This window comes from Muscardinus avellanarius, assembly GCF_963383645.1.
Source record: "Muscardinus avellanarius genome assembly, chromosome: 2".
Taxonomy (NCBI): domain Eukaryota; kingdom Metazoa; phylum Chordata; class Mammalia; order Rodentia; family Gliridae; genus Muscardinus; species Muscardinus avellanarius.
Window position 1 is genome coordinate 144,454,676 of NC_137787.1, and position 70,199 is coordinate 144,524,874.

The 70,199-nt window shown below is 44.4% G+C and overlaps 1 protein-coding gene and 1 pseudogene across 2 annotated transcripts; both read left to right on the forward strand.

Moving 5' to 3' along the window:
- Window positions 1-11,184: 11,184 nt before the first annotated feature.
- Window positions 11,185-36,191, forward strand: RUBCNL (rubicon like autophagy enhancer; the record flags this gene model as incomplete). Its single annotated transcript, XM_080690226.1, has 13 exons — window positions 11,185-11,281; window positions 14,254-14,336; window positions 14,839-15,064; window positions 18,671-18,772; window positions 19,796-19,856; window positions 23,573-23,705; window positions 24,800-24,945; window positions 27,506-27,570; window positions 31,485-31,723; window positions 32,129-32,190; window positions 33,271-33,424; window positions 34,788-34,878; window positions 36,079-36,191. The coding sequence occupies exons 3-13, from the start codon at window positions 14,866-14,868 to the stop codon at window positions 36,189-36,191; spliced, it is 1,365 nt and encodes a 454-aa protein (XP_080546352.1). The 5' UTR covers window positions 11,185-11,281; window positions 14,254-14,336; window positions 14,839-14,865.
- Window positions 36,192-46,832: 10,641 nt separating this feature from the next.
- Window positions 46,833-47,724, forward strand: LOC308259043 (heterogeneous nuclear ribonucleoprotein A1-like; annotated as a pseudogene). The gene has a single exon. The product of its transcript is annotated as a heterogeneous nuclear ribonucleoprotein A1-like (transcript).
- The last annotated feature ends 22,475 nt before the right edge of the window (window positions 47,725-70,199 follow it).

The following is a 70,199-nucleotide window of genomic DNA, read 5'->3' on the forward strand; positions in this document are numbered from 1 at the left end:
ATTTGCAATCCCACCAACAATGTCTTAGAGTTCCCACTTCTCCACATCCTCGCCAGCATCTGTTGTTGTTTGTGTTTTGAATGATGGCCATTCTAGTTGGAGTTAGGTGAAATCTCAGGGTAGTTTTGATTTTCATCTCTCTGATTGCCAGTGATGTTGAGCATTTTTTCATGCATTTATTGGCCATTTGAATTTCTTCTTTTGTGAAGTGTCTATTTAGTTCATTTGCCCATTTTGTTATTGGATGCTTTGTTTTCTTAGTGTTGAGTTTCTTGAGTTCTCTGTATATTCTAGATATTAGTTCTCTATCAGTGGTGTAGGTGGCAAAAATCTTCTCCCATTCTGTTGGCTCTCGATTGAGATTCTTAATAGTTTCCTTTGCTGAACAGAAGCTCTTCAGTTTCATGCAATCCCATGTATTGATTCTCCTTTTAATTTGTTGTGCCTTTGGGGTCTTGTTGAGGAAATGTTTGTCTGTGCCTATGTGTTGTAGTGTTGGACCTATGCCCTCTTCAAGGAGCTTCAAAGTCTCTGGTTTAATTTCCAAGTCTTTGATCCATCGTGAGTTGACTTTTGTACAGAGTGAAAAAGTGGGATTAACATCCAATTTTCTGCATATGGTTAACCAGTTTTGCCAACACCATTTGTTGAAGAGGCTATCTTTTTTCCAGTGTATGTTTTTGGCCTCTTTGTCAAAAATCAATTGGCTGAAAGTGTGTGGACTTGTTTCTGGGTCTTCTATTCTGCTCCATTGGTCTATATATCTGTTCTTTTGCCAGTACCATTATGTTTTTATTACAATGGCTTTGTAGTATAGTTTAAAGTCAGGTATTGTGATTCCTCCTGCGTGGTTTTTGTTGCTGAGAACTACCTTGGCTATTCTGGGCTTTTTGTTATTCCAGATAAATTTAAGGACTGATTTTTCTATGTCTGTGAGGAATGATCTTGGTAGTTTAATGGGCATTGCATTAAATCTGTAGATCACTTTTGGGAGGATGGCCATTTTAATGATATTTATTCTGCCAATCCATGAACATGGAAGATCTTTCCATCTTCTAAGATCTTCTTCGATTTCTTTTTTCAGTGTTTTATAATTTTCTTTGTAGAGATCTTTTACCTCCTTGGTCAAGTTTATTCCTAGGTATTTTATTTTTTTGTGGGAGATCCTGAGTGGAAGTGTTTTCTGAATTTCTTTTTCAGTGGATTTATGGTTGGTGTACAGGAAAGCTTCTGATTTTTTAAGATTGATTTTGTATCCAGATACTTTGCTGAATTTGTTGATCAGTTCTATAAGCCTTTTGGTTGAGTTTGTTGGGTTTTCTAAATATAGTATCATGTCATCTGCAAATAGTGAAAGCTTAAGTTCTTCCTTTCCTATTTGTACTCCTTTGGTTTCTTTTTCTTGCCTTATTGCTCTGGCTAGAGTCTCTAGTACTATATTGAAGAGAAGTGGTGATAGTGGACATCCTTGTCTTGTTCCAGTTTTTAGGGGGAATTCTTGAAGTTTTTCCCCATTTAATATGATGTTGGCAGTGGGCTTATTATAGATTGCCTTAATAATGTTGAGATATGTTCCTTCTATTCCAATTCTCTGCAGTGTTTTTATCATAAATGAATGTTGAATTTTATCAAATGCTTTTTCAGCATCTATTGAGATGATCATGTGGTTTTTGTTTTTGATTCTGTTTATATGATGAATTGCATGGATTGATTTTCGTATATTGAACCAGCCTTGCATCCCTGGGATGAACCCTACCTGGTCATGGTGAATGATTTTCTTGATGTGGTTTTGAATGCGTGTTGCTAGTATTTTGTTTAATAGTTTTGCATCCAAGTTCATCAGAGATATAGGCCTGTAGTTTTCCTTCCTTGAACTGTCTTTATTCAGTTTGGGTATTAGTGTGATGTTGGCTTCATAGAATGTATTTGGGAGAGTCCTGGTTTTTTCTATTTCCCTAAATAGTTTGAGTAGTATTGGGATTAGTTCTCCTATAAAGGTTTTATAGAATTCACTTGGGAAACCATCTGGTCCTTGGCTTTTCTTTGATGGTAAGCTCTTTATTGCTATTTCAATCTCTTTGATTGTTATTGGTTGGTTTAAGTGTTCTATATCTTCTTGAATCAGTTTAGGAAGGTTGTATTTATCTAAGAAGTTGTCGCTTTCCTCCAGATTTTCCATTTTGTTGGAGTATAGTTTTTCAAAGTAGTTTCTGATAATACTCTGGATTTCTACACTGTCAGTAGTAATGTCTCCTTTTTCATCCCTTATCTTCATAATTTGGGTTGATTCTCTTTTTTTTAGTTAGGTTGGCTAGTGGTTTATCAATCTTGTTAATTTTTTCAAGAAACCAGCTTTTGGTTTTGTTGATTTTCTGTATTTTTTTTTATTCTCTATTTCGTTAATTTCTGCTCTAATTTTAATAATTTCCTGTCTTCTGCTGGCTTTGGGGTTCAATTGTTCCTGCTTTTCAAGGGCTTTGAGGTGTGTCATAAGGCTATTTATTTGAAGATTTTCTGTTTTTCTTATGTGAGCACTCAGTGCTATAAATTTTCCTCTTAATACTGCCTTCAAAGTGTCCCAGAGGTTTTGATATGTTGTTTCTTTATTTTCATTTGTTTCTAGAAATTTCTTGATTTCACCTCTTACATCTTCTATGACCCATTCTTCATTCAGAAGTGTGGTGTTCAGTCTCCACATGTTTATGTTGTTTCTCTGGGTCTTCTTATAGTTGATTTCTAGTTTCATTCCATTATGGTCTGAAATGACACAGGGAAGTATGTAACATTTTTTAAATTTGCTAGTGCTCATTTTGTGTCCCAGGATGTGATCTATTTTGGAGAAGGTTCCATGAGCAGCTGAGAAAAATGTAAACTCTGCTGTAGTTGGGTGAAATATTCTATATGTGTCCAACAGGTCCATTTGGTTAATGGTGTTCTTTAGTTCTGAGACATCTTTACTGACCCTTTGCCTGGAAGATCGGTCTAGTATTGTGAGAGGTGTGTTGAAGTCTCCCAGTATTATTGTGTTGGGATTTATGTGTGATTTCATGTCACAAAGAGTTTGATTTATGAAAGTAGCTGCCCCTATGTTTGGGGCATAGATGTTGATTATTGTTATTTCCTCTTGCTGGACTATTCCTTTTACCAGTAAAATGTGACCTTCTTTGTCTCTTCTAATAAGTTTGGGTTTGAAGTCTAACTTGTCTGATATCATAGTTGCTACTCCTACTTGTCTTCGAGTACCATTAGCATGGATTACCTTGCTCCAGCCCTTTACCTTGAGTTTGTTCCTTTCTTTACTTGTAAGGTGTGTTTCTTGTAAGCAGCAGATGGATGGATTCTGGCTTTTAATCCATTTTGCCACTTTATGTCTTTTTATTGGGGAGTTGAGGCCGTTTACATTCAGTGTGATTATAGAGAGATAATTTTTAATTCCCAACATGTTAAGATCTTATTTCTGTTTGAGATACTGTTTATTCTTCTTTGCTTAGTTGTCTGCTGGATGGGAATTCTTGTTTCTTTGGTTCTGGCGTGTATTACCCATTTCCTCTTTGCAGTTAATTTCCTTGAGTATTTTCTCTAGCGCTGGTTTTGAAGACATAAATTCCTTCAGTTGCTGTTTGTCATGGAAGCTTATTATTTCCCCATCTAATTTGATGGATAGTTTTGCTGGGTAGGAATTTTTGGCTGGAAGTTGTTTTCTTTCAGAGTTTGGAATATGTTACTCCAAGCCCTTCTGGCTTTCATAACTTGGTTTGAGAAGTCTGGAGTGATTCTAATTGGTTTGCCTCTGTATGTCACGTGGCCTTTTGTTTTTGTTGCCTTTAAGATTCTCTCCTTGGCTTCCACATTAGTCATTTTGACAATTATGTGGCGTGGGGATCCTCTTCTCTGATCCTGTCTAAAGGGAGTTGATAAGTTTCCTGGACCTGTGTATCGACCTCTTGCTCTATGTTTGGAAAATTTTCTGCTATTACTTCCTTGAAGAGATTGTTGATCCCTTTGGTTTCACCTTCTTTTCTCTCCTCTATTCCAATTATTCTTAGGTTAGCTCTCTTGAAATGGGCCCATATTTCTTCAATGTCAGATTCCTGCTGTCGGTTTTTTTTTTTCTAAATTAGAAACTATGCGTTCATTTTTAGAATGATCATCTTCAAGAAGCAAGATCCTATTCTCCATGTGGTCTAATCTGTTTTTTATACTTTGAATTGAGGCCTTTACTTCATTAATTGCATCCTTTATCTCTTTTTGACTCTCTCTAAATTCTTTTCGAAAGTCCTCTATTATTTCTAAAGTTATTTTCCTAATTTGATCTTCTAGAGATCTTTGGATTTCTGTATTATCAGATTCTGATGTTGTGGGGTTGTGGGCATTCACTGCTCCATTGTTATTTCTCTTTCCCATGGTTTTGGAAGTTTGTGCCTTCTCTGGGTTCTTCCCTGAGTCACTACGAGTTCACTTAAGATGCTCTGGATCTCGAGTCTGTGGTATCTCAGTCACCACTACTCCTTTACTGGGTTGTATCACAAAGTCTCAGACCCAGGGAGTCAATCAAGGCTGCTTAGACTGTGGGGGGTGCCAAGTTGGGCGTTCTCCAGCGGGGAGTTCTGACTATGGTATCTCTGCCACTGCCACTCCCCCACTGGGCTGCACTGCTAAAATCTCCGACCCAGGGAGACTATCTGCGCAAGTCCCTGGGAGTGCAGTACTGGGATTTCTCCCCTAGGGGCCGCAATTTGACTCACGGTTGTTGAGTGCACTGATGGAGCTGTAGTGAACTCGGTGGATTCGCTGCTGCCGCCACTGGCAATATGGCACCACTGCCACGCCCTCGGCCGTGATGCGGCGTATTTCTTCTCTGGTTTTGAACTCCGCTCTGAGTCCTTGCCAGTTGTGCTGTGCCCGGCCCTTGGGAGCTTTATATGTTCCCTGCACCAACAAAACTGCTGACTGCCGCCCGGCTGTTCAGCACCTGCTCACCTCGGCTCGCTGTCCACCCCTCCTCTCAGGCGCCTGGTGGCTGGTTGAGTGGGTTGGTCTAGGGCCGTCTGGTGAACTCGCTGCTGCCGCCAGCAGTAAGACGCTGCTTCTGCATCCTAGGCCGTGAGGCCAGAGTACCTCCTCTCTGGATTTGAGCTCTGTTTTGAGTCTCCCTCCTCTCTGGAGCCTGGTGCTGCTAGGGGAGATGTAGGCCGCGCCGCTCCGGCCGCTCTACACTGTGGCTCTGGCTGCTCCGCACCACGGCTCTGGCCACTCCGGCTGCTCCGACCGCTCTGCACCGAGGCTCTGGCTGCTCTGCACCGCGGGTCTGGCCACTACAGCCGCCCTGGCCGTTCCGCGACGCGGCTCTGGCTGCTCCAGCTGCTCAGGCCGCTCCGCTCCGCTGCTCCCCCCAATCCGCGCTGCGGCTCTGGTCGCTCCGGCTGTTCTGGCCGCTCCGCTCTGGCTGCTCTGGCTGCTCCGCTCAGCTGTTCTGGCCGCTCCGCTCTGGCTGCTCCAGCCGCTCTGCTCCACGGCTCCGGCCACTCCGCACCGCTGCTCCAGCCAATCTGCGCTGTGGCTCTGTCTGCTCCGGCTGTTCTGGCTGCTCCGCTCGGCCGCTCTGGCCGCTCTGCTCGGCTGCTCTGAACCGCGGCTCTGGCTGCTCTGCACCGCGGGTCTGGCCGCTCCGGCCGTTCCGTGACGAGGCTCTGGCTGCTCAGGCTGCTCAGGCCGCTCCGCTCCACGGCTCTCCCCAATCCGCTCTGCGGCTCTGGTTGCTCTGGCCGCTCCACGCCGCGCAGGCGCGGCACTTTGGGCTGGTTTTTTTCCGGTGTCTTGTTTTTCCAGTCCTTTTTCTCTGTCCCTTGTATTTACCATTTTTATTTCTTTGCTGGTAGTGTTTTCTGGCCCTGAAAGGCGCTGGTTTTGTGGTAGTAGAGTTGGATTTTTAGCGGGACGTGTAAGTGCTGCTTTCCTCCGTCGCCATCTTCCCGGAAGTCCTCTGGAAATGGGTTTTATCAAAGGACCTCATTTATGACAGTGGGAAATATGTTGTCAGGATGCCAACCACAGTTTAGACCCAGACATCTCCCCTTCTGCCTACTGGTCTCTGAATGTGTGAATATATGTGTGTCTATTCACTATCTCTCCCCCACCAGCCACCACCATTATGTTAACGCCAGTGGTACCAAAACAAAAACAATGACAGACTTAGTCAATCACAGAAAATAAGAAATTGAATGCTTTCCCTAATATGTGAAAGCTAAAGAGTAATGGGTCATAGGAGGAACTGTAGATGAAAAAAGGAGATCCTATAGAGGAGCAAATAAGACAACCTAACTGTGGGGATGGGAGGGGGGAAGAAGTGCAAATTGCTTTTTATGAGGAAGTCTGTTTTTGCTCAGGGAACCTATGTCAATTCTGTATATAGGAAGCTTGCAAATCTCATCATTCTCTTTCAGATACTGGCTTTAATGTAATGTTTATTAAAGATACTGGTATAACTTAACCATTTGAGATTGTATATTTTCCGTGTGGTGTCACACCTATAATCATCTCCCCCACATATTCCTCCCTTTATTACACAAAAGATATGAAGAGTTTTCCTGGTCTGGGTGTGGTGATGCATACCTATAGTCCCAGAACATGGGAGGCTGAGCAGAAAGATCTCAGTTTGAGGACAGCCTCAGCAATTTAGCAATGTCCTCAGCAACTTAGTGAGACCCTGTTTTAAGAGAAAACAAATAAAATAGGGCTAGAGGGTTCAATTCTCAGTACCCTGGGGGGGCAGTATTAACTGTGACTTACTTATATAGCTCTGTCCTTCATGAAATAATGAGATTATCATGAACTGTGGACTCAGACTTAAGATTGATAATAGTAAGAGAAAGGAACTAGTAAAAAGAAAGCCAATAAAAATGTCAAGAACAAAATATTTACTGATGTATATTTTATAAAATAAAATACTGGAACTAAATTTCTACCATGGGCTCTAGCTAAGTAAACTATAACATATTTATGCTATAGATAGTCAAGAAGAATGATTATATAATAATAATAATGACACAGTATAAAGAGAAAAAGGTAAATTATGGAATATATTCAATATGCTCCCATGTGTTAAAAAAGCAAAAAAAAAATATTATCTGGGCATGGTGGTGAATGCTTGTAATCCCAGTACTTGGAAGACTGAGACAGGAGAATCACAGGTTTGAAGCCAGCCTCAGCAAATTAGTGAGACTTGCAACAACTTCGCGAGACTCTGTTTTCAAATAAAAAATAAAATAGGTCGGGGGCTGTGTAGCCTGGAGGTAGAAGTTCCATGAGTCTTTCCTTCCTTCCTCTTTTCTCTATACTGAAAATTGAACCCAGGGGTATTCTACCTCCAAACTACACCTCTTGTTTTGAACCAAAATTAAGGGTCAGCTGGGCGTGGTGGCACATGCTCATAATCCTAGCACTTGGGAGGCTGAGGCAGGAGGATTGCACAGGTTTGAAGCCAGCCTCAGCTACTCTGTTTCCAAATAAAATATAAAATAGGTCTTGGAGTCCAGACTGGAGGTAGAAGGCCCTTGGGTTCCATCCCCAGCACCACAAAAAAAAAAAAAAAAAAAAAAAAAGGTCTTGCTAAGTTGTTGAGGCTGTCCTCAACCATGTATGCTCCTCAACCGGTATGCTCAACCATGCCTGGCTAAACATGACAGTGCTGTGTCTGAGGAGGAAGTAGAGTTGGTGGGGCTTCATGGGATGGGAGCTCTTGCTCTTCATGTTTTATTCTAGGTTTCTGTGCTTAGGACATTTTAAGAAGACATAATCATGTTTTCCTTTTGTAAACATAAAATCCAAAATTACTAGAGAGGAAAATATGTGTGACAACAAGATTTTGGGGCACAGGTGGGATTTGAGGTCGGGAGAAGAGAGCAGGGGCACTTGGGGTAGCGAGTTCTGGTAGTTGACATAGATGTCTTGTCCTGGAATATTTTCTGTGTGGTGATTTGGGACTTGTGCAATGTTTTCAGGAGATATATACATATACCTCACCATCTCTTTGAAAGTGCAACCTAGAATACAGAGTCCCCAGATCAAGAAAAAAAAAAAAAAGACTTTCAAGAAAAAAATTCATATGTAGCTTCTTTTGGCATATTTGAACTTATACCTCATCAATGCAAGCATTGGCTGAGAAAAAGTTCCTATCTATGGGGAAACATGGATTCACTTCTATTCCTGTATGAGTAATTCTGCCCTAGTAATAGGGCCGGCATATCTACAGAGGTCTTTTCTCTGTCTTGACTTTATATTTGCATTATTGGTAAGTTCGTTTGGTCCACCAACATTTATTGAACGAGCCCCAGTATGCAGCTCTAGGCTTGTGGGTGTGACCTGGTAGAGAACATTCAAAGCCCTTGCTCTCCTGGAACATCTGGTCAGGTGGGGGCAGGGGTGGAGGGAAACTGACAGTAAGGAGCTGAACAAAACCGAGAAGTGAGCACTTCTGTGATGAAAGCTAAATGGGGGGGTGTGATGGGGAGAGACCAGGGAACTGCCTTTAATTAGGAGGTAGTTAGGAAAGTTTTCTTTGGGGAAGTAATTCAGAAACCTTGCATGACAAGAGAGCCAGATGTGGGATTATTTGGGGGAAGAGCACTTTGAGTAGAGGGGACCTAGAATTGCACCCCTACGTGGGGAAAGCTCATAAGCTTCGAGAGCTTGTCATGTGGTTGGGACTTCTGAAGACCAGATAAAGATCTGTGAGAGGTTTGCAGGAATAGAACCATGCCAAACCTTAAGGACAAGGTAAGAAGTGTGGGTTTTATTCTAGATTTTAGGGGATGCCATTGCATGATTTTGACTAGGGAATGGTATGCCAATTTAGGCTTATCTAAGCTCTCTTTGAATACCTGCTGGTTATGGATGGGCAAGAGTAGAAGCAGGGGCTGGGCGTGGTGGCACACGATTGTAATCCCAGCATTTGGGAGGTGGAGACCGGATGATTGCGTGGTTCGCAGGCAGCCTCAGCTACTTATTGAGGTACTTAGCAACTCAGTGAGACCCTGTTTCAAAATAATAAAAAGACTAAAAAAATAGGGCTGGGGGTGTAGCTTGGAGGTACAGTGACCCTGGTTTTTATCTCTAATACCACATACACACACACACACACACATTTTATGTATGTATTTATTTATTTATTTTTGTGGTACTGAGGATGGAACCCAGGGGTATTCTACCTCCAAGGTATACCCCCAGCCCTATTTTTATCCTTTATTTTGAAACAAGGTCTCACAACAACAACAACAGAAGTGCAGAATCAGGTAAGCCCACCTGGAAGCTATGGCTAGATGTCTAGGTGGGAGAAGAAAGTGACTTAGTCTGGAGTGGTAGCTATAGTTGAAAACTTGCTGTAATCCTGACACTTGGGAGGCTGAGACTGGAGGATCGCAGGTTCAAGGCCAGTGCATGGTAACCTAGTGCAATCCTGTTTCAAAATAAAAAATAAAAAAATGGGAGGTAGCTCAGGGTTTGAACACCCCTAAGTTCACTCCTCAATGACAAACACACACACACACACACACACACACACACACACACACGTGCTAATATTACAAGTGGGGCTCAGGGACAGTCAGCAACCTAGTGAGGCCCTCTGCAATTAATGAGACCGTATTTGAAAATAAAACATTAAAGTAGGGCTGAGGGTATGGCTTAGAGGTAGAATGGCCTTGGGTTCAATCCCCAGTACCAATAATTAATTAATTAAGTAATTAAATAAATAATGAATGAACCATTTTAAAGGTAGACTTGTGATTCACAGTGTGTTTAAATATTATATTCTCTAAAACATACGATGTACTTAAATATATCGAAGTCAACCACTAAGCCAAGCAAGGGAAGAAGGGATGGGGAGGGAATGGGGTGGGAATTGGGTAGGGGCTAAATGGGTGATGTATACCTGTATGTCCACACAAGTTTTTTACCCCAATATGATGTATGAATATAATGCACCAATAAAAATTAATTAAAAGAAGGAAAAAAATATTATAAACTAGCCATGCATGGTGACACATGCTTATAATCCTAGTACTTTGGAGACTGAGGCAAGGGGATCCCAGGTTCAAGGTCAGCCTCAGCAACTTAGAGAGATCCCGTTTCAAAATAAAAAAATAAAATTGGGCTGGGAGTGTAGTTCAGACTTAGAATGCCCCTGGGGTTCAATCTCAATTACTACAAAAATTGTAAGCTAATAACATTTTTATTGGTATTATAAATTAAAAAGCCCAATATATGTACCATGAAAAAAAATTTTTAGTGGTACTGATTGTTCTTCACAGTTTTATTTGCCACTCGCTTATTCTGATTATTTTTTACCTTTTTAAAATTGGGACATTATAATTACACATAATACTGGAATTCATTGTCACATATTCACACATACATATAAAATAATCTGGTCTATTTTTTTCCCCAATAGTTCCCCTCACTTGCCTACTTTGTTGAAACACTAGAATAAATTAAAACTAGGAAAATGTGGCTTTACATCTAAATAAATTTTCATTTGGGGTTTGCCTTTTTATTGGAATAATTTTAATATCTAGTTGTTTTTACATTTTAACTGATTTTTGTTGCTTCTTTAATTATTTTTATGCTCTGCAAAATGTTTACAGGAGATCTGAAATATCCAGCTGGCCATGTGGTGAATTTAAAGACCTAACTGGGTAGCATAGCAGCCATCAGAGAACTCTCCCTTTCTATTTTGAACAAATTCACCTGAACCTCAAGCCTGGAAGGATGGTGTCACAGTCTTTGGGCCGGCATGACTCTCCTGCAGACTCCTGGGAAGGGCTCAGCAGTGACTCTGGAGACGTCAATGGTTCTCCCAGCCTCCAGGACACTCACCACCCTCCTTGCCAATTAGACGTCAGGATCTCAAGGCACAAAGCTGCGTGGGTCAACCCCCAGGATGTGCTGCACCCCCAGGGGCCACCAGTGGGAAACAGTGGGGACTGCTTTGTGGTGGAGGCTGCTTCTTCCTTGGGCCCTTCACTGCCATCTCTTGGGGACTCCGTGGCAGAGACACCACTGTCTGAGGCTATCGTGGACTCCTTGGGCTGCAGTTGTGCCTGCGGTCCAGGTGAAAAGAGTGGCCACTTCTCCTCCATCTCCAAAGAGGAGGGGCTGGCGCTCCCAGCACATTCTCGGCCTGTGTCTTTGCCCACAAGTCCTAGGATTTTGGCCACTTCCTCATCTTCTGAGGTGGACAGTACTGTTTGTGAGTCTTCCCACTTGACAGCATCTGCTGATGAAGGTAAGTTTGGTTGGTGACTTCCTTTCTTTCCATCTGCTCACACACATGATCTAGCTGGGTCTAAAGTCTGCCTGATGTCTTCCCCATGAGAGAAATTCATGGGCTTCCATTTTGACCAGAAACCAGTGCATTGGCTCATTTAACATGATCCCTAGCCCCGATGCCTGGATGGTCACAACAGATGATTCAAATGTTTGTCTTCCTCCTAGACTATAGGAGAAGGTCACCTTTCTAGCTCAACATAGCTGGTCATCAGTGCCACGTGCCATCTTTGAGCTAGTGTCTGCCAGGTGGAACTTAGAGCTCTTTAAATTCTCTGCAAGGGAGAGAGAGCATCGGAGGCACCATCAACCCAGTATGGTGGTGGAAAGCACTTCCAGACAGTCAGAGGGAGCTGCTGCACACCAGTGTTGCCACGGGCCAGGAACTCGCCTCACCTCTTCTATTTACCTGCGTAGGCCACAACAAGAACATAGTAGGATTTAAAAATAATAGCCACAATTCCCCCCTAAATATATATATAAATCTCTTTTTATTAAAGCAAGGGCCCTTGTTACTATAGAGTAGTATACATATTACTAAGCTTCTAAAATTCCTTAAAATGAGCTAACCCACACAACATGCTACTCAACAGTCAATCAGTTAGTGATGATGGTTGTGGCACGCATATTTTATTTTTAAACACCTATTAGGTTATATTCCTGTTTTGCATTATTTATACTTCTATTAGAACCTAGTTCAAATGGTCAATACAAGTTTTTCTTCAAAATAATTTTAACAGCAGTCCACTTGTCTGCTGCCTGCTGGTCTGTTCATGTATTTCTTTCTCACTTGAAGGAATCCATCTTTCTCCTTTCTCAAAATATGGGTGTTTTGTTGTTGTTCTGGCTTAGAAATGCGTGAAAAAGGCAAGATGATGACAATTTGTGTGTGTGTGTGTGTGTGTGTGTGTGTGTGTGTGTGTTGCTGGGGGTAGAACCCAGGGATGTTTTGCCTCTTAGCAATATCTTCAGCCCTATTTTGTTTTTTTAATTTTGAAACAGTTTCACTAAGACCTGAGGGCCTTCCTAAGTTGTTGAGGGTATCCTTGAGCCTGTGATTTTCCTCTCAGCCTCCCAAGTACTGGGATTATAAGCATGTGCCACGACTCCTGGCTAGATGATGACAATTTTTAAAACATTATTCATAGTTTAAGAATAGTAGATTTTAGACAGTTTTTCAGTGGCTAATTTTGAAGTCATAACCCAATTTGAACAAGATACCTCTCATTACAGGCCTTTTCCCCCCTTATCTTTCACTCACCTGCCTGTATAGTTCTTAGGATAAACAGTGGCTTGTGGGTTTAGTGATTGCTAAGTATGAGATTAGTCTGATGTTAGGTCGTCTTCTGGAAACAAGCCCTGTCCTCAACACACCAGAACAGTGACAAGTGGTAAACTGTCACTGACTAAAGATAGCTTTGAGGCTTAGTATACCCTTGCCCTAAACCATTTGTTGTAGCCCTGTATAGAAAAATTTCTGATATTACTTATTTGAAAAGATTATTGATCACTTTGGTTTCATCTTCTATTCATTCTTCTATGCCTATTATTCTTAGGTTAGCTCTTTTAAGATGGACTCATATTTTTTCAATGCGCATTTCATGCTGTCTAATTGTTTTTTCTAAATTGTATACTATGCATTCAGTTTTGGAGTGATCATTTTCTAAGAGCGAGATTCTGTTCTCCATGTGGTCTAATCTATTGTTTATAGTTTGTATTGATGCCTTCACTTCAATGACTGCATTTGAAGTCTCTCTAAATTCTTTTCAGAAATCCTGTATCATTTCTACTGTTAACTTTCTGTTCTGTCCTTCTGGTGATGACTGCAATTCTGTGTTGTAGGATTCTATTATTATGGGGTTGTGGGAGCTCACTGCTTTCTCATTATTCCTCCTTCTCATGATTTCAGATTTCTTTGTTTTTATTTTTGTTGCTTTTGATAGATTTCTCTCAACTTGTAGTTGTCAGCTGGTATATACAAGGGCAAGTTGTGTTGTATTCATTGGTGAAGCTTGAGTAAGGAGGAAAGTGATAAGTTGTAAATGCAAGAATAGGGTAAAGCCATAGATAGGATCGAATAGGATGAGTATATGTGTTGAGCTGAGGGTCCTAACCGGCTAAGTGAGAACAAAATGCTGCAAATGTCCTAGTGGCTCTGAGCTCCCAGAACAACAAACACAGATGCAAACAGGGTCCTGCAAACACCTTTTCACATGTTCAAGAGAGTGGCTGGTGTGTGGAAAATGTGGGACCTCTTGGCTTCAGAAAGCAAGCTGGGGCTGGCTAACTTTGTTGGGGAAGGATAAAAGAATGTTTTCCTAACATAGAAAAAGAATTTTTTGCTTTTAATGCTTCAGGAAGAAAGCAAATGAAAACAGTGGTGCTTATTTTGACTGTGGTCACTGCCAGGAAAGGGTATAAGAATGAATGAGTCAGCATAAGATGCCTTCTGCAATTTCTTCTTGGTTTTAACCAGAGGAAGACTATTTTAGAGAAGCAGTGCTGACTTTTTGTAGATGATTATGTGTTGTATAACAGGAAGTTTAGGGTCAATGCAATGAATTGGAGAAGTGATTGCATAATTCTTAGCGCCCCCACTTCTGGACTGTGTTTTCTCACCTTCCCTCCACATGTGGTCATTTCCCATGACCTTCTCCTCTTTCTGCCCTTTTTGTCTCATCGGTCTTCTCCACTCCGTGGTTATCTCCAGACTTTCTCTGACAGCACCTCCCGGTTATTCCAGTAGCCTCCCACAGAAATGATCATCTTTAGGGCAATATTGCAGCCTCCAGCAGGGTCTTCTATCACCCAGGTTTATTGTGCTTGTGTTTAAAAATGGTATTTAAAAGCCATAATTTAGGATGGTTTTTGCTTTCCCAGATTATCTTTACACTTCCTTTTCCCTACTTCAGTAACTTGCTGTCTTGACAGGTGCTGTTCAAACTACTGGAAGAGCCATTTCTTTGAATTCCTTCTCCCCAGAGGCTCTTGTGCTGCCTGACGACATAGAAAAGGTAAGCTGGCTCTCTGTCTCTCTGTCTCTCTCTTGGTTTTTACTCACCATGAGTCTTAATCCCTTAGGTAGCACCATTCTGATTTAAGTCTGGAAACTTTACCTTGATGAAGCATAGCAAATAGATTTTATTTCAATGTTTGATTAGTCGAGGCTGCCAGGAGTGCTCAGTTGTGAGAAGGATAGTGTCTGCTCAGCTGGAAATATTTCTGTGACTGGTAAATACTGTCTGCTCTTGGGCCACCATGAATCACCAGGGTAGAGTTTTATATTATAAGATATTCAACTTGGGCTGTCTGTTGACTACTGTGGACTAAAGCTGTGTCTCTGTATGATATGGGTTATAAGTCACAGATGACCTGTAACAACCCAGTTATGTGAACACTTTATGTGCATTAACTTCACTTCAATGGGACTTCTGGAATTTTTAAATAAAATATACCCTCCATTGAAAAAAAGTTGATTACGCTTGTGAATATTATAGCTAATGTTTTTCCTTGCAGGAAAATGCCCACTTTTATGTTGCAGATATGATTATATCAGCAATGGAGACAATGAAGTGCAGCATCCTGAGTCAACAGCAGCCAGAAAGTTGGAGCACAGATGGGGCCAGCATGTCCCAGGAGAAGGACCAGACTGACTCTGCAGCGACCTTTTGTACTGCCACCGAGCGAGAACACGGATCTTCCGCATCTTCACACAGTGGCTATGAAAGCAAGTTGGGCCAGTGTGAGAGGGCCTGGTGCTGTGTTCTCCACACCTCTCCTCTCCTCTGTACTGAAGCATAGAAATCTTTAAACCCTTTGTCTGAAAATTCTCGAGTTACCTATGTACTCCTAACCACTTCTGCCATTTTGCCATGGATTGGCTATCATGCTTCACCCAATCTTCTAGCCCTATTTTTGTCTTTTGTCTTGGAATTTATTCTATTTTTCTTTTTGCAGTGTCTGATTCCCTCTCTCTTCCTTCTCTTTCTTCTATGCAGCATTCTCTAAGATCTCCTTACATATTCTCTTCTTTCCCAAATAGTTGTCTTTCATTCATTCAGCAAATCATGGACCTGCAATGTGCTGGGTGCCACGAATGGCCAGAAGGTGGGAGTGTAGGTGCTGGAGCAGAGAGCTCACAGGGGCAAGGGCCAGCGTGGGGGCTTCAGAACGAGCGGCCTCTCATTTGGGGACACAGAGAGTTCCTCTGGGAGGGAAGGACACCTAATTGGGCAAATGATGTTTGCCACTTTCTTAATATCCTAGATTCAAGTCCTGCCTTCAGTCCTTTTTTTTTTTTTTTTGGTATATTCACTTCCTGAAAATTTTTTTTTTACTGCACAGTGCGGCAGACTGGCTCAGCTGGGCACTGAATATGGGCACTGAGTCCATTCGGGACCGAGTTTCTCAGAAAGGTGGGCAAAGGTTTCGGTTGTAGTTCTGCAGCCATTTATCTGTAGCCATTTTTTCCCTTTTTATGAAATAAACTCCTTTAAGTTCCTGTTCACGGTGCTAAAAGTGGAGATTCCTCTTCGGGAAAAAATCTGACATGGACAAATGCCTCTTGTGCAATTGACACTTTATTACAAGAATCCAGGAAAATTTATATCCTTCACCGGTGAGATTAATAGTAAAAAAAAAAAAAAAAAAAGTGTGATCACCACAAAACAATAGTGAAGGACATGTAAACAAAGTAAAAAGACACTAGTCCGGCATTCAAGATTAGCTCCGGATCTTGTGACCAAATCCAGCCTCCTGCCCTTGAGCCCCCTGCCCTTGCAGACAGGCGGCTCCAAAGGGCAAATTCCAGAAGGCACAGGCATGCCCAGGGCTGGAGAAGATGGCCTCTTATGGAATCTCCTTTAACTCTTTTCGGAACTTTCCATTCCTAGGGCTTAGTCCATATGGCTGACGTGGGGAGATATGGTGATCCAAGGGGCTGCGATGGAGGTCTCCCGGGTTTCATCTGCATTGCCATCCAAAGTCTGAAAGCTTAAACAAGCTCACAACACAGTTTAGTATATAAACACCAAAAAGTAACATGAAGTTTTTAGATTTAGTTGTCAGATGTACTTCTCTAGCTGCTGAGCACTTTTTCTCAAATGATAGGCTTATTAGAAGCCTATTTCTCTTTTAATAATCCATTTTCCTATCACAAACCCTCTGCAACTTCCTTTTCTTTTCTGATTACCCTGATTTTCTCTTTCCCATTTGGGACAATCTTAGGATAAGCTCTTCTTCATACAAAAATGCTTTCTTATTCTCACCATATTTCCTTTCTTTCACACTTACACATTTATTATATCTGTCCTTTGTTCTGACATATTCATTTCTTAACCACATGGCACCTCCCTGTCTTGGGCAGCGCACATACTGGGTGTAAAGGTCAAGAATCTTCCTAGCCTTCGGCTCTATTGTATTGTGCAGTATTGGCTGCTCATCAGCTAGGCTGCTTTGAAGTCACACACAAAGTTTATCTTCTCTGTATCTAGGCCGGATCACAAGGAGAGGGGGTAAACAGAGGCACCGGTTGCCTCCCTTGCAAGTTTTTAGGGCTAATGACTTCAGCTGACTCTTAAGGCTTTTACTATAGGTTAATGATTAGAATTAAGGTCAGAGATAGAGAGGAATTCTGCATTTGTAATTGCTGTAGCTGGAATGCTTCTACAGCATCTGAATTCTGACTAGATTTTATTACCATTTGAGCAAAACCGAGGGCGTTTAGAGGCTTAGACAAATTACTAGAAAATTTATTTTCCATGGACTCAGTTTCTCTCACAGTCCTGATCTTACATCACTGGAGCAATTCATGTGGAAAGTTTAAAGAATCATTACCAAAAGAATAATAGTTATGAAAGAATATCTAAGGGTGGGGGAGTACTTTGGCCAGAGACAACCCTTTCCCTTGGGGCTCTGCTTTCTTTAAGCTTAGCCAATTTCTTGCATGGGAATATCTTCACACAGATGTCGAGGAAAAGGAAGTAGAGGCGGCACACAGTTTCAGTTACTTCCTTTCAGGCAATGTCTCTTAAATCTGTGTTTTTAGTCCTGTACTTCTCTTGCACATGTTTGCTTTATGTGGGAAATATTGGGCCTAGTCCATCAGGTTGGTTCCCAGGACCTCTGACTTAACACTTCATTTCTGGATGGCTTAAAAACACTTCATTTTCTCTATTGCTGATATTGTCCTTATCCTCTAACTTAATATGTCTGACCTAGTCATCTGTCACTCACAACTGAATTCCTTCCAAAAAGAAAAAGGTTTTTTTTTTTTTTTTTTTTTTTTTTTGCGGGTCTGGGGATAGAACCCAGGGGCATTTGACCTCCGAGCTACATCCCCTGCCCTATTTTTTATTCTTTATTTTGAAACCGGGTCTCACTGAGTTGCAAAGGGCCTCACTAAGTAGCTGAGGCTGTCCGCGAACCGCAATCATCCGGTCTCAGCCTCCCTAATGCTGGGATTACAAGCGTATGCCACCATGCCCGGCTTGAAGAACAGTTTTAAACCTAAGGGCATTTTAGCATTTTTGCATCTGTCTGCAAAGGTTTTAGGTGGACATGAATTTTGGAGGAGACACTCTTCAACCCAAAATAATGCTTTTGTTTCCTCTACTGTTTTTACCTCACTGTGAAGCTGATATTGTCTTTTGCCCTCTTTCTTAAGAAAAATTACAGAAATTTCCAAACATACCTCAAAGCAGTCAGATTATTTATTTATTTATTTATTTGCGGTACTGAGGATGGAACCCAGGGGCATTGTACCCCCGAGCTACACCCCCAACCCTATTTTTTATTCTTTCTTTTGAAACTGGGTCTCACTGAGTTGCGAAGGGCCTTGCTAAATAGCTGAGGCTGTCTGTGAACTGTGATCCTCCAGTCTCTGCCTCCCGAATGCTGGGATCACAAGTGTGCTATACCACACTCGACTTTCAGATTACTTTTATGAACCCCCAAGTACTTATCAGTCTCTGTCACATAATCAAAGGAAATGTCAGAAAGGCACGATAGCTTCCTTTATTTTTTTTATTTTATGTTTTTTTTTTATTTTTTTGGTGGTACTGGTGTTCCTGGAAACCCTTCTACCTCTGGGCTACACTCCCAGACCTATTTTTATATTTTTATTTGGAAACAGGATCTCTTAAGCCAGCAAGGCTGGCTTCAAAACCAGTGCGATCCTTCTGTCTCCACCTTCCAAGCGCGGGGATTACAAGCATGCGCCACCATGCCCGGCTAGCTTCCTTTATTTTTTAATTATTGAAGCTCTTTTGAAGTGGTCTCACATCCCTATCGTTTCATGACTTCTACTCACTTGACGCAGGTTGCTCAGCTTTTCTTCTTCTCTCTCTAGGCTGTGCTGTGTTACAGGTCAACCCTATGACAGAAACACGTTCTGATCATAATGTGGTGAAAGAGGCCTGCAAATGTGACTTTGAGGAATTTGTTATATTAGGTAAGGTTGGGAAGCTTGCTGGCTATAGCAACCTCCCCCCTCTCCTCTACAAACACATACTAACATGTATCATGCACAGTACCACATTACGGTGGCATGCAAAGAAACTTTTCCCAAGATTAGATCACTTCCTGATATTAAAAAAAAGGCAGGTATGGTGGCACACACTTGTAAACTCAGCATTTGGGAGGCTGAGACAGGAGGATCACAGTTCTTGGACAGCCTCATCTACTTAGTGAGGTCTTTTGAAACTCAGTGAGACCCTGTTTCAAAATAAAGAATAAAAAATAGGGCTGGGGGTGTAGCTCGGAGGTAGAATGCCCCTGGGTTCCATCTGCAGTATCACACACAAAAAATGTTTTTCTTGTTTGAAATGTTTTGATAGTTGACCGTGGTGAGGCAACCTGTAATCCCAGTACTTGGGAGACTGAAACAGGAGGATCACAGGTTTAGGGCCAGCCTCAGCAGCCTTGTGAGGCTGTCTGAAACCTAGTGAGACCATTTCAAAATAAAAAAATAAAACAGGGCTGGGGGGTGTAGCTCAGCAGTAGAACACCCCTGAGTTCAATCTCCAGCACCACAAAAAAAAAAAAAAAAAAAAAAAAGAAAGAAAGAAAAGAAAAAAAGGTCTATTTCTTATTTCACTTGTAGAATTGAATGAAAAAGTAGATATTCATAACCGGGTATCTGTTTGGTCTCTCAATTTTATTTGGTGAGATTTCAGATGAATTCCCAATTCAAAATATGAATTTCAGATGAATTCCCTATTTCAAAATAAAATTATTTCCCTATTTCAAAAAAAAAAAAGAAAAAGGGCTGGAATGTAGTTCAGAGGTGGAAAATCTGGGTTTAATTCTCAGTACCACAAAAAGAAAACAAGAAAAACAACCCTAAAGCATGAAAATGCCAAATGATTGGTTCTTCCTGGGATGCAGAGAGCTATTTTTGTTTTTATAAAATTGACTATGATTAAGTGAAATAGACAGAAAGATCTCACCAACTCTTTCTTTTATTTTTCCATAGAACTTGGAGAATTTAATGATATTATACAAACCTGTAGATGTTCCTGTAGCTCTGCAAAGAGGTATGTCTTCCATGTGCACCTGCACATAGGCTTCTGGGTGGTTACCTCAGAGGCACTGTGCATACCAGGCCTCTGACCCCTTGGCCAGGGTTGACCAGTTCTAACAATTCTAAGTTCTAAGGAGATTACCACCTTAGAAAAGAACCAATCAACTCTGTATTCGTAACTTCATGTTACTACAACAAAATATCCGAGGCAGCTAAGTTTATAAAGAGAAAATGTTTATTGAGCTCACAGTTTGGGAGGTTCAGAGGCATGGTGCCAGCCAGCATTGGCTCAATTCTGGTGGAGGCAATAGATGGTGACACATCATGATGGGAGTGAATGTCAGAGAGAGTGCTCACATCTCAAGACAAGAAGCAGGGTCCTATACTCCCTTCTGAGGGTACAGCCCTAGTTACATGAGGACTTCCCACTAGGTCACCTCCCAGAGGTTCCACTGTCTGCCAATAGGCGATCTGGGGGTCAAGCCCTTAACATGCGGGCCTTTGGGGGGGATACTATATATATTCAAGTCATGGCACTTCCCAAATTTCTATAAGGTTTTATGATAAATAGAAGGGTTTTGTATAATCCTCACTTTATCCTCATGAATAAACCAAATTGTATGTATATATGTATTTATTTTTATTTTATTTTATTTTTTTGAAATTGGCAGTGATTTCTTGAATATCATTCCAAAGACACACAGAACGAAAGAATAAACAAACTTTATAAAAAATAAAAAAAATTGCACATCCAAAGACAATGTAAACAGAATTAAAAGTTACTGATAGAATGGGATAAAATATTTCCAAATGTTATTTCTGAAGGTATATTAATATTCCAATAGATCCTAAAAATTAGCAACAATAAAAGCAAACAATACAATTTAGAAATAGGTAAAAGACTAAAATAGATAATGAATCTCCAAAAATTTTTATATGACCAATAAACACATAAATATCATTTATCATAATATAATATAACTAATCATTAAGGAAATACAAATAAAAACTATAGTGAAATACTACTTCACATTTGTTAGGATGGCTGCTTAACATGAATTACTTTGCTTCAGCCCTTTACCTTGAGTTTGTTACTCTCTTTACTTGTAAAGTGTGTTTCTTGTAAGCAGCAGATGGATGGATTCTGGTTTTTAACCCATTTTGTCACTTTATGTCTTTTATTGGGGAATTGAGGCCATTTACATTCATTGTGATTATTGAGAGATAACGTTTAATACCTTGAGTTTGTTACTCTCTTTACTTGTAAAGTGTGTTTCTTGTAAGCAGCAGATGGATGGATTCTGGTTTTTAATCCATTTTGCCACTTGATGTCTTTTTATAGGGGAATTGAGGCCATTTACATTCAGTGTGATTATTGAGAGATAACATTTAATTCCTAACATGTTAAGATCTTATTTGTTTGAAATACTGTTTATTCTTCTTTGCTTAGTTGTCTGCTGGATGGAAGATCTTGTTTCTCTGCTTATGGTGTGTATGACCTATTTCTTCTTTGTAGTTAATCTCTTTGAGTATTTTCTCTAGCGCTGGTTTTGAAGACATAAATTCCTTCAGTTTCTGTTTGTCATGGAAGCTTCTTGTTTCCCCATCTAATTTGATAGAAAGTTTTGCTGGGTAGGAAATTTTTGGCTGGAAGTTGTTTTCTTGTTACTCCAAGCCCTTCTGGCTTTCATTACTTGGTTTGGGAAGTCTGGAGTGATTCTGTTTTTTTTTTTCTGAATGTCACTTGGCCTTTGTTTTTGTTGCCTTTAAGATTCTCTGCTTGGCTTCCACATTGGTCATTTTAACAATTATGTAGCATGGGTAACCTTTTCTCTGATCCTGTGTAAAGGGAGTTCTATAAATTTCCTTGATATGTGTATCAACCTCTTGCTCTATGTTTGGAAATTTTTCTGCTATTACTTCTTTGAAGAGATAATTGATCCCTTTGGTTTCACTTTCTTTTCCCTCCTCTATTCCAATTATTCTTAGGTTAGCTCTCTTAAAATGGGCCCATATTTCTTCAGTGTCAAATTCCTGCTGTTGGATATTTTTTCCTAAGTTATAAATTATGCATTCATTTTTGGAATGATCATCTTCTAAGAGTGAGATTCTATTCTCCATGTGGTCTATTTGGTTGTTTATAGTTTGAATTGATGTCTTTACTTCAATGATTGCATCTTTATTCCTTTTAGACTCTCTCTAAATTCTTTTCAAAGGTCCTGTATTATTTCTACAGTTATATTCCTGATTTGATCTTCTGGAGATCTCTGAATTTCTGTGGTATCAGGTTCTGATTTTGTGGGGTTATGGGCATTCATTGCTCTATTGTTGTTCCTCTTTCCCATGATTTCAGAAGTTTGTGCCTTCTATGGGTTCTTCCCTGGGTCACTACGACTTCATTTAGGGTGCTCTGGATCTCGAGTTTGTGGTAATTTCAGCAGCCACTACTCCTTTACTGGGTTGTATTGCAAAGTCTCAGACCCAGGGAGTTAATCGAGGTTGTGCGAGACTGTGAGGGTGCCTAGCTGGGCGTTTTCCCACAGGGAGCTGTGACTAGGGTGTGGTATCTTTGCCATCACTACTTCTTCACTGGGTTGGACTGCAAAATCTCACACCCAGGGAGATTATCAAAGCTATGCAAGTCCCTGGGGGTGCAGTGCTGGGATTTCTCCTTTAGGGGCCGCAATTTCACTTTCGGTTATTGTGCGTGCTGATCTGGAACTGTCGCGGGTGTGGTGAACTTGCCACTGCTGCTGGCAATATGGTGCTGCTGCCACGCCCTCGGCCATGAAGCTGCCGTATTTGTTTTCTGGCTTTGAGCTCTGTTCTGAGTCCCTGGAAGGCGTGATGAGCTTGGTCACTGGAGTTTTAGACGTTCTTTGCACTAAAGATCCATAGCTGCTCACTTCAGCTCCTTGTTTACCTTTCCTCTCTGGAGCCTGGTGCTGTGAGGCAAGATGGCGCTGGTGCGGCTCTACTGCCGCAATGCAGGCTGGTTTTTTTTCTAGTCTCTAGTTGTTCTTCTTGTCTTCTTTTTCTCTGTCCCTTGTGTTTACATCTCTGATGATAATGTTTTCTGGCTATGAAAAGCACTGCTTTTGTGGCAATAGAGATCGAGTGTTAGCAGGACTCGGAAATGCTGCTTTTCTCAGTCGCCATCTTCCCGGAAGTCATATTTATATTTAAACTCCATTTCATGGATCGAACTGAAGAACATCAAGCTAAGTGAAATAAGGAAGACTCAGAAATCAAGGCCTGGGTGTTTTCTTTCATATGTGAAGAAAAACAGACTGCATAATATTATGTGTATATAGGAAGGTACATTCGGTATCTCGCCTGTATAATTACAATGCACCAATAAAAATTTTTAAAAAGATGTAAATAAGTAAACCCCATTTTATAGACATAGAAACTAAGGCTCACATAGGATGTGCCTCAGGTTACAATGCCACTAAATAGCAGAAGTAGGGCTTATACTTAGGTCATTGGACTTTAAGTCCAGTGCTCTTTGCACCACACCTGGAGACTTAGTCCCTTCAGTAAGCAGAAGATGCTGCACTTAGTGATACTGAGTGAACTGTGATGTCTGAGATCCCCAGCCAGTGATGGATGCGCGGCTTCACCTAATGGCCTCTCTGAGGGTGGAAAGAATGGTCAGGGGCTGGGGAAGATCCTGAACATACTCCTTACGTGTATAATTTGCCAGATTTTGCATCTCCTATGTTTCAGTGTTACTTATGAGCCAGACTTCAATTCTGCTGAGCTGTTAGCCAGAGAGTTGTTCCGAGTGTTCCAGAAGTGCTGGATGTTGTCGACGGCCCATTATCAGCTTGCAGGCTCCCTGAATGCAACCGGCTCCATAGTGCGTATTCAAATAAATTGACCTTCAGTCAAAAGTTCCTACATTTCTATTTCACCTGGCCCATTCATTTCAAATATTTATGTTTTTTCATATGGTCTCTAGGTGTCGGGGAGACTTAAAGCCAATGATAAAACCAGCATGTATTGACCAGTATATACCAGGGATTGTGCTCAGCAATTCACACTGTAATCCTTCTATGTATCCTGTTAAGTAGATATTGTGGCTATTTTTCTTTTAAAATGCCAGTCCCAGATCTCAGCAGGGTTGATCAGTGGTAAAGCAGCAGTCATACCCTAGACTGTTCCCTTGTAGCACACAGCCCAGCGGTGGCAGAGGACTTTGTGATAAAGGCTTAAATACATGTGGAAAAAAAAAGTGCAGGGGTAGAAGAGTTTACTTTTTTTTAGGGGGACTAGGAAGGCTGATTAGAGATCTCAGACCTTTAGCTAAGTATTAGGCCAGGCAGCGCTGTGGCAGGTAGAAACGTGGGGTGGGTGTTCTTGGCAAAGATCAGCAGAACACAGGCATGGGGCCTTGCTTCCTACCACTCAGAGTGACTCGGTGTGGTTGAGTAACATGTTGTTTGTATCTGTGTGTCTGGTGGGCATGGAGGATTCATCCTCCTGGGAATACAGCCTGAGTGACAGTGGTCAAATTGTGGAGGGCAGAGGATGCTAATATGAAGAATGATGGTAGGAAAGTATCGTGGTTCAGAGTGGAGCCACTCAACATTTATAAGCCAGGGAACATCTTAACAGAGCTGTTTCAGTGGAGAGAGACCACAACAGGGTGCTGATTGGCAGCATCTGCTAGTCTATTGACTGAGAGGGGAAGAGATTCTCCTGTATTCCAAGAAGTATTCCAGGGCAAAATGACCTCCTTGCAGTAGGTTCAAAGTCTGGAAACAGATAAGCTAAAAATAACTAAGAAAAGTGATTTTTAGCTGGACGGTGGAGGGACCTTATTAATGTCCTTGAATTCAATTGAAAGCATGGTAAATTTTGGTGTAGGAACCACATTTGAGTGTTCTCTTTGTTTAAACTTTGAACTGTGATTGTTTAAGGCATCCCTGAATCCTCTTATGTATTATGCAGGTTGTAAATGAAGAGTATATCCAGAAAGACTTTGAATCCAGTATGGAGATAATGCAGGACATTAAATTCAAGTCTAGGATCAGAGGGACTGAAGATTGGGCACCCCCTAGATTTCAGATCATATTTAATGTTCACCCACCACTAAAGTAAGTATGGGATGCTGCCTGGACCCTCAGTTCACTTAAAATAGACCATGATGAATTTATATCTAATTCTTTATCAAAATAGAGGAAGAAAAAAAATAATATGCCAAGGAGCACAGAAAAATTTGTTTTAGGTAAAGGAAACTTGTGCATATTTTTATGGCTTAGTTTTCTTGGCACTTTGTTTATCATGGACTCTGGGAGACTCTAATTTGTGACAAGTTGATAATGTAATTGTGCAGCCCTAATTATGAACATTACATAGCAACTGAAAAATAAATAGGGTTAAAGGGATATTTTTGTTTGTTCGTTTTATGGTAATGGGGAGTGAGCCCAGGGCCATTCTACCTCTAAACTATACCCTCAGCCGTATTTTTATTTTTATGAAACAGTGTCTCATAAGGTTGCTGAAATTCTTACTACTTGCTGAGGCTGTCCTTGAACCTTCAATCCTCCTATCTCTGCCTCCCAAGTACTGAGATTACAGGCATGTGCCACCATGCCTGGCTTATTTTTTATTTTGAAACAGAGTCACACTATATTACTGAGGCTGTGCTCAAGCTATGATCCTCCTGTCTTAGCCCCCCTAATCCTCCTTACAATCATAGACATATTTCACCACTCCTGTCCTAAAGGAGATTTTTAAGTGGCTAATATTGAAACTTAAAAATCAAATGCAATAGTTTGAAAAGATTGGTCCATTCTATTTTTTCCAGTGGGGTTAGTATGTAATAAAAAATAATAAATTTTAGGAAAAAAACTTCAATCCTGAGGATCGTTCCTATAGTTGAGAAATATAGCAGAATATAAATAAAATATCCTTATTCCCTAAAAAAGTAAAAAGGTTCTAAAAGACAAGCCAACTAAAACTATGCAGAAAAGGAAATAAAACTAATATAGGTGTGACTACACCCCGGTAATTAATTGTAATTTGTTCTGAGAGTTTATGACAGATTATAGACAAAGACTACAGACAAAACATGTCTTTTACCAAGCACAGTCTTTCTTTCTTTCTTTCTTTCTTTCTTTCTTTCTTTCTTTCTTTCCTTCCTTCCTTCCTTCCTCCTTCCTTCTTTCTTTCTTCTTTTTGTACTAGGAATTGAACCCATGGACATTCTACCTCTTTTCTTTCTCTTTCTTTCTCTTTCTTTCTTTCTTTCTTTCTTTCTTTCTTTCTTTCTTTCTTTCTTTCTTTCTTTCTCGTTGGTACTGGGGTTCCTGGAAACCCTTCTACCTCCGGGCTCCACTCCCAGACCTATTTTATACTTTTTATTTGGAAACAGGGTCTCTTAAGCCAGCACAGCTGGCTTCGAACCTGCGCGATCCTCCTGTCTCTGCCTTTGAAGCACGGGGATTACAAGGGTGCACCACCAAGCCTGGCTGACATTCTATCTCTTGAGCTACATCCTCAATCCTATTTTTTTTTGAAACAGGATCTGGCTAAACTGTGAGGGCTCACTGAGTTTACAGAGTCTGACCTTAAACCCGTCATCCTCCTGCCTCAACTTCCCAAATACTTTCCATTCCTTTTGGTTTGTCTAATTTGTCAAGCACACTTCAGAGTGTTTGGAAGGGACTGGTGAGGGTTGCTGACTGCCCCATAGACTCTATCTCTTTCTGTTGTCTTTTTCTTAGAGAAGATGCCAAGGTCTCTGGGGCTGCTTGGGCATAAGAGTTTACATTCTTATGCATTTTGAGGGGCCAGTTACTTAGCATGGGGTTTTCCTTAGTCCATTCTAAGACATATAGGCAGAAACTTAGCATATTTTTACCTTGGCCATTTTTTGCTGACCTTGATCTGCAATCAAATTTTACCACCTTGTCCATATTTCTAAATTACAGGTGAAACCACAGTACAGCAGATCCATAGAGAACACTTCCACGGGGTACCTTTTCTCAGAAAAGTCTGATTATCTTATTAACTTAGTCTTATATTACCTATTATTCATCTGAATTTTTTTAGATTCACTTGTGAATTTTCCAAGCAAATCAACTTTTGGTGCCTGTCTCCCTGCGCTATCTTTCACTGTAATGTTCTCCGGAGATAGACTCCTATGCACCAGCAGTGAGAAGTCCCTAAAGGCCCTTTGGTGGAGTAGTAATTTGTGATCTTGATTTCTGCTTTGGCAATAGCAGAGATTTTTTTTTTTTTTTTTGTACTGGAGGTTGGACCCAGGACTATTCTACCTCTGAGCTACACTTTCAGCCCTATTTTATTTTATTTTATTTTATTCTTGAAACAGGGTCTCACTAAATTGCTGAGGGCCTAAGTTTCTGGGGCTAGTATTGAACCTGTATCTTCCTGTCTCAGCCTTCCAAGTTACAAGAGTGTGCTATCATGCCTGCCATAGCAGAGAGTTTTAAAGACTTTAAGCTTTAAAAGACTCAGAGTCTTTAAAGACTAGAAAGTTGTATTGAATAAATGTTTTTTCCAGATGAAAGATGACAAAAATTAAGGCCCCACGCCAAGAAACATCTCATGATGTAAATTGCTTTTTCAGCCAGTAAAAAATGTTGCATTGGCTGCTGCTGAAATATAACTATAGCAATTTTCCATTTTCAGGAGGGACTTGGTAGTAGTGGCCCAGAATTTTTTCTGCGCTGGCTGTGGAACTCCAATAGAGCCCAGTGAGTATGGTTAATGGATTGCTTTTTATTACACAAAGATAGAAAAAAAATATCACTGCATTGTCTGGGTGAAACACTGTTGACAAGCAGTTGTTGTGAGATCTTCGTGGAAGTTGCCCCCTTGTTAACAAAGCAGCCATCATGACCTGTAAGGCTGCATCACTGACCAGGACCAGGAGGACCAGCTCCTAGCTACATCCCCACTGAGCACTTGCCCCCAGCCTTATAGTCTCCCTGCTGGACCTTGAAGTCAGCTCATTGCTGACTCAGGTTTATATCTGTGTTTTTTTTTCTTCCTAGAATGCTCCCCCTGCAGACATCCCCGTGGCCAGTTCCTTTGCTTCCTTTCTGTCTTCACTTGACAGTCCTGGGGTCTTTCTTGGCTGCTCTAGGGAAATACCCATCTTGCTATTGTCCTGGCCATAAGTGATTCATGGATACTCATATTACCCATCATCAGTATTTTTATATCACCCATCATCCTTATTTTATATTACCCATCATTCTTATTTTTATATCACCCATCATTCTTATTTTTTATATTATCCACCATCCTTATTTTTATGTCACCCATCATTCTTATTTTATATCACCCATCATTCTTATATTTCTATTCTTAGTGTTCTCCCCAGAATTATCTTTTATATTTACTGATTAAATTAATTATCTCTGTCACTAAATTATAAGTTCTGTAAGGGCAGATATGTTGCTGGTTTTGTTCATTGTTTTATCTCTAGCTTCCAGAAGAGTATTTGTGGTGGTGCATGCCTATAATCCCAATTCCAGAGGCTGAGACAGAAGGATCTCAAGTTTGAGGCCAGTCTCAGCAATGTAGTGAGACCCTGGTTTAAAGTAAAAAAATAAAAAGGACTGGATGTAGCTCAGAGATAGAATGCCCCTGGGCTCAATCCCCAGTGAGAAGGAAAGAAGGAAGAAAGAAAGGAAGGAGGAAAAAAAGAAATAGAGGAGTACTTGGCTCATAGTTGGTACTCAAAAGATGTGTTTTGAGTGAATGAATGTCTTGCCAAGGAACTGGCCTCAAACTCTTTAGAAGAGTTTTAGGAGATGGCTCAAGGGAATCAGTTACGGGCTAAGACCTACTAAGTCAGGCTTCCTCCAGCTAGAAATGCAAACTGAGACTGGAATGCCTTGTTCTCCTGTGAAGAGCTCTACTTCAAGGAATAAAAATAAAAAACAGAAGCCTGTCTAGGCTTCCACTACATAAGATGATAATGCCTGATGGGAATCAGTTATAACTAGTTTTCTTTAAATGACTTATTTTCCCCATTAGTCTAGCAAGGGCCATGTCTATTGGTTAGCCACTATACAGTGGAGCCTCGGTGAATACCAAACGCATTAGTCAGTAACTACTGACACGTGGCTGTGATTCCACTAGCTTTTTAAGTACTTGCCTCAGATTGTTCAAATCCGTGTGTGTCTGCAGAGTTGGCACAGTGGTGAAGAATCTTAACAAACATGGTCCTGACCTTTTGGGATCAAGACATAATCACAGCCTGGGAAATAAAAATAAGAGATATGTGTGTAAGGAGAGAGAAAGGCAGAGTTCACTGGGATTTACAGCAAGGGAACTTAATCTGGGTGTGGGGGTGTGCTGTCGGGAGTGAGAGGTTTTACGAGGACCGGTTACCCTCTAGCTCCTCATGTGCATGGTGCAATTGAAAAGCAATCCAGTGAGACTAGAGTGAGAATGAGAGGAGAAAACCCTGCGAGGAAGGGATGACACAGACTATGGATGACGTTACCGGCTATGCAAGTCATTTTGGGCTTTTCCTGCAAACTTCCTCTAGCTCTTAGGATAGTTTTTTGACTTCATATTTTGAAATCATTTCAGACTTACAGAAGAGTTGCAAAAAAAAGTACCACTCCCCCAATGTCAACATCTCACATAATCATAGTATAATTATGAAATCTGAGAAAGTCAGCATTTCGTTTGTCCCCTTAATGAAATCACAGACCTTATCAGATCAGATTTTTCACTAATGTCCTTCATCATCTCCAGAATCACCGAGGCAGTGGGTGAATTTAGTTGCCATGCTTTCTTAGCCTCCTCTAGTCTCACACATTCTACATGACATTTTAAAAATTTATTCAGTGCCCTGACTTTGTTTCGTATTGTTTGTTTTTTGTTGTTCTTTAAAATGGCTCCCAAGCATAGTGTTAAAGTGCTAACTAGTACCCCTAAGAAGGTTCTGACTATTCTTCTGGAGAAAATGTGGGTATAGTCCTGTTAGCCCTGAATTCAATGTTTTCAACCAGCAAAATATATTAATTACAGTATCTTTAAATAGAAATGCACGTAAAGCAAGGTTACGTATTGATCACCTGCTGGAAGAAGCATAGATATCTCCCCCTGTCTTCCCCCAGGAGCAGTGGCTCAGTGTTGGCTAAGTCACCACCCATGGCAACCTTATAGAGCATAACTACTGCAAACAGCAAGAATTTGCTGTATTTTCTTGCTTTTCAAAACCAGTTGAGTGTGACCTGAGCCTGAGAGATAATTCGGGCAAGTGTAGAGGTCTTAGGCCCTCCCCTTCCCTCCATCCAGAAAGCAGCAGAGGAAGGCTGGGGCTTGGCGGCTGAGTCCTGAGCCTGGGCAGTCCAGGCTTGGAGCAGAATCCCACCTGTCTGCTTTATGCTCATGGGGCCCCGCCACACTGCTTGACTCACTCTCCTGTGTTTTCATCAGTGAAATAGGGAGATAATAGTCCCTGCCTCAGGGAGGTTTGAGCACAGAATGACATACTGTATGTCAAGCGTTTATCCCATGTGTGGCACCAAGTAAGTGTTCAACAAAGGTTTTCTAAGCCATTATGTGGAACTATATTCAGAATATACAGTGTGCTAGGTTCCATACTGCTTCCCCATTTATTATTGAAGTATTAGCACCAGGAGTGAGCCTGCCTCACTGTACCTGCCTGGATATTGTTAATCTGTGACAGTATGGGGCAGAGCAGAGTACCTTGCTGTTCTGTTTTTTATTTCAGAACTGGGTATTGAACCCAGGGGCATTCCACCTCTGAGCTACATCACCTGCCCTACTTTTTTATGTTTTATTTTGAAACAGGTTCTAAGTTGTGGAGGGCCTCACTAAGTAGCTGACCGCAAACCATGATCCTCTAGTCTCAGCCTCCCTAATGCTGGGATTACAAGTGTGTACCAACATGCCTGGCTTATCTCACTTCAAAAAATTTTTATGATATATTGCAGTCATACATCTAAATGGGGTACAAGATGGTGTAGGCATACATGCACACATCACCCAATTAGCCCTTACCCAATTCCCACCCTATTCCCTCCCCCTCCCTCCTCATGTTTGGCTTTAATATGTATTTCTTTGGCTGTTATGGAGCTTGAGTGGTGGTTTTCCTGTGTCTATTGGTTATATGTATTTCTTTCTATGTTTCACCTGTTCTTATCCTTTGTTCATTTTTGTATTTCTTTTGGAATGTATCTTCATGCCTGTGATATTGAATCCAGTTCTGAGCTGTGTTGCATAGTTTCAAGACAGCTGGCCTGAAGAGATTCTGATCTGTACTTAGCATCCTTGCTAGTGACAGGTGTCTACACTCCCAAGAGATCCTAAAGGGAAGATTTTTTTTTTGCTACTCTGCAGTTTCCTATGCCCATCTCCCAAATCCAGGACAATGTTTAGAGAGTTCTCGTTTATCTGACATCATTCACCCAGGCAAAGTTCATAAATGGCCCCCATTGAACACCCCAAGTCCATTCCAGAGTTTCCCCACTTGTCGCGATGTTGAGAATGGCTTTACTATCATAAAAAACAGTAGTCTGCGTCTTTAAACTGTGTGTTGGAATTGGAGGTGGGGGTGAACATGTCTTGTGTCTGTGTCAGTGTTGGGTGCATGGCATCTCCTCTTCTATGTTCCCGGCAGAGTTCGTGAAGCGACTCCGGTACTGCGATTACCTGGGGAAGTATTTCTGTGACTGCTGCCACTCCTATGCGGAGTCCTACATCCCCGCACGCATCCTGACGATGTGGGACTTCAGGAAGTACCATGTCAGCAATTTCTCCAAGCATCTGCTCGACAGCATATGGCACCAGCCTGTTTTCAATCTGCTGAGCGTCGGCCAGAGCCTTTATGCAAAAGCCAAGGAACTGGACAGGGTGAAGGTGAGCAGGGTCTCTGTGGAAGAAGTGTCCTGCTGGCCAAGTGTGCTGTGGCAGGAAATGCATGTCACTCTAGTTTCAGGGTCTCCTCAGACAGGTCCTCTGAAAGAGAGGTTGACCATCTGGTGAATAAACCTTGAACTTGGAGCCTTTTATCTGCTCAGGCTTTTTCTAAGGCCCCATAACCAAATTTTGTAGTTCTACATACTATATTTTTCTCAAAGAAGGCCCCTAGAATTATATAAGCTTCAGACTCCACAAAACCTGGGTCCACCCATGACCCTCTGTGGATCCGTGGACTCAGTTCTGAACCCTGCTGTGGAGGCAGTTTGCTTTCAAAGTTTGTTTTTTACAGGGGTTGTCATTGATCATGTTTAACTTCGCCCCTGTTTGGCTTCTCATTTTTAGGACATCCGGGAGCAGCTTTTTCATATCAAGAAGCTGTTGAGGACTTGCAGGTTTGCTGCCAGGTATGGTTCTTGGCCAGGACAGTCTGCATTCTCTCCTGCCCTCTGCTGGTCTTCTCAGTGCCTCCTGGTAGCCCCTCTCTTGGTACGCAGGGCTTCTTAGCTTCTTAGCAAGTACCCCATGGTTCTTCTTGGGAATGCAGGCCACCTCTGTAAAAGGACTAAACCTCCTAAATCACTGGTGGAGAATTTAACTTGTTAAGAAGAATGGGCCATGGCAAAGACGAACAGTTCTAGCCAGTGACCTCTTTGTTATTAGTAGTAAATTGTGGTGAGTACAGATGCCACCAGTGTTGCCATCTCAACCATTTGAAGGATGCTATTCAGTCCATTCACACTGCTATGCAACTGTCTTACCATCCATCTGCAGAATTGTTCTCCTCTTGCAAAATTAAAACTCTCCTCTCCCAGCCCCTGGCAGCCACTTTTCTACTTTATGTCTCTCTGAATTTCACTACTCCAAATCCCTTGCATAAGTAGAATCTTACAGTATTTATCATTTTGTGACTGGTTTCTTCCACTTAGCATCATGTCCTCAAGGTTCATCTATACTGTAGTACGTGTCAGAATCTCCTTCCTTTATAAGGCTGAATGACATTCCCCTGAATGTGTATACCACAGTTTTACTTCTCCATTCATTCACTGAAGCGCACTTGGGCTGCTTCCCCATCTTGTAATGCAACTACTAGCCTGGTGGATTGGGGTCTATTAAAATACCCTTATGGGAAGACGGGAGGCATGTCCAACTTGAGTGACATCATGGCCTCTGAGCTTATCCTAAAGACACTTACAAATATGGGTGAAGATGTAGCTAAAATATAGTTTTGTTTTTTAAATAAAAAAAAATTAAAAATTTATTAAGCATTCAGTAATAGAATGATACCTTCTTCCTGGCTTCTGAGCAAACTTGCAAAATGTAGGGTGGTGAGCAAGGTTCACTGTTGTTCTCAGGACTTTTTTTTTTTTTAATGGACTTGACAGAATTAAGTGTGATTGCCAAGAGAAAACACCAGGCCTTGTCTTTCCCTGCCCTTGTGTGTCAGCTGGGTGGCTTTCTGAATCCCTCTCCTTCCTCCCTGGCAGTGCTTTAAAGGAATTTGAGCAGGTGCCCAGGCACTTGACTGATGAGCTCCACCTATTCTCCCTGGAGGACCTCCTAAGGACCAAGAAAGGGCTGCTGGCAGCCACGCTAAAGGACATTCTGAAAGCTTCCCTGGCGCACGTGGCAGGCTGCGAGGTGAGGGTTTGCTGGAGCAGGTGTGTTCTGAGCTGCTCCTTAAGCCCCAGGGTCTGTGCTGAGTGTTCTGTGCTTGACCTTATTGACTCTCACAAACCCTCGCAGAAGTCCTGGTGACACGATTTATGACGAGAAAAGTGGAGTTCAGAGCTGCGAATTAACAGATCAAAGTCATCTTGCTGGTTGCTGGCAGAGCTGGACCCGGTGACTTCTCAGTCTGGGTGACCAGCCCTGTGTGGAGTCCGCTCTGCCTTGAAGCAGCCATGTGCACCTGGGATCTAATTGAACAGGAAGTTCTGTGTCTGCATGGACTGGGGGGTGTATCTAGTCTAAAGTCTAGAACTTACAGAAACGAAAGTCCAGCCCCTCAGCAACTTAGAAAGACCCTGCTTCAAAATAAAATAAAATAAAATAAAATAAAAAGGGTTGGGGTATAGCTCAGAGCTAGAATTCCCCTGGTTTAATCCCTGCTAGGGAAGGTAGTTAGGTAAGTGTGAAGGAAAGAAGGAAGGAGGAAGGAAGGAAGGAAGGAAGGAAGGAAGGAAGGAAGGAAGGAAGGAAAAGGGAGGGAAGCTTCATTATTTGAAAACACATTTTTTTTTCCAGAACACATTTTTAAAGCCAGGCATGGTGGCACACACCTGTATTCCCAGCTGAGATAGGAGGATCACTTGAGCCCAGGGGTTTTGAGGCCATGTAGCAAGACTGTCTCAAATAAATAAAGAAATGGGCTTAGAATTCTAATCTTTCTCTCTTTTAAGCTGCCTTGGTGAGAAAATTTTGTGCATTTTGTTGTTGCTATCCTTCTAGAGGCTAAAATCGTAGACATTCAAAAACTGATTCGGGAGGCTGAGACCTGGAGGATCACGGTTCGTGGACAGCCTGAGCTACTTAGTGAGGCCCTCTGCAACTCAGTGAGACCTGGTTTCAAAATAAAAAATAAGGCAGGGGGTGTACCTCAGAGGTCAAATGCCCCTGAGTTCCATCCCCAGACCCGCAAAAAAAAAAACAAAACAACAACAAAAAACTGATGCTTAGAAAGTTTTGTAAAAGTGTTGGCTCAGCCAGGCGTGATGATGCATGCTTGTAAGCCCAGTACTTGGGAGGCTGAGATAGGAGAATCACAAGTTTGTGGCCAGCCTCAGCTACTTAGTGAGTCTCTCTGCAATTTAGTGAGACCTTATTTCAAAATAAAGAATAAACAATAGGGCTGGAGATGTAGTTCAGAGGTAGAATGCCTCTGGGATCAATCCCCAGTACTAAAAAAAAAAAAAAAAAAAAAAAAAAAAAAATAGTGTCGGCTCATTTTCCCCATCAGGAGAGGAGGCACCTCCATTCTCACTCTTTGACACATCTTTTGCAGCTCTGTCAGGGCAAGGGCTTCATCTGTGAATTTTGCCGGAGCACAGCTGTCATCTTCCCATTTCAGACTGCAACATGTAGAAGATGTTCAGGTATTTTAATATCTCAATTATATAAACTTCATAATAGCATAACTTAATTGCAGTGTTAATTTTGGCTTAATAACTCAATCACAAAATTAACCTAAGCTGAATAATAGCTCAGTAACTTAAGCACAAGTATCTATTTAAAGTTCAGTGATGCTGATGTAGACTTATATGGTGGATTGGAGTTGCCAACAGGGAAGAATGGTCGGGTGGGGCAGGAGTGGAGCATGATGTCTCTTGGGGGTTTGGATGGAGGAGATCTTCCTGGTTTGCCCCGGGCCTGCTTCTGTTTTGCAATCAGATCACAGTCGCTCCCAACACTGAAGTGTAACTGGCTGCTTTTGAGCCATGGTGGAGTTGAGAAACTGTTACAAAGGCCATATGGACCCTAAGGCCTGCAACATTTGCTATTTGACTCTTGAAAGAGAAGGCTGCTGATGCTTGCTCCAGGGTTAGTAGCCAAAGGAATCTTGTACTCTCTAAATTCTGTTTCATGAGGGAGATTTTGGCACAGAATCCTGCCTTCAACGTTGATGTGGACATGCCCTCTTCCTAGGCCATCCCAGTGTTGTATACCCTAACCCTTTAAATGGTGTTGTAGGACAGGCTCACCAGCAAAGAGTTATGGAGACAGGGATCCATGTGCAAAGAGTCTCAGTGGCTGTGGGGATGTGAGCAGCAGGACTAGGCAGGAGCAGAAGTTGAAGTGTGGTGTGCCACAGCAAATCCCCCCGCCCATCTCACAGGGAAGGTTGAGCTAGGACATTTCAGCATTGTCCCACCTTAGTCACAGAAAGCCAGCCAGGTCTTCACACTCCACAGTGACCAGTCATTGGGTGCAGGCTGGCTGGCTCCAGGAAGAGGAGTATGGTATCGAACGAGGCAGCTCTCCTGATCTGGGCTATTTCCAGAGAAGCAACACCACCTCCCAAGAGATATCACCACCAACTCTCAGAAGCCTGGGGAACGTGTGCCTTGTGCTTGCATTCACCTGGGGGCACTGTAGCATCTATGTCCATCAGGCTCTCTGAGCTTTATATTCATGACTTATGGGTAATTTATAACCCCTGTGAGTTTTACCCCGGCTGATTTCTTTTTGTAAGACTCTGGGTTCTGAACTGAGATCCCATCCCTCACCAGAGAGGGAATGAGGGTTCAGGCATCTATGAGAACACAATGGCTGACAGCTGGTTTCCTTGCTTGCAGCCTGCAGGGCTTGCTTTCACAAGCACTGCTTCCAGTCCTCTGAGTGCCCCCGGTGCAGGAGGATCACAGCTCGGAGAAGACTTTTGGAAAGTTTGCCATCTGCAGCGACATAATGCCCCTGTGAAAAAGACTGCTCACATACCTTATGATAATGCCACTTTGTGTCTATTATTGGCCACCTTGTTTTAGGTGTCAGGTATTGTATATTAAGAAAAAAGATGGCCTCAAATTATTTTCTTTACATATCTATAAATATATATATATAATGTTTTAAAAGAATGCAGAACTTTTGTTACTAAGCATAGGGTTGTTACTCGTGTGTTTACACATGATAATATGCTGGTGTGTTTACAAATGTTTGAGGTTTGTGCTGCTATTAGGGTTTTCTAAGAGTTTTTTTTTATAGTTCTTAAGTTGTATTGGAATAGTGGTATTTAGCTAATCTTGGAGCCTTTTATATGAATTGTAACTGACGAGATGAGTTGCTCTGTTTCCCCTAAAACTTATTTGGGGAAACTGGTTCGTACTGTCAATGAACAAAAATGCAACCAAAAATCTGTTGCTTGTGTCTTTTTTTTTTCCCTTCAAGAAACAAACTTATAGCTGGGTGTGGTGGACCACACCTATAATCCCCATACTTGGGCAGTTGAGACAGGAGAATCACAGGTTCCAGGACACTTCAGCAAGTAGTGAGATTCCCATCAATCTAGAGAGACTTTGTTTCAAAATAAAAATAAAATAAAGCTCAGCGTATGGCTTGGATATAAAATGACCCTAGGAGCAATCCTCGGTACAGACATACAAAGAAAGAAAGAAAGAAAGAAAGAAAGAAAGAAAGAAAGAAAGAAAGAAAGGAAGGAAGAATCTTCTAGTTAAATACTTCTACAGGTACATTCTTTCTTTCTTTGTTTTATTTTATGGCAATAAGGATGGAACCCAGGGATATTCTACCCCTGAGCTACAGTCCCAACCCTATTTTATTCTTTTATTTGGAAACAGGGTCTGTCTAAATTGATGTGAGCCTCACTGAGTTGCTGGGGCTGGCTCTGAATCTGTGATCCTCCTGTCTCAGCCTCCCAAGTACTAGGATTACAAGCACGCACCCTCACACCCTGCTGCAGGTACATTTATCTCAAGGTAAGTTTGCCTCTGCTGAGTGTGGAGGTGCAGTTGAGCTGTGTTTTGTAGTAGATGCCTCTAGAGGGCACTGTTTTGGATGGAATGCATTTCCTTTCCACATTAGTTAGTCCATACTAAGTCAGGGCAGGCAGAGGTAAGTAGGACATCATCTCTGCCTTCAGAATATTGCCTCGTCTATCTAGAACTGAACATAAGGAGAAAACACTTTCAATGAACAATGTGATTCTAGTATAACATTAAACCATAATATTTCTTATATTTATATGCTTTCCTGAAACATGTAAGCCTACTATTTTCCTCTAATGCCTCCTGTTTACTTTTGCCCTTTTGAGAAGTGGACATTCATCTTCATGCTGAGTGTAGGACTTAGATGTCATAATCTCTGGCATCTGCATGTCCTGACTAAACATACTCTGAATGAGCTTCTCATGCAGCACAGCGAGGTGAATGAGGCACCTGTCGGAGGCTCAAAACTGAGGGGGACCTCCAAAATCTCAGCAATCTACATAAACCGTATGCTAGTATTTTAAAAGAACCAATGCCAAAATAATCCATGATGAACAAAACATCACAAATTTAAGTACAAACAGGCTCCTAGCCCACACTGGCCCATCTGCCTTGTCCATACCATCTGGATCCAGCCTGTGAGGGAGGACACTGGGAAGACACAGGTGCCAGCAGTGCTTCCCCTGGGATGATGAGGGAAAGCCCCAGAAGACAGGAGGCTGCAAGGCTGTCCAGGAGGAAGGGAGCTTTGTTAACCAAAAGGGGATTCATGGAGGAGAGGCTGGAAGCTGTCATCCTCCTGGGGGTGCTCAGTAGGACACAACAGGCCCTGAAGCTCCAGGGTTGGAAACAGGTACAGGTGGGATCCCCATCGAGAAGAAAGCCAGGAAGAACTCTCTGGGATATTTACCTCTGAGAGATTGGAGCAGAAAGTTGTCTCAGAAATTGGGAAATTCTCCAGGACAGAGTAAAAGATCCAAGGCTACAAAAAGTTCTGAGAGCCTTTCTGTGGAATAACTAAGTAAAAGCAGATGGGAAAGTTTAAGGAGATGAGAGCATGAGCATGTGAGCAGTGTATTGAAAAATTAGCAGATTGGGAGGGAGCAGACAGGAAAGGCCCCTGCTAACCTCTGTAGAGCCTACATTGCAGCACACAGTAGGCCCACAGGTGCATATCTAAATGTTTAAAAATTAAACACATTTAATTTTTATTTAAATATATTTTATCCTCCTATCTTGATCAGCACCTGAGAGAGCAGGTTTGGATTTCAAAATCTTGGAGTCTGCTCTGCAACATGCCGGTCCCGGCTGGGCTTGCCTTGGGCTGACACGTGGCCCCTTTTCCTCCCCACCTTGGCTCCTTCCCACAGACGGCTGGCCCTTGGCTGCCCCTGGGTGAACTGCACAGTTCACCACGAGAAAAAGCCCAGAGCAGCCTTATGAGGGGGCTTGGGACAGCAGTGCAGGGAATTCTGGGATTCCAGGTACCCAGAGCACCATTTCAAAGGAGGGTGGGGGGTATGATGGGCCACTTGGTTTTTGTCTCTATACCTGGGGGGGGGGCAGGGGGTGTAGCCAGAAGCAAGCCACAGCAGGGCCTGGGTGGGGGCGCAGGCCCAAGCCTGGCAGGGGACACAGGAAACACAAGACCTTGGCAGTGGGACCACAGCAGGATGAGGTAAGAAGCCTGAAAAAGTAGAGGGAAAAGCACACCCTCTGCTTAGAGTCGCTGCTTCATCTCTTCTGTTCTTAGTCCAAGTGGTGTGGCTGGGAGAGCTGCCCACACTTGTGAGGACTTGGAGGAGCTAACAGTCTTGTTTTAATGCCGAAGTTTCTAGTTGTGAATCACTCATAAGAGAACAACATTTCAGTTGCTAGTGAAATAGAAAAAAGCAACTATCATTTCTCTTTTCAACCAGTTGAGGAACTGCTAGTAAAGACAGAGATCCTTAAATGTTTGTTTCAAAGAAGCATGCTTACAAAGGATGTAGACAAGTGCAGTTTTCTTCTTCATCCCCTTTAGTGATGACTCCAGAGGGCTTGTGACTGAGCAGCTTCCAGCATGTGGCGTCTGCCCAGCCCACGTCAAACTAGTGCACAGGATTAGACTTGGGAGCAGGGGCCAAAGTCCTGAACCCATCCCAACTCTTGTACACTGTTTCCTTCAGCAAGAAGAGGAAGGCGGGGTGAGGGAAGCTGCCCGGATGCACTGGATCACCAGCCCTGGCATCCAGAGCCCTGGGCCAGCAGGCTGACCCTCCAGCCCCAGGACTCTCCCGCTGCCTCCCCAGTGGAGGCAGAGAAGCTTCCTCCTGCTCATCTGAGAAGGTGCCTCATCTGCCACCCTGACCCTCATTTTCTTGTACTGGTTTCTTGGTCCCATTTAATTTTTGATAACTTTTTAAAGTATTAATATGTGTCTTACAGAAAACAAAAACACAGGAAGCCAAGAACAAAGTCACTGGGTCACAATCCCATTCACTTTAAACAAAATTTTTATATGCTTTTATTGGTGCATTACAGTCTCACATCATAACGTAAATCATGTTGACAGTGACATTAAAATAAACTAATCAAGAGATTCTTTAGTTCATTTATTGAGCAAGTACTGTTGCCCTTAGGGAAGGGCTGAACTGTAGACTCTAGTTACCTGTTTTGAACTCTTTACCCTGCACTTTGTTCATTATGCACCCAGGAGTGTAAAGCAAGATCCTGTTGCCTTATTTCTGAAGGCTCTGGGGAATAACATCTCTATTACTATTCTCTCCCTATTCTTTTTTTTTTTTTTTTTTTTGGTGGTACTGGGGTTCCTGGAAACCATTTAATATAAGTCACTCCCTTTACATTCACATACCCCTTCCATGATCAGAGGGAATATAAGTTGTTCATTCAGAAAAAAAAAAAGCATGAGATATTTTTCCCAGTGTTTCTAGGAACACCAAATATGGAGTCTCTCTGAGACATATTGTTGGAAGGAGTTAGTCCTGATATCTATCAGAAAAGCTACCTTCAATAAGCACCACATATTCAGACCTGAGATACCTTAGAGGCCCATTTTTACCTCTCTAAAACTTTTGCTAGAAATATAAATATGAAGTGTACCTGTGCAATCTGTATTTTTCTTTTTTTGCCCTGGCAAAATCAGTCTAGTGTAATAACTATTAACTAGAGAGTAGTTTTTCAGATGTTGGCTTTACTTACAATTCATTTATTTATATGTTTATTTTTGCTTGCTATTTTGCTTGCTATTGTGGTAATAAGGAACTTCAGTCATGTCCCTTTATATTAATATTACAAGGAAGAAATATGCAATCCCCTTGTCTGACCTATGTTCTTACTAAGATGAATCCTACTGTTTTCAACCTTTCTAACCGAAAAAATAATGGCTGTAACTTCAAAAGTAGCATATGCTGCATTGGAGATGTGTGCTCTAATCTGTCTTTGTTTTATCTAGGAATGTCCTTGGATCCTCTTAAGATTCTTCAAAATGTTTCATATCATCATTATCATAAAGTTGTAAATTCCTAAGCACTCTTAAATTTCTTGAGTTCTAAGGGAAATGTTGGTTTGTTTGGGTGGGTGGTATTGGGGTTCCTGGAAGCCCATCTACCTCTGGGCTACACTCCCAGACCTATTTTATATATTTTTTAAATTTGGAAATAAAGTCTCTTAAGCCAGCACGGCTGGCTTCGAACCTGCGCTATCCTCCTGTTTCCACCTCCCAAGCGCGGAGATTACAAGCGTGCGCCACCACGCCCGGCTAAGGGAAATGTTTTTAATAGGATACTATTCATGATTTCTTCTGAGGACTCTGCTGGTTCAGATGTTAAAGTAGGGGCTAATAGAACTCCCTGAGAGGGAAGGCCTATTGAGTACTCTTAACTCCTCTGTATTGGAATCAAGGATGCTGGAACACCAGTAATCTTCAGATGGACCGACAAGGTGATGTTTATTATGACTGGGCTGCAACTCTGAGGCAGGACTTTCTATTTAATTATATCCAAGCTGGATATAATGAAATTCTTGCAGCACCCCAGCGTGGTCTGGGTTGTTTTAGGTGATTGAGACCATGAGAACGTCTACTTCCTGACAGAGCATGAGCGTGGGGAACAACAATGGCAGCACATCCCGAGGGATGGAGGCGTGCAGAAGGAGGAATCCTTTTGGGTGTTCAGGAGATAGCACAGCCTGAGCGCTACTACCAAGGAAACATCAAGGTGTGTGACTTGGAGGCCTGGCGGAAAGGCTTTTCTCCAGGAAGAAGCTTCTCCAGGAAAAGGCTCCTATCCTGGCCTGAGAGGCCCCGGCACCAGCCTCGCTGTGCAGCGGGCTCTGGTCTCTGTCACTGTGAGCAGGTTGTCTACAGATGTTCCCTTTTATCTTCCTTTTTTTTTTTTTTTTTTTTTTTGGTGGTACTGGAGATGGAACCCTTCTACCTCCAGGCTACACTCCCAGACCTATTTTTTATATTTTATTTGGAAACAGGGTCTCTTAAGCCCGCGCTGCTGGCTTCAAACCTGCACGATCCTCCTGTCTCCGCCTCCCAAGCACGGGGATTACAAGTGTGCGCCACCACGCCTGGCAAAACAGTTTTATTTTTTTATTTTTATTATTATATTATTATTTTTTGTGTGTGTGTGGTACTGGGGATGGAACCCTCTATCTCCGGGCTACACTCCCAGACCTATTTTATATTTTATTTGGAAACAGAGTCTCCTAAGCCAGCAAGGCTGGCTTCGAGCCTGTGCAATCCTCCTGTCTCTGCCTTCCAAGTGCAGGGATTACAAGCGTGCACCACCAATCCTGGCTTCTTTTTTTTAAATATGAGAAAGCAGTACGTGTCTTTTGCAAAAGCTGGGAGCCCGAATACCTAGTGCCAATACATTTTGTCTCCCCTCTGAAGGCAGAGGTCCACAGCTTCACTACAGAGAACAGGCTCTGCTGCTCCACGTGCACTCTGGCCTCCCACACTGTAGAGAGGAGCGCAGTGGCTATGAGGGCTGATGTCTCCCAGAACACGCAGCATGGAGGCCCAACATGGCTATGCGGGGCTTCCTCTGATCTGCCCCAAACACTTACCACTTATCATGTTGTCCAGAATTCCTGAGCATGTGTGGCAGGAGCAGTCTACTTTTGGGGAGATTTCCTCAAAGTTCAAGGTAGATTGGACTGGATCTGTCTTCCCCCCCCAAACACTGGTCACCGCCACCACTATTGCCGCTGATGCTGCCACCACCACCACCATCTGGTTCTCTCCTGAACACCTTTCCCACACAGCATGTTTTCCAGAATTTCTGAGCATGTGCCGCATTAGCTGTCTACCTTTGAAAGATTTCTTCAAAAGTTTAAGGTGGATTGGATTGGATCTCTGCCTCTCCCAAATACTGGCCACCAATGCTACTGCCACAGCCATCTCAGTTCTCTTCAGAGCACCTTTCCCATGCAATATGTCCCAAATTCCCGAGCATGTGTGGGGGTAGCATTCTGCCTTTGGGGAGATTTCTTCAAACGATAAAGGTGGATTGGATCAGAGCTCTGCCTCTCCAAAATACTAGCTGCCGCCGCCGCTGCTGCCATCACCATCTCAGTTCTTTTCTAAACACTTTTCCCAGCATGTTGTCCAGAATTCCTGAGCATGAGTGGCAGTAGCAGTCTACCTTTGGTGGTGGATTGGATCGGATCTCTGCCTCTCCCAACTACTGGCCACCGCCGCCATCTCGGTTCTCTCCCAAACAACTTTCCCACACAGCATATTATCCAGAATTCCCGAGTATGCGCGGCGGTAGCAGTCTACCTTTGGGATGATTTCTTCAAAAGTTCAAGGTGGATTGGATTGGATCTCTGCCTCTCCCAAATGCTGGCCGCTGCTGTCCCTGCCGCCGCTGCCATCCTCCTGGTTCTTCCTTAAGCACCTTCCTTACATAGTATGTTGTTCAGAATTCCTAAGCATGTGCAGCAGGAGCAGTTCTCCGTTGTGAAGATTTTTTTTTCAAAAGTTCAAGGTGGATTGGATAGGATTTGTCCGCATCTCCTGAATACTGGCCACCGCCGTCATCTTGGCCCCTCTTCAATATTTTTTTTTTAATAAAAGAAGACAGTATGTGTGTTTTGAAGAGGTTGTGAGATCGAGCACTCTACAGCAATGAATTTTATCTCCCCTCCAAGAGCAGAGGCCCACAGCCTCACCGTGTAAAGCAGGATCTGCTGTTCTGAGCACTCCATGGTCCCCAGCGCAGCATAGAGGAGCACAGCAGCCAGGCGCACTGAGTTCCCTGGGACGTGTGGCTGGGCTTCCTGCCCGGCACTGCCGGGCTCCCTCCACCACGCCCGGATCATATTTCTTACAAGGTATGTTGTTAAGAGTTCCCCAGCATGCACGGCTGAAGCGGTCTTTTCTCTAATCTCTTCTGGGATGTTCTTCCAAAAATCCCTTTTCTTGCATGACAGGCACCTCGTTGTCATCTTGCTTCTAATTCTGCCATTATCCACTCTCTCTCCTGTATTCTAGATAGGAAGTCACAGCTGGAAATGTCTCCTTAAGTTGTCCCGATCAGATATTAACCCAAAATCTGGTGTCCTGGGCTTCTCAGAGAAATGCAAGCCCTCTTCGGCAGATGCAGTCACCACTGCGACTGTGGCCGCCGCCATCTTGCCCCAGCCTCAGCAGCCAGCTTTTATAGGCTGGACACAAAGGCAAAGGATTGGTTTCAGCTCTGCCTTTGATGATTTGGGTGTGATCTGATCAGTTATTGGCTAAAGCTCAGCTTTTGGCTGACACCTGGCTATTTAAAAATACTTTGTCTGTGTGGTTTGTTCACATGTTAGGTTACAGATTGTTATGTAGAAATGCAAAGTATGAAAACAGCTTCAGGTCCTCCTGCTTATTTGCATACTCTAGCTCCTCAATTCATATTAGCTCAATAAAGGAGCACAGTATATCCTCTTTCTTCTTCTTCTTTTGCACTGGAGATTAAGCCCAGGGGCTACCTCTGAGTTACACCCCAGCCCTTTATTTTTTAAATTTATTTATTTGTGTGTGGGGTGCTGGAGATTGAACCCAGAAGCATTCCACCTTCAAGCCACAGCCCCTAGCCCGATTTTATTTCTTATTTGGAAACAAGGTCTTGCTAGGTTGATAAGAGTCTCACTCCTTACTGAGGCTGATCTCAAACCTATGGCCCTCCTGTTTCAGTCTACCAAATACAGAGATTACAGGCCTGTGCCATCACAGCTGACTTTTATTTTGAAGCAAGGTTGTGCTAAATTGCTAAGTGTCTCAATTGCTGAATCTGCCCTAGAACCTATAATCCTCCCATCTTAGCCTCTCAAGTACTGGGATTACAGATGTGCAGCACTGCACCTGGCTTTTTAACAGCTTTTAAAACATATTTTCACCTGATGAGGCAAATAATGTTTGGTTCCTGGGCTCAGTCCAGCTCCATGACCTTCAGCCCCTAGTTCCTCTGTCCTCTATTCTAAAGTGAGAATAATAGCACCTCCCCCCACTTAGGGATATTACAAAGGCAAATGAGGACTATGTGGAACATCTGTAGACATCTGTAGATCAGCAGCTGATCCCGCCTAAGCTCTTGATTAAGTCTTTTTCTTTACTTTTTTCAGTACTGGAGATTGAACCCAGGGTCATTCTACCTTGGACCTACACCCTCAACCTTTAATTTTTTTTTTTTTTTTTTTTGTGTGGTACTAGAGATGGACCCCAGGGCATTCTACCTCCAAGCTACACCCCTAGTCTTATTTTTTATTTGTTATTTTGAAACAAGGTCTCACTGAGTTGCAAAGGGCCTCACTGCGTGTGACACCACACCCGGCCCCTAACCTTATTTTTTATTATTTATTTTGAAACAGGGTCTCACTAAGTTGTGAAAGGCCTAAGTAGCTGAGGCTGGCGACAAACCTGCTATCCTCCTGTCTCAGCCTCCCAAGTACTGGGATTACAAACCTGCTCCATCATGCCCTGCTCTTTTTTTTTCTTTTTCTTTACTTTCTTTCTTTCTTTCTCTTTTTTTTTTTTTTTTTTTTTTGTGGCACTGGGGATGGAACCCAGGGGTGTTCTACCTCTGAGCTACACCCCCAGCCCTATTTTTTATTCTTTATTTTAAACAGGGTCTCACTGAATTGCAGAGGGCCTCACTAAGTATCTGAGGCTGTCCACGAACCACAATCTTCGTGTAGCAGCCTCCCGAATGCTGGGATTACAAGCGTGCGCCACTAAATCTGAATCAGTGTCTCAAATTTTGATTTCTTAATTTCAAGGAGCTGTATTTGCTGTAGGTGTCAGATCTTCCCACCAGAGGGCACTAGAGTCCTGCCTCAGAATCTTTCCAAAAGTAATTGAAAGGCCAGGCAGCTTTACCCTGGCCTTTCAATTACTTTTGGAAAGTACTGAAACCTCATGATTTTAGAGCCTGAAGAGACCCTGCAAATGACCAAATGCAACCACACCTGACCCCAGAGTGCACCATCCTTACACAGGCCAGGGACCTGAGGGTTGTGCCCGAGTTGGAAAGATGAGGTAGGCCATCCCTAGGCCTTTTCTGTGAGACCTCAGTGATGGAAAGATGGCGGTGGTGGGCAGTGAGGCAAAGCCAAAATAATCTGAAGCAAAATATCCCAGCCTGTGCTGGGGCTGGGGGCCACACACAGACCAGCGCAGGGCCAGCAGGACTTAGGTCCCTAGAGGAAATAGCTGCTCAAGGTGTAGGAGGCCCATGAGCTGGGACCAGAATGCGCATCCCACGAAAGTGTGAAGGAGGCAGCATCCCTCGTCCCCCTTCCTTGAAGCAACTGGCTTGGGAGGGACAGAGAGACAGACACACAGGCCCAGGTTTTATTTATTTTCTTTCAAAGATGAAAGCACCAGATAGTCATTCTTTCCTCTAGACTATCTAAGGAGAACAAAGCATTCAAGATGAGCCGGGCATGGTGGTGCACACCTATAATCCCAGCACTTGAGAGGCTGAGACAGACCATTGCAGGTTCTAGGCCAGCCTCAGAAACTTAGTGAGACTCTGCTTCAAAACAAAAAAGTAAAAGGCCTGACAGTGTAGCTTGAAGGTAGAATGCCCCTGGGTTTAGTCCCTAGTACCACAAGAAAAGAATAATTAAAATACAAGATGAGTGAGCATGTATATTTGTACTTTTGAGACATTTGAGAGTAAGTTACAGAAATGAAGCACTTTGCTTGCAAATATGTGAGAATTTCTAAAAGAAATAAAGGCATTGTTTTATATAATCAGATTTCCATCATCAAAATCAGGACATTAACACTATCATAGTAGGGTCTTTTTTTTTGAGGGGGTTCATTTTTTCAGTACTGGAGATTGAACCCAGGGACATTCTGCCTCTGAGCTACGCCACAGCCCTTTTTAATTTTTTTTATTTGGAAACAGTCTTGTTAAGTTGCTGAGAGCCTTGCTAAGTTGCCAAGGCTGACTTCGAATATGCAAGCCGCCTTTCTCAGCCTCCCAATTACAGGCATTCGCCACCATGCCTGGCAATAGTATTATCTCCTAAAAATTCATAGACTGCTTTCTGCCCATGGACGTCACCGAGGAAGCATCATTAAAGTCTCTCTTCCCATTGCCATCATGTCTAAATCAGAGTCTCCTAAAGAGCCCGAACAGCTGTGGAAGCTCTTCATCCGAGAGCTGAGCTTTGAAACAACTGATGAGAGTCTGAGAAGCCACTTTGAGCACTGGGGAGCACTCACGGACTGTGTGGTGATGAGAGAGCCAAACACCAAGCGCTCCAGCGGCTTTGGGTTGGTCACTTACACCACTGTGGAGGAGGTGGATGCAGCCACGAACGCAAGACCACATAAAGTAGATGGAAGAGTTGTGGAACCAAAGAGAGCAGTCTCAAGGGAAGATTCTCAGAGACCAGGGGCCCACTTGACTGTGAACAAGATCTTCGTTGGTGGCATCAAGGAAGACACTGAAGAGCATCACTTAGGAGATTATTTTGAACAGTATGGAAAAACTGAAGTGATTGAAATAATGACTGACCGAGGCAGTGGAAAAAAGAGGGGCTTTGCTTTTGTAACTTTTGATGGCCATGATTCCGTGGATAAGACTGTCTAGTGCGTCTTCTAGCCAAAGAGGTCGAAGTGGTTCTGGAAACTTTGGTGGTGGTCGTGGGGGTGGTTTTGGTGGCAATGACAATTTTGGTCGTGGAGGAAACTTCGGGGGTCGTGGTGGCTTTGGTGGCAGCCGTGGTGGTGGCGGATATGGTAGCAGCGGGGATGGCTACAACGGTTTCGGTAATGATGGAAGCAATTTTGGAGGTGGCGGAAGCTACAATGATTTTGGCAATTACAACCATCGATCTTCGAATTTTGGACCCATGAAGGGAGGAAACTTTGGAGACAGAAGCTCAGGCCCCTATGGCGGTGGAGGCCAATATTTTGCCAAACCACGAAAGCAAGGTGGCTATGGTGGTTCCAGCAGCAGCAGTAGCTATGGCAGTGGCAGAAGGTTTTAGTTACTGCCAGGAAACAAAGCTTAGCAGGAGAGGAGAGCCAGAGAAGTGACAGGGAAGCCACAGGTTACAACAGATGTGTGAACTTAGCCAAGCACAGTGGTGGCAGGGCCTAGCTGCTACAAAGAAGGCATGCTTTAGACAATACTCATGTGTATGGGCAAAAAACCTCAAGGACTGTATTTGTGACTAATTGTATAACAGGTTATTTTAGTTTCTGTTCTGTGGAAAGTGTAAAGCATTCCAACAAAAGGGTTTTAATGTAGACTTTTTTTTACATCTGTGTTGTTGATTGCTAAATGTAATAGTCTGATCATGACGCTGAATAAATGTGTCTTTTCTTAAATGTGCTGTGTAAAATTAGTCTACTCTGAAGCCATCTTGGTAAACTTCCCAACAGTGTGAAGTTAGAATTCATTCAGGATGATGCCAGGTTCCCTTTTAAATTATAACTGCTTGGGTAGAGAAGCCTTTGTCTTCAAAGACCTTGGTTCAGTGTAGTTGAACTGACAGTTACTGTTGGGACCTGAGTTTCACCATTGAAGGGGTCTCCCAAGCAGTCACAGAATTATTTGGTTATAAAAATGATTGTTGGCACATCCTATGCAATATCTAAATTGAATAATGGTACCAGATAACTGATAGATGGGAATGAAGCTTGTGTATCATCCATTATCATGTGTAATCAATAAACGATTTAAATTCTCTTGAAAAAAATTAAAAAATTCATAGATCACATTCAAAATTTCCCACTCCTGTTCTAATTCAGAATCGTACATTTCATTGATCAGTCTCTTTAGTCTCCTTTCGTCTGGGTCAGTTCCTGGGTTTTCCTTTCTTTCTTTCAGACTAGTTGCCTAGTAGAAGGCCCCTCCACCAGAGTTTCCCAGGCATTGCCGCATGATGGCGATCGTGCTCTGCGGTTTTTGCAGGAATCTCAGAAGTGAGGCTGTGTCCTCTACCTGAGGAGAAATTCCTTCTTCAGTCTTCTTATCTCTGTCCCTAAAGGGAGAGGCAGCAGGACACTTGGAGGTATAAGGAGCTCCCGGCTGGTGCCCAGGCCCAGAGGAAAGCAGGGCTTCATAGGAGAACTGACACTGGAAATGCATGCTGAGGAACAAGGGAAGCTACTGAGACAAAGACTGCCAGGAAGGAATTCTGGAAGGGAGGCAGCTCACTCCCTGGCCCCTTGCCCGGCCATCTGGCCCCTTGGGGCCAGTCAGCCGTCCCCTCGAACGTGCTGCCTTTCAGACCCCACGTGGGCTGCTGCTCAGGCATCCTTATCTGTGCAAACTCCCGCCTTCCTGTGAAACAGAAGATGCAGCAGCTCACTTGTCCAGACCCTGCATCCCACCCCATCCGGCCTTCCACTGTCTCAGCCCCTCCCCCAGGCCTTTGCTCCTCACCCACACACCTGAGACACCGTTATCCCCCCGTAACTGCACCACCTGAGACCTCACCTCCAGTCACCAGGAACTGAGTCCTGCCTGCCCTGTGCCCTCCTCACTCCAGCGGCTCCTTGACAGTATTGAGCCCCGTGCTGTCTCTGCATCAGCCACTCTCCATATCACAGGCCCTGACCTCTGCCTCTGTCCAGGCCCTGCTCATGGTGCCCGAGAAACACTGGCCTTTCTCATGTCCTGGAGCATCTAGCCCCACTGAAGGCTTCGTCCTTGTTGTCTACTCTGCCAGAAATGTTCTTGTGTTTTTTTGTTTTTAAACCAGACTGCAACTTGGTATCTTTGTATCAGTCTTGATATCTAGCTTGTACCACCATGCCTGATTTATCAGGTACAGTTATAATTCACAGATAAGAAATTTTTTTGTGTGTGGTACTGCGGTTCCTGGAAACCCTTCTACCTGCGGGCTACACTCCCAGACCTATTTTTGTACTTTTTTAAATTTGGAAACAGGGTCTCTTAATCCAGCATGACTGGCTTCGAACCTGTGTGATCCTCCTGTCTAGGCCTCCCAAGCAGGGTTGGGGGGGATTACAAGCGTGGGTCACCAGGCCTGGCGTGTTTTTGTTTTTTTTTTAAAGACAACAGCCAGGCATGGTGGCGTACGCTTGTAATCCTAGCATTGAGAGGCTGAGACAGGAAGATCATGGGACAGGAAGATCATGGTTCGTGGACAGCTTCAGCTACTTAGTGAGGCCCTTTGCAACTCAGTAAAACCCTGTTACAATAAAGTATTAAAAATAAAATAGGGCTGGGGTGTAGCTCAAAGTTAGAATGCCTGTGGGTTCCATTCCCAGTACTTAAAAAACAAAACAAAACAAAACAAAAAACAGACCAGGCATGGTGGCGCATGCCTATAATCCCAGTACTTGGGAGACTGAGGCAGGAGAAGCACAAGTTCGAAGATAGCCTCAGCAATTTAGTGAGACCCTGTTTCAAAATAAAAAATGAAATAGGCCTGGAGATGTAGCTCAGAGGTAGAATGCCCCCAGGCTCAATATTTGGTCTCTAAAGAAAAAGGAAAAGAAAAGAACAGTCAAGGCCTGGTGACAGACTCCTGTGATCTCACTTGGGACAGGAGAATGGCAGGCTCAAGGCCAGTCTCAGCAATTTAGCGGGACTCTGTTTCAAAACGAAAAATTAAAAAGGGCTAGAGGTATGCTGCAGAGGTAGACTGACCGTGTTCAATCTCCAGAACCAAACAAACAAAAAACCGCAGCTGGTGTTCACGGACCCAACAGGCATTTCAGCCCTTTATCCCGACATTTATGAGCTCTCGTCCGGTCCCTCCCCACCCCACCTGAGATAAACACTAGACCCTGAAGGGAAGAGCCTCAAGTGTCCCCCTCTTTCATTAGGGGTGATCAACTCTAGAAGCAGAAGGGCACCCTGTCTGGAGCTCATTTCAGCATGGCCTGCCCTCACATTTCCTGTCGAGTTTCAAAACTTTCATATTGCAATAGCCACAAATAGGGGTAAGTACATGCAGAATACAGAACTGCGTGCCACCCAAATGAGTTTTAAAGACAAAAGAGAAAAACTCACTACTTATCTTCTAAAGCATTAGAATTAATCTTTTCATGTAAGGTCATTTTTCTAAAATATGCTTTAGTGTTATCTCTATATTTAAAATTACATGAGCTGGGCATGATGGTGCACTCCTGTAATCCCAGAACTTGGAGGCTGAGGCAGGAGGGTCACAGGTTCAAGGACAGCCTCCACAACTTTGTGAGATTCTCAGCAACCTAGTGAAACCCTAAATAAAAAGGATTGGGGTGTAGCTCAGAGGTAGGATGCACATGGATTCAATCAAACTACAAATTAAAAAAAAATTACATGAGACATTTTCCCAATAATTCAAATATTATTGAAGAAAGAATCACTGTACACTGCAAAACATGGCAAATTAACTACATAATCATTATCTTTTTTCTTCTAGAGCCCCATTTAATTTACTGTACAGGAGATAAAAATATGTAAATACAAAGGTCTAGATAGAGTTAGGTGTGGTGTCCCACATCTGTAATCTCAGTACTTGAGAGGCGGAGGCAAGAGGATCGCAGGTTCAAGGACCACCTTAGCAAATTAGTGAGACTCTGTTTCAAAACAAAAAGTGAAAAGGGCTGGGTGTGGTGGCACGGGCTTGGTAATCCCAGCATTCCGGAGGCTGAGAAAGGAGGATTGCGGTTCGCGGCCAGCTACTTAGTGAGGCCCTTTGCAGCTCAGTAAGACCCTGTTTCAAAATAAGGAATAAAAAATAGTGCTGAGGGTGAAGCTCAGAGGTAGAATGCCCCTGGGTTCCATCTCAGACCACGATAAATAAGTATAAAAATAAAAAATGGCTGGGGTGTAGCTAAGAGGTAGGTTGCTCTTGGGTTCAATGTCTAGTAAAACACACACACACTCCAGGTAGAACAAAGAAAACTGAATAGGAAAGAGGGTCACGTGAGAAAGATTTTAGCAGTTTTGGTTGGTGGAAGGTTTGTGTCTCCTGTTGGTGTCTGTGGGGGAGGAACACGTAGTCCTCCTCACACCCACAGGCAACTGAGTCAGATGTGGAGGGAGGATGAAACAGCACCCTCAGAAGTCCATGTGAAGGGCCAGCATCCTCCCCTGTCCTCAAGAAGTGACGCAGGTACCCTCCCATCCCTCAGACACCAGATATTTCGTCTCTAGAGAACTTGAGTCACAGTGAGCTGGAGTGGGAGGGATGCATATGAGTTGAAAACCAGAACTGAGTGAGGTTCTGCCGGCGAAGGGCAGGCTCTCCTCTCTTCCCCACATTTAGCTTTCAAGAGGCTGGAGAGCCAGTCCTCCCATCCTCCTCACCCCGGAGAGAAGAGAGTCTCTTTTTTGGGAGAAAGGAAACTAATGGGGATTGAACTCAGGGAGTTCTGTCTTTGAGTTGTATCCCCAGCCCTATTTTATTATTTATTTTTTGAAACAATGCCTCTCTAGGTGGCTGACTCTTGCTTGGCTGGCCTTGAACCTGTGATCCTCCAATTCTCCCGTCTCAGCTTCCATGTACTGGGATTACAAGGATGCACCACCACACCTGGCTGGGAAGGCAGTTCTCTTGTGAAGAGCTCCTGTAGTCAAGAAATATAACAGAATATATATAATATCTTTATTCTTTAAGAAATATCCAATGTTCTAAAAGATGAAATAACTAACATGATGCAAAAAGAAAATTAATCTGTTGTGTTTATGTGCATGTGTGTAATGTTCCCAGTAAACAGAAAGCAAAGACTCCAGAGATTAACAGTATTATTCTCTCTTGAATGAATATATTTCTGAGATGAAACAGTTCTGGATGGGCATGAGGCTACTGAGCTAAGAATTGTGTTGAACTTAGTCTTTTTAATTTTTTTTTTATTTTGGTACTGGGGATGGAACTCAGGGGGGTTCTGAGTTACACCCCAAACCTTATTTATTTTTTATTTTGAGAAGAGGTCTGGCTAAGTTGCTAAGGCACACCTCAAATCTGTGATCATCCTGTCTCATCCTCCCAAGTATTGGGATTACAGACATGTGCCACCATGCCAGGCTTTATTTTTATTTTGAAACAGGGTCTTGCAAAATTGCTGAGGCTGACCTCGAATCTGTGACCCTACTTTCTCAGCTTCCCAAGAACTGGGATTATAGGCCTGTGCCACTGCGCCTGGCTTGAATTTACTCTTACGATGAGCAATGGGAGTAGAAGTTAGAGCCTGCACCAGGTATCTTCTGTTAGTCTTCCAGATCCAACCCTCTGGCTGTCCCAGGAGCTCAACCTGCGCTCCCTGGCCTTATGGCTTCTGGAGGGTCTGGACAATTAGAAAACCCAAAAGGACACCTGAGGGAAGAAGAGGAGCAAAGTCAGGGCTTCTGCTACCTGTGGTTCCTTCCTGTGAGACTGTCTTAGGGCAACCATGTTCCTTGACCATGTTCTTTGGGCCTCTCCCTATAACTCTCTCTTTCTCTCCTTTTTGGTTCTGGAAACCTCTATCTCTCTCATATCTTCAGTTGAGGGAACAGTGAGGGCTGTGCTGTTGCTAGCCCAGGTTAGCCCAGGTTCTTACAACATCTCACACTTAACCATACCACGTTCATTTCCACCTGCTAGCCACACATCAGGTATTGTGACTGCCTCCCTGCCTGAATCCCCAACCACACAGCTGCAGAAGGATTGCGGGGAAATAGCTGACCCTGCTATAGAGCTGTGCTGGCACCCACTCCAGGATGTGGGAGGGCCAAAGGAAGAAATCTTGTGAAAGATGGAGGAGCTGTACTGGGGACTGAACCCAGGGGCATTCTAACATCCAAGCTATACTCCCAATACTTTTAATTTTTTATTTTAAAACAGGGTCTCACTAAGCTAATAAACCTGCAATCCTCCTGTCTCAGCCTCCCAAGTACTGGGATGACAGGTATTAACAACTACAGTCTTACATCAGTCTTTGGAGAGGAAAAATGTCTAGTGCCTCATGCTAGTGTTCACATGGCCCCAACCAGAAACGTGCTCAGAAGGGAATTCTAGGAAATGTGGCTAAGCTTAGCCAAGTTGAAACATGAGCCACGACGGGAAGGCCTCTAGTATTCTTTCAAGTTTCCTCATGATATTCTGAATCACCCAACTAAGATGGTGCTTGATGACTAAGAACATGCTTGGCTTTTTTTTTTTTTTTTTGATGGTATGGCTTACATTTTATTTAGCAATTCAGGTACTAACTGTAAGATAGAGTGTATATTATACTTCCTTGATTTTAAAGGCATTTTATAATTTTTTTATTAATTTATTTTTTAAATTGGTGCATTGTAGTCATATATCAATCACATTGGAGTACAAGACTTGAGAGGATATACAAGCACACATCATCCAATTAGCCCTCCTCCAGCCCCCATCCCATTCCGTCCCCCTCCCTCCATCCCACCCTTCTTTGGTGATTTACTTTGATACATTTGTTTATGTACCTCCTGCGTTTTAAAGAGGCTCCGTCCTCCAGCATTACATACCCTCTGATTGGTCATATTAGTTGCTTCACTATAGGGCCCTTTCTATAGCTCAACCTCTTCCTGTTGCCCTTTTCCTCCTAGTTATTGCTGATTAAGAGAAGCATCTGATTTATATTTTCTGCGATATTTCTCTGTGCATGCTGCGTTGCAAGTACTGATCCCACTCTTGATGGTCCCAGTAGTGGCCTGGCTACTCAGTGGACTGATCCAGACCTCGCTGGCTCAAGCAGCGGCCTTGCCTCATGGGAGGCCCCAGTTCCAGTCTCGCTGGCCCCTGCACCGTTCTAACCCCTAAGCTGGATTTGGTCCCAGCCTTGGAGGCCGCAGGAGTGAACTTGCCTCACACCAGGCTCCGATGCTGGCCATTGGCCCCTGCACCGGTCTAACCCCTTGGCAGGATTCCAATCCCGGCCTCGGAGGCCCCAGCACCGGCCTAGCCTCACGGCAGGCTCCAATGCCAGCCTCGTTGGCCCCAGCACCGGCCTAACCCCTCGGCAGGTTCCGTTCGCGGGTTAGGAGGCCCCAGCACTGGCCATGTCTCACGGCAGACTCCGATGCCGGCCTCGCTGGCCCCAGCACCGGCCTAACCCCTTGGCAGGCTCTTATCCTGGCCTCGAGGCTCCAGTACCGGCCTTGCCTCAAGGCAGGCTCTGATGCCGGCCTCACTGGCCCCAGCACCGGCCTAACCCCTCCGCAGGCTCCGATCCCGGCCTCGGAGGCCCCAGCACTGGTCATGCCTCACGGCAGGCTCTGATGCCGGCCTCGCTGGCCCCAGCACCGGCCTAAACCCTCGGCAGGCTCTTATCCTGGCCTCGAGGACCCAGTACCGGCCTTGCCTCAAGGCAGGCTCTGATGCCGGCCTCACTGGCCCCAGCACCGGCCTAACCCCTCCGCAGGCTCCGATCCTGGCCTCGGAGACCCCAGCACTGGTCATGCCTCACGGCAAGCTCCGATGCTGGCCTCGCTGGCCCCAGCACCGGCCTAACCCCTCGGCAGGCTCTTATCCTGGCCTCGTGGCCCCAGTACCGGCCTTGCCTCAAGGCAGGCTCCGATGCCGGCCTCACTGGCCCCAGCACCAGCCTAACCCCTCGGCAGGCTCCGATCCCGGCCTCGGAGGCCCCAGCACTGGTCATGCCTCACGGCAGGCTCCGATGCCGGCCTCGCTGGCCCCAGCACCGGCCTAACCCCTCGGCAGGCTCTTATCCTGGCCTCGGAGGCCCCAGTACCGGCCTTGCCTCAAGGCAGGCTCCGATGCCGGCCTCACTGGCCCCAGCACCGGCCTAACCCCTCGGCAGGCTCTTATCCTGGCCTCGGAGGCCCCAGTACCGGCCTTGCCTCACGGCAGGCTCCAATGCCGGCCTCGCTGGCCCCAGCATCGGTCTAACCCCTCTGCAGGTTCCAATCCCGGCCACGGAGGCCTCAGTAGTGGCCTTGCCTCACAGCAAGCTCCGATGTCGGCCACTGGCCCCGGCGCCCGCCTAACCCCTCAGCAGGTTCCGATCACTATCTCTGTGGTTATTATTTCAAAGGTTCCAGGTGTAATGTATCAGATCTCTGCCTCCCCTGAGTATTGGCCACTGGCATTGCCACTGCCTCCACCTTTCAAATCCTTCCCAGGCTCTTTTTCCACTCTGAATGTTGTCCAGTGTTCCTAAGCATGCGTGATGGTAGTATTCGACATTTGGTGTAATTTCTCCAAAAAAATAAAGTTGGTAAGATCCGGTTTCTGCTTCTCCTGAATACAAGTCTCCACCACCATCGCAGAGAACTCTTTCAACACCGCATTTCTCCTTGGTCTCCGCTAAACTCTCTCCTTATATGTGATGTTTGAGATTCTTAACAATATAGAGAAATAGCAGTCCTCTTTCACGGTGAATTTTTCCATAAGTTCCAGTGCATTTAGATAATTTTTGTCTGCATCTCCAGTGTCCTGGCATCCATAACGGCTTTCTTACCTCCTCTCCAATATTTTTCTTTATCTTTTTCTGTTCTGGGCCCGGATTCTCCAGGGGTCTGGAGTGCTACTCGCAGTTCGGCCCGGGGCCCAGAGTCCCGCGACCCGGGCCCCAGCTGGCGTGCCCCGCGCGCGACCCCCGCCCAGAACCCAGCGTCTTACTGGGCCTGGATTCTCCAGGGGTCTGGCGTGCTACTCGCAGTTCGGCCTGGGGCCCAGAGTCCCGCGACCCGGGCCCCATCTGGCGTGCCCTGCGCGCAACCCCCGCCCAGAACCCAGCTTCTTACTGGGCCCGGTTTCTCCAGGGGTCTGGCGTGCTACACGCAGTTCGGCCTGGGGCCCAGGGTCCCGCGACCCGGGCCCCGGCTTTTGTGCACCGCCCATGCTTGGCTTTAACAAAATCTTAGCACCATCTGCAGGCTCCAATTAAGTAAGCGTACTAAATTCCCAAGCTTCAGAAAATTGAATCCACCCTAACCATACTATGGTGAAATTTTAGAATATCAAAGACAAAGACAAAATGTTAAATACAATGAGAAGATACACAGGTTACTGACAAAAAAGTACAAATCATGTAGCAAATAGACAAGAAATCATCAATTACTTGCAATTCTAATCTCAGCTAGATTATTATTTTATGAAGTGAAATAAAAGCACTCCATACCTAAACAACTATGACATAATGGAACTTCCTCTTTTTTATAAAAAATATCTTTGTTCTAAAATGTGATGTTTTGCTGGGCATGTGTCGGACACCCTGTAATGCACGACACTCGAGACGATCTTCTTCAAGCTCTTTATTGCCCCAAGCTGTTACATCTTCTTCCCCCCCAAGCCCTTCGCGCCCCGCTTATATGCATCCATCAGCCAATCATGACGGCGATCACGCGGACATCGCCTGATTCTCTAACCACCCATTGGCCGGATGCCGATGGCATGACCTGTTCCCGTGCACACCACGCTCTAGTCGTTGGACTGCGCATGACTTGTTTACAACTTTGGTGCCTCTCCGTACTTCCGTTCAGCGCCATCTTAGAAAAGTCCGCCAGCAAACAAGGGTGGGGCTCGCCACAGCTCCCCCTTTTTGTTTTAAAAGCGCAACAGGCAAGAGTAGAGGTCTGATCTCTGATGCTGGAAGCTAGGACATTGTACTGTCTCCCATTCAGGTGTGTTTCCCTTGATGAGAGCCAGACCCGTCCGATACCCTTTTTCTCAGAGGCGGGATTTGGGGTATCTACCCGCGTGCAATCAGACATGCTCTTCTTGAGATCACTATCTGCAGGCCGCGTATCTCAAGTGCAATGCTTTGCTTGTCATCCTGAGCGCATTATGCCTTTTTCATTACTGCCAGCCAGACGGTGGGCGACTGACCCGCCTCAACGGCCACAAAGGCCTGGGCTAGAAGTATCTGATCTTTGGCTCTTTGTGTAAATAGCCGTCGCAGACAACAGAGACATAGAATGCACAGGAAGACTAAACAAAATCCCAGAGCCCCCAACCCAGTCCATTCCTTAAGATGGAATGCCGTTCTTTGTATCCAGGAGGCCAACGTCTGGGCGACTTCAGGATCGATTCGGGTGGTGTTGACCTTGACGATCTCCGCATGTAGCTGTTCAGTAAGCATATCAAACTCCTTACTCCAATTTCCTGTAAGATGAGAAGACAACTCTCGAGATAGATTAGCAGTAGTAGCATTCCAGCACAAAGAATAAGCGCAAGTAGCATTAGTACACCTAAGTCTACCTTCTTGAATAGAGCCATTGCTATAGTAGCCATATATCAAAGGGATTACTAAAGATAGATTGAGTTGGATTTTGATAAGTGAAATTATAACCTCTAAAGGTGGAATTAACAAAGGTACCAATGCGGGGAGAAAAGGTAAAATGGGGGGAGGCCCATTGCAAAAGGCGGGCCTGGCAGCCTGTCCAAGGGGGCGCTAAAGACTGCCTCGACAACGTGGGGCCCATCGTGGCTGAGCCCTTGGGGTATCAGAAGAATTTAAGAACTGTACAGGCCACAAACCCTGTATCCAATATGCAGAAGCATTAGCAATACCATCGCTAGAAACATTAGGTGTCATAAACCATCCTGCAGCCTGAGGGGACAAAAATATACACGGCCTGGAATCATCAGGGGATTGAAGCGTAAAACATAAAGCTCCAGGAAGCTGTATATTATAAGATTACTCCATGCTGGTTGTAGGCCGATTGTCATAATGAGGAGGTATATCCATGTCCCTGATGCCATCTTGTGGAATCCGACGTGTCAGCCTTTCCGGTACCCAGAGTGGATCTGTTCCGTCCTGTGGAAACACACAGACAGAGCCTCGGGCCCATGTGAGCACTGGATCAGGGCCCTTCCACTGACCTGTGAGTACATCCTTCCATTTTGCCATCTCCTGAGGAATCGCAGTGGATCCAAAGTGCCGGTCTGCAGCCGATTTACCATTGACATCCAGATTTAAAAAATTTAGAGTAAAAAGTGCCAATGATAATCGCTGTTTTGGTTTGAGATCCGCCCCTATTCCCCCTTTTTGTTTTATTAAACATTCTTTCAATGTGCGATGTGCACGTTCAACAACGCCTTGGCCCTGAGGATTATAAGGGAGACCATGTTTAAGCAGTATTCCCATCTGCTTGCAGAAAGATGTAAATTTTTGTGAGGTGTAAGCCGGGCCGTTATCGGTTTTAATCTCTTTAGGCGCATTCCATGCTGCCCAAGCCTCAAGGCAATGTGCAATAACATCATAGGCCCTTTCTCCTGCATGAGCGGAAGCATATATAATCCCAGAGGCCGTATCAATGGACACATGCACATACTTAACAGTGCCAAACTCAGGTATGTGAGTCACATCCATCTGCCATAAATGTAATGGAAGTAGGCCTCGCGGGCAAACACCAACAACCGGGGAAGGTATAAACGGTGCACAAGCACCGCAAGTCTTAACAATTTCACGGGCTTGGCTACGAGGGATAGCAAATTTAAGCTGCAAAGTTTTAGCATTTACATGGAATTGGTGATGAAACTCCTTTGCCCGTTGTAGCGGTGTAAGAAAGAAGATCATAGGCAACTTAGTGAGTTTGTCCACAATATCATTACCATGGGTAACCGGTCCAGGCAGACCCGTATGTGCCCTAACATGTTGTATATAAAAGGGATTATTTCTTTTCCAAATTAAGTGTTGAATGTCCGAGGCCAAACAATGGATTGGGGTCTGCGTAGATATTTGTCCCGCGCATTCCAAACTTTTAACTAATTCTACAGCATACGAGGAATCTGACAGCAAATTAAAAGAAAATGTATATGTTTTAAATACCTCTAAAATAATATGTAATTCAACTAGCTGAGGTGATCTATGCTCATATTGTATGACTATGGGGTCTTGGCCTTCAATTACAAAGGCTCCTAACCCTGTTTTGGATCCGTCTGTAAATATATTAGGAGCATGGGGTATCGGCTTATCTTTGGTTACGATGGGGAAGATTATAGGATGCTTTTCCACAAAATGCAATATAGGGTCTGAAGGCAAATGATTATCTATCTCCCCTACAAATGTGTAGCGTAATATGGCCCACTCATCTATGGTCGTCTGTAATGTTAATATTTGATGTTTACTATAAGGAATGATAAGCTTATCGGGGTTTTGGCCAAAGTGTTGAATGCATTGCTGGATAGCCATAGTAGCAACCTTAGCTACCATAGAGGGGTAATGTTCTATAATCCTTTGAGGGGAAATTTTAGGATGAATCCACAACAGAGGTCCTTGCTGCCACAAAACTCCAGTAGGTTGTAACTTAGTAGCTAATATACATGCCCAAATGGGATCCTCTGGTGATACACGTTTAAGGGAGGCCTTAGTCAAAGCCTGTTCAATTAATGTTAAGGCACTCCGAGCTTCAGGTGTCAGTGTTCGCGGGGAAGTCAATGAAGAATCCCCCATCAGGATCGTGTATAAGGGCTTCAACATATGATTGGGAATTCTTAAAGCAGGTCGAATCCAATTGATATCCCCTAGTAATTTTTGAAAATCATTCAATGTATGCAATTGGTCTGTGCGTATAATAACCTTTTGGGGCCTAATAAAACGGGGATAAAGAACATTTCCTAAAAATTGAATGACAGTGCCCTTTTGTATCTTTTCAGATGCTATTATCAGATTCCTACTCTCTAGAGTCTTGACAAGCATGCAAAATGCCTCTTCTAGTTGTTTTTCCTCTCCACAGGCTATCAAAATATCATCCATATAATGGCAGCACCGTACGCACGGAAATTCCTCTCTAACAGGTTGCAAAGCAACATCCACATACAATTGACATAGAGTAGGGCTGTTGGCCATACCCTGAGGAAGCACCTTCCACTCATATCTCTGATCAATTTGTTCGTGATTCACAGAGGGCACTGTAAAGGCAAAGCGTGGGGTATCCTGAACATGAAGAGGTATAGAGAAGAAGCAATCTTTTATATCTACTACTATAACAGGCCAAAATTGTGGGATAGCCGAAAGAAGAGGAAGACCATGTTGAACAGGTCCCATACTTTGCATTTGATCATTAATAGCTCGAAGATCATGCAATAATCTCCATTTTCCTGATTTCTTTTTTATTACAAATATGGGCGTGTTCCAGGGGGACGTGGAGGGCTGGATATGGCCTAATGCTAACTGTTCTTTGACTAACTCCTGAGCTGCCTCTACTTTTTGCCGGGGGAGGGGCCACTGGGAAACCCATATTGGATCCCCCGTTTTCCAAGTAATGGGAATTGTCTTCCCAGTGGCTACTTCCCAAAACCCAGGCCCCGGGCATCATTTTGTCCTTCATTAGGAACGGGGCTCTTGCGCCCTTGAAGATGTTCGCCCAGCCCGTATGACGGGTGAAAGCCCTGTTTTATAAGCATTTGTTGTGCTTGGGGGGAGTAGTCATTTTGTAAATGAAAACCCATATCCGAAAGTAAATCTCGTCCCCACAAGGAGACCGGAATTTCCAACTTATATGGTGTAAAAGTGCCAGAGTGCCTTTCCTGATCCTCCCAGTGGAGAGGCCTTGCACTGACATCAGGAGTTTGGACGTATCCCAGCCCTCTAAGCTGTGTGTCAGCCCTTTTTATAGGCCAAGCAGGCGGCCAATCTTTGGAAGCTATCACACTTGTATCTGCTCCTGTATCAAGTAACCCTAGAATAGATTTTCCTTCCACTTTTAAGGTAATTAAGGGTCGCTTCCCCATATCAAACGCAAGTGATATAATGTTAGTACCAGAGGAACCAAACCCCTTTTCCCCCCGTTTATTTTGCTTAGAGGGGAACAGAGAATGTAAACTGGGTAACACTAGTAACTGGGCTATTCTATCACCGGGAGAGATGGCCACAATTCCCCGGGGGGCAGAAATCATAACTTTTATAATCCCCTCATAATCTTGATCAATAACCCCGGGATGGGTAACGAGGCCTTTTAAGGTGGATGATGATCGTCCCAAAACCAGGCCCACGGTTTCTGGGGGTAATGGACCAGACATATCGGTTGGCATGACTTGAATTCCCATTCGAGGGGTTAATACCAACCGGGTGGTGGCACAGAGGTCCAATCCCGCTGAACCGGGAGTGGCTCTCCTGATTCCTTGGGTTGGTGCAGATTGGGCCATGGGGGTGTCTGGTCCGTCTCCATAGCACTGTACATTTGTTGGCCCCCATACTTGTAAGGGCCCTGAGGGGAAGGGCCCCGTTTCCCGTTTTTTGGCGGTTGACGGCCCTGTTCTGGCAAAGCATGAGAAGATAAAACATTGCCATCGATATCCTTCACAGATCGACACTCTGCGGTGGGATGCCTGCCTTTCCTGCAGCGTTTACATAAATCTGGCGGAGCTTGCTGTGGCGGGGCAGCACGTTTAGGGCAATCCCTCTTTAGGTGTCCCGCCACCCCGCAGGAAAAACAATTGCCCAACCGGGTATTATTGTTGTTCTTTTGCCGACCAGAGGCCTGCAAGATCGCAGCGGCTAACCCTGAATTTGATAAAGGCCCACCAAGTTCTCTGCACAGTTTCATCCACACCTCTAAGCCTCTATTTTTATAGGGGTTTATGGCCTGTCTGCATTCTGAATTGCATTGTTCAAAAATAAGTTGTTTAACAAGAGGCATGGCTGCATCGACATCTCCAAATATTCGTCCAGCAGCCTCTATTATTCTGGCCACAAAATCAGCAAAAGGCTCGTTAGGCCCCTGAATTATTTTGGTAAGATTGCCCGATACCTCCCCTTTATTAGGAAGCCCTTTCCAGGCTCTAATGGCTAAATTATTTATTTGTTCGTATATCTGTTGAGGAAAACATGTTTGGTTATTTGCGAACTGTCCCTGCCCCAAGAGCATGTCTACATTCCAGGCAGGCTGCCCAGCGGCTTGATTGGCTGCCGCCTGTTCAGTTGCAAACTCGATCAAGAAAGCCTTCCAATCCAAGTACTGTCCTGGAGTCAGGGCCGCTCGGGCCAAATTTTGCCAATCTCCAGGAGTCATGGCATATCTGTGAATACTTTCCAGGGTAGCCACAGTATACGCAGCATTTGTGCCGTATGTTCGCACTGACTCAGCAATATGTTTTACTAGTTTGTAATCTAAAGGCTCATGGTAACGAGGCCCTCCGCCCTGCGGCTGAAATACGGGAAAAGCTTGTCTAGCCATCAACACCTCCGGCTCCCTCCATACCTTTTCATGAAAGGAACGACCCCCGGTCGGTCTTAAACGCTCGGGGGCCGAAGGATTATAGGGAGGAGGAAGGGACCCCTGGAGGAATATGTATCCACGGTCATTTTGCTGACTTCCTTTTCTATGGCAACAAGTTCCTCATCCGATTCTCCCTCCCCATCCGAGCCCTGTTCGCTAGTGGGGTGAGAGGAAATAGATCGTTCCTCTTTTAGCTGATCTAGGGCAGCTTGCCCCTCCTGTACTAATGGTTTATAGCATTTTCGTTCTAGGCACGCTCGTATGAGGCGCCACAAAGGGTAGGTTCCTCCTGATACCAGATTGTCCTTCTCTGCCCGTTCTATGTCCTTACCTAGTTTATCCCAGCTCGACAGGGTTAAATTTCCCGAAACCGCAAACCAGGGAGCTGCCTCATCTACTTGGCTTAGAAAGTTTTGAATGGTCTTGTCTCTCAGTTTTAATCCCTTTCCATTTAATAGGGCTTTTAAAGCCTTCTGTATCGGGTGTGAAGGGTTATTCCCCATAGCGACGCTCAGGACCAGCCTGAGAATCTAGTACAACCTCCTTTTGGAGCTCCCCTTTGTCCGTACGGAGTTGGGGAAATAATATTTTTACCTTTATAATCCTCTGTTCTCCAGAGCCTCCCAAATCCCGGGAGTACTTACCAGCCGGCTGCCTTGGGAGAGCGGAAGTTCTGATCGTCTGCAAAACGAAAGCTGCTTCGAATCCCCGTACGGGCCACCAAATGTCGGACACCCTGTAATGCACGACACTCGAGACGATCTTCTTCAAGCTCTTTATTGCCCCAAGCTGTTACATCTTCTTTCCCCCCAAGCCCTTCGCGCCCCGCTTATATGCATCCATCAGCCAATCATGACGGCGATCACGCGGACATCGCCTGATTCTCTAACCACCCATTGGCCGGATGCCGATGGCATGACCTGTTCCCGTGCACACCACGCTCTAGTCGTTGGACTGCGCATGACTTGTTTACAACTTTGGTGCCTCTCCGTACTTCCGTTCAGCGCCATCTTAGAAAAGTCCGCCAGCAAACAAGGGTGGGGCTCGCCACAGGCATGGTGGTACATGCCTGTAATCCCAATACTTAGGAGGCTGAGACAGGAGGATCTCAGGTTTGAGGCCAATCTCAGCAATTTAGCGAGGCCCTCTGCAACTTAGTGATACCCTGTTTCAAAATAAAAAATAAAATAGAGGTGGGCGTATAGTTTGGGAGTGTAGTTTGTCCCTGGGATTTAACCTTAGTATCAAAAATAAATAAAAAGTGGCATAACACTCCTCATAAATATTATTATGGCTGGGATAGAAAGAGATACCAGCTTTCTCAAGTTTGTCAACAAGTAGAGTGCAAAAACCCTTGGGTTCTTACTTTCTGAATCACAATACATAAAAAGACTAAAGGTCTTTTCTCTCTTGTCAAATATATATAACTTGCATTAGTCAGCTTTTGTTAGGTTGAGCTGCAGTAACAGCTCCAAGATCGTAGTAATGTACAACAACAAAATATTTCTTACTCAGAAGCCAGGCGTGATGGTGCATGCCTGTAATCCCCATACTTGTGAGGCTGAGACAAGAGGATCATAGGTTTTGGGCCAGCCGTACCTACTTAGAGAGCACCTCTGCAACTTAGTGAGGCCCTGTTTCAAAGTAAGGAATAAAAAATAGAGCTGGTGGACTAGTGGTATAGCTTGAAGGTAGAATGCCCCTAGGTTCTGTACTGGTATTGGGAAGAGGGTTTAAAATGTATTAATGTGTCAATACTGGGAAAGATGTCCAATTTTAAAATATATCTTCTTTACTAAGAAAGCCAGGGTTAGCTAACATGTCCTTGCATTCCTAAGAACAATTTAACACATTTTGGGGGAGAAGACAAAAGGTAAAAGCCTGTGTCTGGAGACAGAGATGCCTACCCCTCAGGCCATAAATCTGGGCCTGTGTTTGGAGACAGAGATGTCTCCCCCTTTAGGCCATAAATTCGGCTGGAGAGATAACAGAAGCAGAGCCGGGGTTGGAAATAAGGGGTAACATGATCTCCAAAAATCAGAGGGACCTGCTGGACTTAGACAGGATAAAAACTCAGTAAACTGGAGTTCTTTGGCATTTTCGTTCGAATTGCCCCCCTGTGCCCCGCTCCGGCACAGGGCTATAACTATCTCTGTATTTCTATCTTTTTAATAAACTTCTTTAAATCTTCAGCAGCTGTCCAAGCGATGAATACTTATTCTTAGCTTAGGACAAGAATCCACAGTTTTTCTATTTGTCTGTCTGTGTGATAGTGGGGGGGGGGGGGATTACTTCTCCACACACACACAATGCACATTTCCCCCCTGCAACCTATTCCCGCAACAGGTTTCATCCCTACTACAGAAAAGAAAGAAGAAGAAGAAGAAGAAGAAGAAGAAGAAGAAGAAGAAGAAGAAGAAGAAGAAGAAGAAGCAGCAGCAGCTAGAGCTTTGGTGTAACTCAGAGATAGAATACCCCTGAGTACCGCTAGACTAAGGATCCATGCTTAGGATCCATGCCAACTGGGGTTGGCTGGAGCTCTAGGCTATGCATATTTTTCATTCACCTATGCCCAGAACATGTCATTTGGTATATAATCCTCTTACAGGGAGGGTAGAAGCAATTCGGGGGAAAAATACTGCAATCTATCACATAGCCTTGAGGTTATTGTTTCATTTGTATTTTTGCAAACAGTTGCTGGATATAATTCATCTCCTATCATTAAAAAAATTGAAATGTTGTCATGCTCCAAAACATTTCTCATATTAACCCTCTGATCCCTGAAGCTTTTCTACATTAGAACAAGTCAAAATCTGATCCTGGATGTATTTGTGAACAATCTTCCAGGAGATAAGAAGATTGTGCCAGGAAGTCAATCAACACATTGCTCGCTCCATCATGGAAGTCTTGCTATGATCAATCAAATGACAGCAGGCTCTAACAGGCACTTAGTGACAGAGCTGGTTAACAATCTGGTTATGGACAGGCATTATTAGTTTGAGGGCTGACAGTATTTGACAATCCATGCTTGAGTGACACTGACCAGCAGCACAGTAGATTTGCCCAGAAGATCATACAGTTGAGCCGGGCTTGGTGGTGAAGCCAGAAATCCCAGTACTTGGGAAGCCGAGACAGGAGGATCAGAGGTTCCAGGACAGCCTCAGCAATGTAGCAAGACTTTCAGCAATTTAGTGAGACCCTATTTTAAAAGAAAAAATAAGCCGGGCGTGGTGGCGCACACTTGTAATCCCCACGCTTGGGAGGCAGAGACAGGAAGATCGCGCAGGTTCGAAGCCGGCCGCGCGCTGGCTTAGGAGACCCTGTTTCCAAATACAAATGTAAAAATAGGTCTGGGAGTGTAGCCCGGAGGTAGAAGGGCTTCCAGGAACCCCAGTACCACCAAAAAAATAAATAAATAAATAAAAGGACTGGGGATGTAGCTCAGAAGTAGAATGTCCCTGGGTTCAATGATAATATATATATATATATATATATATATATATATATATATATATATATATATATATATATATATATATATCATCTAGTTGTGAAATTTCAGAGCTGGAAAATATCTTAGGCACCATTTAGTCTAAATTTCTGATGCTGTATTTGAGATTCCTGAGAACCTGAAAGTCTTAGCAAATTTCCCAGAGTGGCATTGTTGTTGTGATGTGATATGAGGTAGGGGCCAATTGCTTGGAGTCTTTCTTTTGTTGTGTGGTTATGTCATGGTGGGGACTGAGCCCAGGGCATTCTACCTCTAAGTTACACTCCCAGCTCGATTTTATTTTTTTATTTTGAAACAGGGTCTCATTAGGTTGATGGGAATCTCACTACTTGCTGAGGCTGTCCTCAAACCTGCAATTTTCCTATCTCCACCTTCTGAGTACTGGGATTACAGGCATGCATCCCCAAGCCTGGCTTCAGAGTCTTTATCACCATAGAGCCCTAAAGGCTGATGAATTTCCTCTGAGTTTCCTTCAGAGTAGCCTTCAGGCTCCGTTTATGTGGAGATGCAGCCAAAGGGGCCAAGTTGCCTGTGGGTAGGAGGATTGCATGAGGACAAGTAAGGGCTTCCTTGACAAATACATCTTTGTCACGCTGTGGCTCTCTCTCTTACCTGCAAGATACTTTGGAGAAACTTACTTAAATTCTCAAGCCCTCTGTTTCTTCTTTTGTAAACAGGCCACCTCAAAGTTTGCTTGAGACTAATCAATGTAAGGATGAGAAATAGAAAAGAAAGAGAAATAAAAATAGAAATAGAAATAGAAAAGAAATAGAAAAGAGAAGTATCTGGTGTTCCTTCTGTTGTGGGCAGAATAATGGTCCTCTAAGATGTCTGCATCCTAACCCCCAGAACCTGTGAATACTTTCTTACATAGTAGTGGAGGAGGTGAGTGATTAATAAATAAAGATGTGGCGGGTCCCATCGGCGCACAGATACACATGAAAATCCATTATAGGTGGTATGGATGCCTTTATTTGTGGGAAGTCGGCTGTCAGCCCCCGCGGGCCCGCGGGGGCTAGTGGGGAGAGCACGCCTGTCTCTATCGGGCTTCTCTCCTCAGGTCGCCGAGGCTCCCTTAAATTGAGGGGCGTGGTCTCCCCTGGGAACCAGGAAGCTCTGCCTCCTAGCTTCCGGCCCTGTTAGCTGTGGGGCAGCAGCTCAAACCTTTCATCCCGAACTCTTTGACTAAGGGTGGGGGATACAGGACGATGATTACCCCCTCTAGTTACTTCCTGCTGTGAAGGGGCGTCGTCAGGGGCCCCAGGCCGGAAGAAATCAGAGTCTGAGCCACTGGAAGGGGGCAGGTGGGTGTGGTCGCAGTGAGAGTTGGAGGTTACCCTGGAGAGCTCAGTGACATGGTTTGCTTTGAGGAGACTTTAACAGGCAAAGTGCTATTAAAGAAAAAATGAAAATCGTGAGAGTGGATCCCAGGCTAGTCAGGAGCCCTTTTTGATATGAGGCAGATTGTCACTAGATCTGTTAATACAAATAGCGGCATTTCCCTGAGGAAGACATGTGCCACCCCTTTAGCAGTTTTTTCACTAGACCAGAGTCATTAATAGCAGCAACTCCCAGAGAGGACCCCACACCACTCTTTTCAGCATTGAGTGGGTATGGATTTGTCTGGTCAAACAAACACCTGTTACTGCATCAAGAGCATCAGTTACCAATTTCAGAGGTTTAATACTTATGGCAATCTGGCATCCAAAGAGGGAGAGCACCGTAGTATGTAAATAAGTGGACCTGCTAAAATATAAACATCAAAGAGAGTTATGTCGAGAGAAACAAAGTTTAGTGGGTCCCAACACCGTGCAAGAGAATTTGCCCTGGAGCTGTTGTAATGGGGCCCCTTTAGATACAGCCTAAGCCGTGGGCAGAGGCAGGAGAGCTTGCCGTCATCACCCTGGACCGAGATTGTGGAAGAAGACTAAGGCCTGAAAGATTGAGCAGGCCACCAAAGAGGAAACTGGCTTACCCTGTACCAGTAGAGTTACCCTGGGCTAGCAAGGAAGATGGAGGAAGGAGGATGAAGGGAAAAAGGATCATGGACCTGGACCACACCTTCTGCACCAGCCACCTCACAAAGTGGGGCCAGGAGAGAGGGAGATGGAGCCTGTGACCCCGGCACCCACGTTTCATTGCAAAATGGCAGTCATGAGCCCGCAGAATTATAAGCCTGTGACCCAGAAGGACCACCAGGTGGAGCCTGTGAGTTGCCATGTGGTGTCCAAGATGGCGGCTGTGGCTGGCGGGAAAATAAATAGCAGCTGAAAAGTTCCTAGCTATTCCTGGGCCACTGTAACCCATTTCCCAGCTCGTATGAAGGCCAGACAGGCGCTCAGGGCATCTGCTAGTTTAAAGGTCCGACTTCCCATAATTGGTTCGCGGGCAGGAACGAAGAACAGGAAATGGGCGTCCCCAATTTCCCTGCTCAATCGTTCAGAAATGGAGGTTAAGAGATAGAGAAGAATGTCTTCATCCCTTCTCAAAACCGGAGGATGACTTGGTCATCCGGAGGGTGGTCCCAGTGGACCGGGGGACAGTGGGTCACCAAGCGCTTGGATTTTGGGGTCCCAGTGGACCAGAAAACCCAAGTCCAGAACCCGCTAACCAAGGGAAGGAGGCAGTTTACCAGAGTGAAGCGTTGCCAGCCAGCGCTGGCTGAGACAGAAGCTCTGAGAAGCTGCTGGGGGCGCGGTGGAGCTGTGGCGCGCGGATGCTGGTGGCTGGTGTGGACGGTGCTGGCGGCTGGTGCAGGTGGGATCAGTGGGGGCGCGCAGGTGGCGTGGCTTGCCGGGCCCATGGTGTGGAGACAAAATGGCTTCCAGACATTCCAGCGCACGGCAGATGCTGAGGCTGGGCCCCAAGGAGCACCGCCAGTGAGCCTGGCTTGGACGGGCAGAACAGAGAAGCAGCAGTGAGTAGAGCTACGCCTGGCGCGGTTGACTGTGGTGGACACCAGGGCCAGCTGTGCGCCATCCAATGAGCCTGGCTTGGGGAGGGCGGGGGAAACCGGCCAGAGGTCCCGGCGGTGACTGGAGCCTGAGCTGGAATGGTGGTTTTAGGAGATCCAAGCGGCAGGCAGAGGTCCTGGCCTGCACAGGCGGTCAGCAGGCAGAGCAGGTGCCAGCATCAACCAAGAAGCCTGGCTCGGGGCCGGAAAGATGGCTGCCGGCTCTCAGCAGAACCGGGGCCAGAAAGATGGCTGCAGGCTCTCCCGGAGAGCGTGGGGCTGGGGAAGAAGGCTTACAGTCTGGGAAGGCACAGGACAGCAGTGGCAGCAGTGGCGGCGGCGCACACCTGAACTGGAGCGTGGCGGGGCCGCGGAGGCCGCAGCTGGAGCCTGAGCTGCAGATGGCAGCGCGGGGACCGGAGCCTGAGCCATTGGTGTGCGGCAGCGCGGCAGCCGCCCGGATGGAGGGACGGGCTTTCGCCGCCATGTTGGCGGGCGCTGCAGCGGTATAGAGCTGGAGTGCGGCGCTTTTGTGTAAAGTCCGAGCTCCGAGCGCAGATGGAGAGTCAGCTGCAGGCAGAGTGGATGGACGGTCCAAGAAGCGCAGGTCCATTAGGCAGGTCCAGGTTAAGGCCCCATTAATTTGATACGGCCTTTGGCACCAATATGATTAATAAATAAAGATGCGGCAGGTCCCATCGGCACACAGATACACACGGAAATCCATTATAGGTGGTATGGATGCCTTTATTCGTGGGAAGTTGGCTGCCAGCCCCCGCGGGCCCGCGGGGGGCTAGTGTGGAGAGCACACCTGTCTCTATTGGGCTTCTCTCCTTCTCAGGTCTCCGAGGCTCCCTTAAATCGAGGGGCGTGGCCTCCTCTGGAAACCATGAAGCTC